We start from the raw sequence: 72089 nt of genomic DNA on the forward strand, positions 1-72089 counted from the left end.
TGAATGTGTGTGAGTGTATGAACATGTCTGTGTATCTCTGTGTGTGAACATGTATGAGTGTGTGTGTGAGAGTATGAGTGTGTCTGTTTGTGTCTCTATGTGTGACTGCGTGTATGTCTCCATGTGCACACACCTGTGCACCTTCCACAGCAGATTCGCTTAGCCCCCGGAGATCTCGGGCTGATGTTTCTTCTTTGCTCTGTCATCACTAAGAGAAGCATCCAAGATCCAGCATTCAGCAAGTTTGGCTTCAGACCTGGCATTTCCTTCTCCCTCTGGCCTCATTTCCCTCATCCTTCTGCACAGGTGTCCGAATGGTGATGCTGCACTCTCCAGGCTGCTGTGGACGTTCTGTGTGAAGCCCCGGCACATAGTAGGTGGTCTGGCTGCAGTACCCATCCTGCTCAGCATCCCCCCCACACCAGTTCACTTCTGTCCCTTGGCAGTGACGCTTTCCCTCCTCCTGGCACAAGACAGAGTCTGCTACTCTGCCCATAGCATCCTCAACCCAGGCTGTGGTCCATTTGGGCCCCAGGCAGCTCACATTCCCTCCCCTCTCTTCAGTTTCCTCATCTGCTAAATGGGAGCACTCTTCCCACACTGCAGAGCTGTTTTGTGACCTGAGGAGGTAGCTGCCAGGGACTGTGTGCTGCAGGCTGGATCCTATTGCACTGTCACTGAGCCCAGAAATTGTTTTTCCATTGGCCTCTCTTTTGCTCCTTATTCCTCTCTGGCATTCATTGGCACATTGTAGAAAATCTACATGGATTTCTCTGCAGTGATTAATCATCTTAAACACACAGCAGGCATGTGTCCATTGGCACAGGGTCACCTGCCTACCCTGCCAGCCGTTCATAATCCCCTAAATTTCAGTCTTAATAGAAAACAACTCTGGTTTAGACAGATCCCACTTGTGTTGCCTTTATTCACTTCAGGAGATGCTCGGGCTTGATTTTCCAAGTTCTTATTTGACCTGTGATTGGTAGAATTTTCACCACATAAAGTAGAATAGAAAGTTGAGACAATCTCGCAGGAAAGTGGGGTCTTGGGTTTGGGTGAGGTCCATGGGGTTGGACTGCAAGTCCAGCTCTGAGGATCCTTGTTACTCCCGCTTGCTACTTGCAGGGCTCCGAACTTGTTTGCTGGTCTGTTAGAAACTTATAGTGAAAGAAGCCTCCTAAGATTGTTACAAAAATTCTAGAAATCTCTGAAATAATTCTAGAATTTCTGAAAGTGCTTTGTGTCCCCTGTATATAAAATCTGATGTGCCTGAGTTGTAATTGCTCTTCCCTCAGTATTTATATTCATTTGTCCCCTGCTCAGGTTTCTGTGCCTGTTTCCTTGAAGATTGAGCTTGGCAGGTTGTCCCCACCTGTAACAAACCGGAACATCCTGACACGCAGCACTCCCATCAGACGAAGTGGGCAGATGGGGCAGGGAAGGAGAGCTGTGTGGGGAAATGGGGGTTTCCCTGTGACTTGCTCTGGGCAGGAGCAGAGCCGCTCAGGGCTCAACTGCCTTTTCCATACAAGAAAATCCAGGCCACTCATCTCTGCATGTCCCTGCAGACGTTCATGGAGAGAGGGTATAGATTCTCACTGGGAGCACTGCCTTCAGGATGGAGAGAGAACCCGTGGTCCAGAGCAGCTGAAAGTTAACCCCTAAAAAAGACACTCTTCTCCTAGAAAACAGGCTCTGTGTGTGTGCTCTCAGTTGTGTCCCACTCTTTGTGACCCCGTGGACTGTAACCCATCAGGCTCCTCTGTCCATGGGATTTCCCAGGCAAGAATACTGGAGTGGGTTGCCGTTTCCTTCTCCAGGGAATCTTCCTGACCCAGGGACTGAATCCACGTCTCTTGCCCCTCCTGTACTGGCAGGCGGGTTCTTTATCACTAGCACCACTTGGGAAGCTCCATGGCTGTGTATGGGCCAGGTCAACTTGACAATCTATAAGTCAATCATCAAAATACCTTTGCTAAGTAGTGACTGGCAAGGTTCTCATGTGTAATTTGATATTTCCTTATAAATCTCAGAAATTGGGTCCATATTTATCCATGAGAAGTTTGCTTTCTCTTGTAATGCTTTGTTAAGCTTTTCGCTTGATGTTTTTCATTTTTCCATCCAAGTTTCATTAATGTAGATTTTTCTTTCCACTTCAAAATAAGATTAATTATTGTTTGTATGTGTGTGTCCTAAATCGCTTCAGCCATGTCCGACTCTTTGCGACCCTATGGACTGTAGCTCTCCAGGCTCCTCTGTCCATGGGATTTTCCAGGCAAGAAAATGGGGTGGGTTGCCGTGCCCTCCTACAGGGAACCTTCCCAACCCAGGGATCAAACCCGCATCTCTTAACATCTCCTGTGTTGATTTGGTGATGGCAAAAGATAATGTGTGGTCATGGTAGGAATTTTGGAAAAGAAGGAAAATTATGAAGAAAATATTAACATTACCTATAAAAAATAAGAACTGTCATTGAGTGGGAAGGGATATGAGAGACTTTGGGGGCAATGGGAACATTCTAGATCTTATAGGGGTTTTGCTTTTAACACAGGCACACACATTTGTTACAACTTCAGCAAATACACACAAATTTTGTACACTTCATTGTATGTAAATCTTATTAATAAAAGAGAAACTGTAAACAATTATTGGACTTAGGTTATTTATAGGCACAGTGAAATCTTTAGGAGGAGGTGCACAGATGTTTGCAATTTGTTTTGAAGTGCATTTAAAAAAATAAGATGGCTTCATGAAGGGTAGATGGATAGATACGTGATAAAGCAAATATAGTAAAATGTTAATGGTGGAATCCAGATGGTGGTTATATGAGTGTTCACTGTAAAATTCTTTCAACTTCGCTGTATGTTTGAAAATTTGCATAATAAAATATTGAGAAACAAAGATGACTAATTCAGAATGAAAATCTATATTTGCAATCCAAAGGTAACAGCCATTAACATTTTAGTGTATATTATTTTCTTTCAGTTTCATTTCCAAAAAGATATAATTTTATATAATTAAGATCTTACTACAGATACAGATTCATTTTTACATTTTCACTCAGAATGTCATTCCTCAGTTTTCCTTTGTCATCAAAAGTCTCCAATGTGTAATTTTATAATTAAGATATAATTTACATAAGTAAAATTCACACGTTTTAGCCCACAGTTCTATGAGTTTTGACAAATGCAGAGAGACAGGTAACCACCACTCCAATCAAGATGTGAAAGAGCTCCATCATCCAGAATGGAGTTTTGCCTACACCTTGCTTCACATTCAGTGTCTGGCAACCACGGATCTGTTTTTCAGAATATAATAAAAATGGAACCGCATAATAAGAGGGGCTTCCCTGGTGACTCAATTGATAAAGAATCTGCCTGTAGTGAAGGAGATTCGATCTCCTTCAGGGTTCGATCCCTGAGTCAGGAAGATCCCCTGGAGAAGGAAATGGCAACCCACTCCAGTATCCTTGCCTGGGAAATCCCATGGACAGAGGAGCCTGGCGGGCTACAGTCCATGGATTCACAGGAGTGGACATGACTTAGCGACAAAATCACCACATGATAGGTAGCCTTTTGAGTCTGGCTTCTTTCATTCAAGCACCATACATTTCAGATTCATTCATGTCATTTACTACATGTACTGGTAATTTGTACCTTTTTATTAATGAGTATTATTCCATTGTAAGGATATACATTAATGTAATTTATTTATTTTGTGGTTGCCCTGGGTCGTTGTTGCTGTGCACAGACTTTCTCTAGTTGCAATGAGCAGAGTCTATTCTGCATTGTGGTGCACCGGCTTCTCATGGCAGTAACTTCTCTTGTTGCAGAGCACAGTCTCTAGGGCGTGGGGGCTCACTAGTTGTGGTGTGGGGGCTTAGTTGCTCCACAGCATGTGAAATCTTTCTGGACCAGGGATCTAACCCATATCCTCTGCATTGATAGGAGGATTCTTATCCACTATACCACCAGGGAAGTCCTACATTAATGTAGTTTTAATGCTTGTAAGAAATCACTGTATATCATAGCGTGCTTTAAGACGCTTACTCCTTGGAAGAAAAGCAGAGACGTTACTTTGCCAACAAAGGTCCATCTAGTCAAGGCTATGGTTTTTCCAGTGGTCACATATGTATGTGAGAGTTGGACTGCAAAGAAAGCTGAGTGCCAAAGAATTGATGCTTTTGAACTGTGGTGTTGGAGAAGACTCCTGAGAGTCCCTTGGACTGCAAGGAGATCCAACCAGTCCATTCTGAAGGAGATCAGCCCTGGGATTTCTTTGGAAGGAATGATGCTAAAGCTGAAACTCCAGTACTTTGGCCACCTCATGCGAAGAGTTGACTCATTGGAAAAGACTCTGATGCTGGGAGGGATTGGGAGCAGGAGGAGAAGGGGACCACAGAGGATGAAATGGCTGGATAGCATCACCAACTCGATGGATGTGAGTTTGAGTGAACTCTGGGAGTTGGTGATGGACAAGGAGGCCTGGCATGCTGTGATTCATGGGGTCGCAAAGAGTTGGACACGACTGAGCAACTGAACTGAACTGAACTGAATATTCAGATATTTAAGATGTTTTATTTTTCATTATTATAATTACCATTGTAATGAGCATCTTTTTTATGATTGTAACTATTTAAAAGAATATTTTATTAGAGCATAGCTGATTTGCATTGTTGTGTTTCAGGTGTACAGCAAAGTGAGTCAGTTGCACATGTACACAGTGAACATTTTTATGCAAAATCAAAGTCATCCTTAATTTCTTTAGGTAGATTTCCTTTAGTCATTCATAATGTATTTAGGTAGTTCCCCAGAAAGTTGAAAGCCCTTGCCCAGCATCTAAGTGCTAATCAATAGGTTAAGACGAAAATCTAGATTTCCCAGTTTCCAGGACCAGTGTTCCTTGGAAGGGAATTACAATGTGGTATTTTATAAATATTTTTAAAGCATTTACAACATTTCTAAGCATTAAAAAGTCTTTCCTTGCATTTCTTTACGTGGTTCAGGACCAGCTTGACTTAAAACTCCACTGATGTTTCTAATCCTCTTTTCCCCTCCATACTATTTTTCCATATTATCAGTCCCGCAGAACTGACTCGAAGTTTCCAGTGTCGCCAGCTAGCCTGTGAAATTCTAAGCCATGGAGACCAACCAGGAAACGTCCCTCTTCTTGGTGAAGATCTTGGAGGAATTAGACAGCAAGCAAAATACCGTCTCCTACCAGGACCTCTGCAAATCCCTATGCGCCCGCTTCGATCTGTCCCAGCTCGCGAAACTGAGAAGCGTTCTCTTCTATACGGCCTGTCTTGACCCCAACTTCCCAGCCACGTTATTCAAAGACAAGATGAAATGTGCTGTAAACAACCAGCAGTCCAAGAAAATCATGGTGGCTGCAGACATCGTGACCATATTCAACCTGATCCAGATGAATGGGGGTGCCGCCAAGGAGAAGCTGCCTGGAGGCCGGCAGAAGATGCACAAGAAAGATGCCTCTTTTGACTCGTGCCGCTCGGACACGGAGATCTGCAGCGCAGCAGAGTGCGAGCCCCTCAACTGTGAGCTGAGTGACCGGCCTTTCAGCCGGGGCTACCCCACCCGCCAGTCATCCAAGTGCAGAAAGGTGGACTGCAAGGACTGTCCACAGTTCATTCCTGCCTCTGAACCTGACTTCCTCCTGGGGGTCAGCAAAGACGTGAAAAACCGGGCAGCTTCCCTGGACAGGCTGCAGGCTCTGGCCCCATACTCGGTGGCCAGCCCTCAGCCCTGCGAGATGCAGAGAACCTACTTCCCCATGAACCTCGAGAGTGAGTCCATGTCTGATCAGGACTCCCTGCCTCTCCCCCAGGGCATCAAGCAGACCTTCATCTCCAACGACGAGCCCTTCGTGGTCCAGTCCTGTGTCCAGAAAAGGAACATCTTCAAAGAGGACTTTCACAACCTGATGGCTGTGTCCCCCGGGTTGGCCAGCCCGGCCAACAAGGCCGAGAGCGAGCACAGGAAATCCCAGGGCCGCAAGGAGTCCCACAAGACGCCCTTCCCCCATCACAGCTTTGAGATGCCCTACAGCAGCCAGTACCTGAACCCCGAGTACTCCCCGGTTCCTGACAAGAGGCGGGCAAAGCACGAGAGCTTAGATGACCTTCAAGCCTCCACGTATTTTGGACCCACTCCAGTGATGGGGACCCAGGAGGCCCGGCGCTGTCCTGGCAAATCAGGCAAGCAGACCCCCTGGCCAGCCAAAAGCTGGAGCCTCAACACTGAAGAAGTTCCTGACTTTGAACGGTCCTTTTTCAACAGAAACCCCTCCGAGGAGAAGCTCCGTTATCCAAATTCCAGCAGTCAGACACCCAACTTCCCAACTCCGGACAGATGCCCTGCTTACCTGACACCACAGGATCAACAGCCCATCCTCCCAGTTGGCTACTCAGCAAAGCCCAATGGGCTCAAATCTAAAGAGATCCCATCTCCTGTAGACCTGGAGAAGCATGAACCAGTCAAAAAGTTTAAAGACAAGAGCATCAGCTGCACCAGTGGGCAGCTGAGCTCAGACACCAGCAGCGTGGGCACCCAGACTGACCTGCATGTGCTGGAGCCCAAAAAAGGCAAGGACCTGTGCACTCCTGGGCAGGGCAAGTACAGTGACCGGCATGCCGTGAAGCATTCCGACGATGACTCGGAGGTGGTCAGTGATGACATCAGCGACATCTTCCGGTTTCTTGATGACATGAGCATCAGTGGCTCGACAGGGGTCATGCAGTCATCCTGCTACAACAGCACTGGGTCCCTATCTCAGCTTCACAAGTCGGACTGTGACAGTTCGCCAGAGCACCACCTCACCAGAGTCGCCAATGGGCTCCCCAGCGGCCAAGGGGAGAAGGGCAGCCGGCCAGAAAACAGCCACCACTCAGAAGAGGAGCTAAAGACCAGCGTGTGCAAGCTGGTGCTCAGGATCGGGGAGATTGAACGGAAGCTCGAGTCACTGTCGGGTGTGCGTGAGGAGATCTCCCAGGTCCTGGGCAAGCTCAATAAACTAGACCAGAAGATACAGCAGCCCGAGAAGGTGAGCGTGCAGATTGACCTCAATTCTCTGACCAGTGAGGCTCCATCTGACGAGAGCGCCTCGCCCCAGATGTTCCGTGCCCACAAGGGTGCCCATGGGCCCAAGCTGGAGAACACGGCTGACTGGTGCTGCTCAGATGCCAGTGGGAGCAACAGTGAAAGCCTTCGTGTCCAGGCCTTAAAAAAAAGCCTCTTCACCAGGCCGTCTTCCAGGTCCCTGACAGAGGAGAACAGTGCCACAGAATCCAAGATTGCCAGCATCTCCAACTCACCCAGGGACTGGCGCACCATCACTTACTCCAACCGCATGGGCATCAGCGAGGAGGAGATCAAAGAGCGAGGTCCTGGTGACAGTAAAGACTGGCATCGGAAGTCTAAAGAGGTAATGCCCACTTAAGGTCATGTAACTGGGTGACAGCTTTGTTGTTTTTGTCATTATTTAGTTGCTCAGTCGTGTCTGATTCTGTTTGGCTCCATGGACTGTAGCCTGCCAGGCTCTTCTGTCCATAGGATTCTCCAGACAAGAATACTGGAGTGGGTTGCCATCCCTTTCTCCAGGGAATCTTCCCAGCTCAGGGATTGAACCTGGGTCTCCGGCATTGCAGGTAGATTCTTTACCTCTATGCCACCAGGGAAGCCCCAACACTGGAAAAGATTGAAGACAAAAAGAGAATGGGGTGGCAGAGGATGAGATGGCTGGCTAGCCCCCATAATTAAGGCCTCTTAATTCAAAAGCCTCTGAAAGCTTCCCAGGGGCTTCTTGCTGGTCTCTGATTTCCCTCCTTTAGTCATCTTTGTGCAGAGTAGATACCAGCTTTTATTTTTAAACTATCTTAGATATACGTATGAACTGTTGGATTAGAACACAAGCAGCTCATTGGTAGAAGCAGTGGGGGCAAGTGTGGGCAGTGGGTAACTTTCTAGGTCAGAAAAGCTTGCTTGCGTTATGTGCTCAGTTGTGTCCAACTCTTTGCAACCCTCTGGACTGTAGCCCACCAGGCTCCTCTGTCATGGGATTCTCCAGGCAAGAATATTGGACTGGGTACCTATTCCCTTCTCCAGGGAATCTTCCCAACCCAGGGATTGAACCCATATCTCTTACATCTCCTGCATTGGCAGGCAGGTTCTTTGCTACTGGCACCACCTGGAAAACCCCATAGTGTTTGTATCCATCCCTTTTATAAAGCTTGGAGTGCCTTCTCCTTAGTGGTGTGACTTTGCCAAATGTGGCTTTGAAAAGTGATCAGGATAGTCCTCTGCCCTTGAGGAACTCACAGTCCAGTGGAGGAGACAGACAGACAGATGGACAGGCCATCATAGTTCAGTGGGACAGTGCTGGCTATGAGCTCCATACACAGTCTGAAGGGGTCTCATAGGTGGGCATTGACCTGGTCTTGGTGGGTCAGGGAGTGCTTCCTGGAGGAAGTGACATGTGTGCAGAGATCTGAGGGCCTAAAGTTAGAAGGTATCAGAAGACCTGTGTTATAACAGGGTTCATGGAGAGCAGAGCCCCAGGTTCATAACTAGGGACTGAGAGCATCAGTGATGCCAGTGGTGTCAGGCAGGTTCCTGCCTCCACAGTGTGGTCCAGACTGTTCCCTGTCTTGAAGGCTGAGCAGATGTTCCTGAAAACCAGTGGAGGCTCTCACCATGTCCTTTCCGACTTGGCTTCTTCCATCCAAAGAAGCAGGGTGTCATCCGTGGTTTCGGCCAGTTCCTTGGAGAAAATACCCATATCTCTTACTCCTCAGGACCAGGTGGAAATTGGTAATAGAAAGAGGGGGCAGGGACTTCCCTGGTGATCCACTGGTTAAGACTGTGCTTCCAATGCAAGTGGCATGGATTTGATCCCTGGTTGGGGAGCTAAGATTTTGTCATACCACATAGTGTGGCAGAAATAAGAAAGAAGGAAGGAGAGAAAGAGGGGGCGTTACTATGCAGTGTTAACCAAGGCTTTTCTGAAGTCAGATGCTAAATTTAAATTCCAGCTCCCTGCCATTAGCAGCTGTGCTCCCTGGAGTAAATTACTGTGGCTTTCTGGTCTCCTTTTCCTTACCAGAATAATGTGTGTTAATAGTAGTAGCCATGGCGTGAAGATTAGATAAAATTGTCTCTTTCTGGCACAGAAATGTTGGGTCATATGAGTAGTATTAATGTCGTAAGCTTTTCCTAGTAAATATCCCCCAATACAGGCAATCCTTCTATTTGCTCATGAGTAACTGCATGTTGCTACCTGGGCTGCACCTAGTGATGAAAAGCTGGGGTCTGCCCAGTGTGACATCTGACCACATCTCTGTGGCCTCCTGGACTTCTCTGTGCCCCTCTGCAGGCAGACAGGCAGTACGACATCCCCCCGCAGCACCGCCTGCCCAAGCAGCCCAAGGACGGCTTCCTGGTGGAGCAGGTGTTCAGCCCTCACCCCTACCCCGCCTCTCTCAAGGCCCACATGAAGAGCAACCCTCTGTACACGGACATGCGGCTCACGGAGCTGGCAGAGGTGAAGCGGGGCCAGCCTTCCTGGACCATCGAGGAGTATGCACGCAATTCGGGTGACAAGGGCAAGCTGACAGCCCTGGACCTGCAGGTGAGCCTCTCTGCCCAGGGTGGGGTGAGGTAGGGGAAGCCTGGCCACACCCCAGTGGATGCAGAAATGGATGAAGGATGCCCTAGCCACTCACTCCCTCCCTTTCAGCTCCCTTGGTCCCCACCATGGGACACTGAACCTGAATACATTATAAGGCAGAGATGTGTAACAGGGGATTGCTATGTTGCTTATTGGCTTGTAAACATTTAGCAACAGGAATGCTTCATTCGTGGATTGACCTTGGCCATCAATTTGCTAACGTTGCATTTAAGACTCCGTACCAAGAGCAGATTCTCATGCTTGCTCCTAAGACTTGAGCCCAACTGGTTAATGGAACACAAGCCTGATTTCTCCTTCCACATGTAGCCCGTGGGATAAGCATGTTGGTGGGAGCCAAGCTATGGATTATGTTTCCGTACGGAGCAGCCCCAGGTAAGCACCACCCCTGGAAACTCTGTGAATGCAGTTGTGGCTAGAGAGTGTGTTTACTGTTCAACCACAGGCAGGGCTGGGTTTTGGCCACACTTGCATCTTGGTGGTTCCATCCACGCTGCGTCTATCTGTGTGTCTGCGTCATCTTGGGAGCAGGGAAGCACCTTGCCTTCACCTGCCGGTTAGATCTGTGGGCGGCGAGGTTATTGTCTTATTGCTGCCAGTCACGTACTTCCAGGTCCCTGAATGCCCCCACCACTTATAGGGCAGCTGGGGAGATGCTGGTGGAGGCTGGTATGGCAAGGTATCCCTTGACATTGCCTCGCTGTGAAGCCAAGAGTCTGCAGGAAGGACAGGAAGGTGGTGAGAAAAGGAATGTGTTTTCCCACAGTGCAGGTTCTCATCCAGGGTTCCTTTGCTGTGCAGCCTGGAACATTCACCTGTTTGAGCTGTGGTCCCCTCACCTGTTAACTGTCCATGATAATCTGTAACTTGTGGTGTTGTTGTGAGACATGAGAAGAATGTATTTAAAGTACCTGGCAGTAATCAGGGACTGAAAAGGTATTTAGGCTGATGAAAGGATGCTGAAATCAATCAACTCTGTATGGTGTTTTTTAACAGTTTATTTATTTATTTTGGGCTGTGCTGGGTCCTTGTTGCTGCACAAGCTTTTCTTCAGTTGTGGTGAGCGGGGGCTACTCTCTAGCTGCGGTGTGCAGGCTTCTCATTGTGGTGGCTTTTCTTGTGGAGCCTGAAGTCTAGGATATGCGGGCTTCAGTAGTTGAGATGCGTGGGCTTTAGAGCACAGGCTCAGTAGTTGGGGCACACGGGCTCAGTTGCTCTGCACATATGGGATCTTCCCAAACCAGGGATTGAACCCATGTCTCTTGCATTATCAGGTGGATTCTTTGCCACTGAGACACCAGGGAAGCCCCTGTGTGGTGCTTTTTTACCACAGTCTCTCATGCAACGTGCAGTGGCTTGCAGGCAGGAGTGATGACATTCATCTCAAGCAGGTAAATGAGGAAATTGAGGCCCAAGAAACTCAAGAATTTTCTGCAGGTCCAACAAGTCTGAATTCCTGTCAGACTCTCTAGCAATAAGACTTCTGTTCTTTCAGCTTATGTTGCCTCATCACCATTTCATTTTTCTGGTGGTGAGAGTATAGAGGGGCTTCGTGTCACTAAAGTGACCACAATGACATTTGTTTATGTTGGTTCCTAACTGACAGCAGTTATAGGGAGGAGCATCTCTGGCCAAATCCTAAGAGTCAGGTGGGTGGTGCTATCAGGATGACCCTGGAGATATCGTGGCCCCTGTCCCCTCCTGCACCTTGTGTCCACATGCCTGCTGCTTATCACTTGACCCTTCAGGCCACGTCCTCTCCTGTCACCACCCTGCTGGCAAGCAGGCTGTATAGGATTCTTTTCTCCTGGAGGTGGTCCTAACACTTTGCCGTGGGTACCACATTGTGCTCTTTGAGTATCAGGATGCCACGAATCAGGGAAGACCTGGAGGTATGAATGACTCACCTGGAGGAATAATCAGTGTCTCACCAGTATCATGGGGTGACCTTGACATGGTCAGTTAACTGAATGAATCATAGATTGAGAAACATCTTTTTAACGTCTGGAAGGCTGAGTCTGAGAGAAGTGCTCTTACAGATACATGTGATTTTGAAGTGCCAATATTTATAAGCACTAACGGTGAAATTATAAAAAGTTGAAGATCTTTAGAGAGCTTCAGGTGACATCACTTTCAAAAGTAGAGGATAATATATCTAGTCTCACAAAATGTAAGACAGCAAGGAGTTTCATAGCCTTTTGAGGGTGTTTGCAGCAAAGTAGAATAGGTATCGGGAACTTGGTAAAGGCAGAAAGGCACCACCCTCCTTGTTTCCATCACTTTGCAGAGACCCAGGTACTGTCTTAGGGCAGCCTCAGCATCTGGACCATCTTCTTTCTGTCTCTTGGTTTCAAGATATAAATTCACCAGCAATGGCACCTTGAGGATACAGCAAAGATACTGTTTCCATTTCCAGTGTTCAGCAGGTGTAATTGTCAATCAAAGATGCTCCCTGGGTCCCGTGAAACCTTGGCATCACCTCTCTGCTACTGGGTGTCATGAGAGCTTGCAGTTATTGAAAAAAACTAATTACAAATAGTTTATTTCACTGACTGAATCACAGTACATAAAGCAAATCTACCAGGAAAGGGCTTCCCGGTTGGTTCAATGATAAAGAATCTGCCTGCCAATGCAGGAGACATGGGTTTGATCCCTGGGTTGGGAAGATCCTGTGAAAGAGGAAATGGCAACCCACTCCAGTATTCTTGCTTGGGAAATCCCATGGGTGGAGGAGCCTGGCGGGCTACAGTCCGTGGGGTCACAAAAGAATGGGACATGACTTAGTGACTAAACAACAGCTGAATAGACTAGAACAAAGGTTGGCAAACTCTCCTCTAAAGGGCCAGAGAGAAACTACCTTAAGACCCAGCAGTCCTTACAATCTCCGTCATCACAACTGCTCAGTTCAGTTCAGTCTCTCAGTCGTGTCCGACTCTTTGCGACCCCATGGACTGCAGCACCCTAGGCTTCAACTTGTCAGCTCTGCCCATAATAGTCTTGAGCAGCCATGGACAGTTTGTGTTAAATAAATGACTGGACATGGTTGTGTTTTGATAAAACATTCTTTTTTGATGTGTTTTGATAAAACATTATTTTTTGATGCTGAGATTTGAATTTCCTATAATTTTCACATATCCCTGACTTTCGTTTTTCTTTTCTTTTTTTTTTTTTTCAGTGATTAAAAAAATGTGAGGACCAGTCTTAATTCGTACACTGTACAGAGGCAGGTGTTGGGCTGAATTTAGCTCCTGGGCTGGCGTCTGCTGGCCCCAGGACTAGAAGGCCATTAGTAGCAGGAGAGCAATAGAGATGCCAGAGGGAGGGGTTCACAGTGTGTGGACTGTCAGCATCCCATCAGGAAGCAGCTGGCGGACTCATGGAAGGATGGGAATGGGAGGAGGGGACTGTTGGCATCAGTGTAGGTGGGGTTTAAAGCCCAGCAAGCACCCAGGGACCAGCATGAGTGAGAGGCTGATGCTGCCCTTGGATCTGAAGGCCCAAAGATGGGAGCTATTTCTGAAACCCACCAGGACCTACAGCTGTGAAAGCAGGTGCCAGATAGAAATGTAGTCCATCAGAGAGGGATCCTGAGGACTGGTGCTCCACCAACTGAACTCACCAGTGTGTGTGTTATTCACTCAGTCGTGTCCGACTCTTTGTGGCCCCATGGACTGTAGCCTGCCAGGCTCCTCTGTCCATGGGATTCTCCAGGCAAGAATACTGGAGTGGGTAGCCATTCCCTTCTCTGGGGATCTTCCCGGCCTAGGGATTGAACCCACGTCTCTTGCATTGCAGGCAGATTCTTTACTATCTGAGCCACCAGGGAACCCACCAGGGATGCATCCATATGGACCAAGATCTGGGCGGGGTGGGGGGGTGCAGAGCAAAGTGGAGAAGAACAGAGAACTGCTCTGGAAGGACAGGTGGAGAATGACTAACGTGGGTGAGAAAATCATCAATATTCCAGTAACCTGGAACCACTGAGGTTTTTTTTTTTTTTTAAGTTTTGGAAGCATTTGTTTTGTAATTCTCTCTCTCTCTGTACATAATTTGTAACACACCCCTCTTTATCAGCATTGACCAATCTGAGAACATCTTCAAAATGGATACTTTGCTTGTGTTTCAGAGATTTAGGAGACCTCAACTTGGAATCGCAATGTGTTGCCGCTTTTATGTGCCACTCACATTATTAAATGCTTGCTGTAAAATGAGAACACTGCTTTTCTTTATGAAAATAGATTATAGCCATCCACGGAGAACAGGATTCATGGGCAACACAGGTTAAATACAATATTTCTCTCGCAGACAATCGTTAATCTCAGGGAGACCAAGAGACAGAATGTCAGGGAGGGGCCTCCCACTGGGGATGCCACACCTGGCCTGGGGGTGGTCTGCCGCCAGTCTGTAGACCTGGCCTTTGAGCAGTGGCCTGACCTGCTTAGACAGATGTTTGAGATGGAAATATTTTATGTTTTGTTTGAGCTGCTTCTGTGGGAGGTGCCTTTGATTTTTCAGTAGAGGCTTTTTCTGAAGAGCTGGAAAGTGAATCAGAGTAATAGAACAGCCTTACTTCAAACAGCTCTGTTCTTAAGGACTGTAAGTGGAGAATATCTGTCAGTGACCCTCCCTGCTTCCCCGACAGTGAGGCCAGCCTGTTCTTGGCTGTGCACCCTTGAAGTGTAGACTCTCACTTGTCTCGGCCCTGTTTTGCTTGTCCCCAGAAAACCTCTGGGTTTTCCTGTGTCGAGACTATCATGACCTTTGTAGTAAGAGGGGGCAGATGCAATCTGGGGTGTGTAGGACCCCGAGTCCTTGGTGGTCCATCTCAGGAGGGGCTGGTGGGCAGCTTGGACACCGCTGCCAGCTGCAGACACCTTCAAGGATGCACCAGTTGAGATGCTTCAAGGATGATGAACCTGTTTATAAATATTCACCATCTTTCTAACATCTTCTCTTCACTTTTAGACTCAAGAATCTTTAAATCCGAACAACTTAGAGTATTGGATGGAAGACATTTATACCCCGGGCTACGACTCATTGCTAAAACGGAAAGAAGCCGAATTCAGACGAGCCAAGGTCTGCAAGATAGCGGCTCTGATTGCCGCGGCTGCGTGCACAGTCATTCTGGTGATCGTGGTGCCCATCTGCACGATGAAATCATGAGCTACTGGAGGCGATGTTGCCAATGGCTCGTGACCTCTGACATCTTTCTCTGTAGTCTAAAATCACGTGGCAGGTCAGGCACCACTTGTTGAAACAGAAATCATGGAGGCTTTTCTGCAAATGGTGATGATGGTCTTCAGAAAATATTCATTCTAGAAAGATGTCTATCTACCTACTAGCTTTGACTTAATGACACAGATGAATTTTAAGAAGTGCAATATCTTTTCCTACCGAAAGAATGTAATGGATGACCAGTAGATACAAACTGAATTCCAGGCAAAAAAAAAAAAAGAGGAAGATTAATTGGTTGGATTCTTTCCATTCATGGTGAAGAATATGCTATAGAGGAGATGGTTAATACATACTTCTTTAAAGGAAAGCTAAGAGAGAGCAAGGTGAGAAAGAAAAGCCTGGGTTCTCTCTTCCTTCATGTTCCTAGACCATTGCAGGTGAAGTAACAGGGTATGTTTCCATAGGGGGTTACTGTTTACTTCTCTGCTGACTGTAATCAAGGGCTACTGACTTTTCATACTTGCCCTTCTGTCATGATGATGCTCTTTGTTGCAGATCTTCATGGAAACATTCCGGACCTTCTTCCTGGTGCCCAGGGTAGGAAGGTACTGGACTGCCAAGTCAGCCATGGCATGAAGTGACCTCTTTGCTTAATAGGCCAAGGTCTTCAGGCTAGGAGACCTTTCAGTGGCCACCCCAAGCCATGGGAGGGCTGCTCGCTAATGATGTATGCTCAACATCTGAAAGTCAAGGTATCCCAAAGGACCTCCCATTCTTGCCTTGGTGTGTGGGTCATCTCTTCCATCTTCTATCTCCTGGTAGTACGGATCCTCCACCTTTTACCATGAGTTGATTTTGGAACTTGTCCTTGTGCCTTGAGTAGAGACAATGGCAGAACTTTGACCTTCTAACTATAAACCGTGGTTGCTGTGCACCAATAATACCAGCCATTTCCAATGGCTTTAAAAAGATTTTGAAAGCTTGTCGATAATATGATAAAGGCTCTGAGGTGTTCTCAACTACTCCAGCACCTACTCCATAGTTTCAAATATTTGTCAGCAGTGCAAAAAAATAATGATCTATTTAACCATTTATCTATCTATCTATCTATATGTCTATCTAAATACCTGATTTTGGTTTATTGTCTTCTCTGTTAATTAACTTGAGAGCAAGATTTCTCCCGTGTAAGGAAGCCGTTGTCATTCATGAGAATTTGATCTCAGTTTCCACCTGTTGAATGGTGCTTTGACATAAGTGGACAGAAAGAATCCTTTTCAGCATCAGATCCTAATGTCTTGTTATAGGTTAAAGAAAAACAATGGACAAAAACTAGCTACCTTAATTCTTCCAGGAACAAAGTGGAATATAAATAAATGTTGGTAGTAAGAATCCTGTCACTCCAGTGAAAGAAAGGTGAAATTGTTAGTCACTCAGCTACATCCAACTCTGAGATCCCATGGACTCTAGCCTGCCAGGCTCCTCTGTCCATGGAATTCTCCAGGCAAGAATACTGGAGTGGGTGGCCATTCCTTCTCCAGGGGATCTTCCTGACCCAGGGACTGAACCCAGGTCTCCTGCATTGCAGGCAGATTCTTTACTGTCTGAGCCTCCAGAGAAGCCCAATGATAGAATAAATTCCTAAAAGGGAGTTTGGGAAGCATCTCAGATTTTAAAGCAATAGGAATTCAGCATCCATCCTAAAATCTTCCAAATACTGCTTAGCTTGCTGTGTCTAATTCTCTTGTTCCCCCAAAGGGGAGTCAGAACATTTTGTGTTGTTAATAAATATAGGATGGATGCTCTCATCTGTAGTAAACCTTCGTTTTTAGAGGTCTTCATGTTCTCTATTTATAGTCTCATGTTTATGTATAGATTTTCAGCTAGGTGACTGAAATTTAAGCCTTAGTACGGAAACCTGAGGATTTATAATTGAAAATGAAAAATATATTAATATATATTACTGTCTATTGTCAGAATTTAGTCTTTTGGTGCTCTGTTTTGGGTTGGGCACATTAAATAAGGTTGTTTCTTTAAGCCCCAAGGGGATTCTAGATTAATACCCTCTGGAGTTGTGGGTTCCCAAGTCTCCTCCCAACCTATACCACTCTAGAAATCACCCCAGCCCTGACGCTTTCCCCTTTATCACAGGTTAAGCCACGAGAGCAGCAGAGGTAGGTAGGTTGCCAACCTCTTGCCCTGTGATTTGCAGAGAAGTCGAGATGCAGTCACCCAGGCTAAGAAAAATTTGTCAAATCCCATTCGGACTCCTTCATTTGCCAGGTAGGATAATGCCGGATCGACCAAACCACTATGGCCACTGCCCTTGGGTGAGTTTCTTCTTAAAGGGCCCTCTTTGGGTCACGTGCCTAGCTCCCTGGGGAGGGTGTGAGTATAAGCACCCTCCCAACGCATAAAAGTGAAGAATTTTCTCATACACTTTTCATATCTGGGGAGGTAGTCAAAGAAATTTAGTCTTGCTCTAAGTCCAGCATAGCTTTAAAATTCGGCTCCACTCATTGCTGCATCATGGAAACATCCAGACCTGGTCACCCCCCTGGGAGACCATACAGCAGTGACCCCCAGGCAAGGGGGTTTCCTCTGGAAAGCGATTGTCCTTAGCTTGGTAGCCCTGAGTCTGGTGTCAAGTTATGCACTTTTGCCATGGCGTGAAGCCTGATGGATGCTTGGAGTCTTGGGGTCTAGAGAATGTGAAGTTCATAGTTGGCTTCTTTCTCTCCATTGATCCCAAGCTTGTTACACTTTCTTTCCCTGGACCTCTAGACTCACTCCAGCTCCTCCATCCCTCTGTTTGCAGAAAGGGTCAAGACCAGAGTCTGGATGGGAATGAAGCATCTACCCATTCCTCTAAAATTTGCCTCTCATCTCCTGCTGCTATGAGCTCCCTGTGGGCGACCTAGAGTCAGGCCTGACTTCTGTAGTAGGCAACAGCCTCTACCACTGTATCTGGCATATTTTGATGAAGTACCATTTCTTGTGCCTAAACTGAAGATCATTATATTATAAAAATTCACTTCGGTTCTCTTGCATTTTAAAAAAATGAACCATGGGACATTATCAAGGGATTATTTTAAAATTAGGTCTCTTTATCCAAATAAAGTCATAATCATCACATCCTCTTTTTCAGTCTGCATTTGCTCTGAACACAGCCTTGCAGAGAAGCAAAGTGTATTTCCCAGCTCACAATTTTCAGATATTTTATGCCAATACCTTCTTTAAATGGAAAATACAGTAAAGCAAATCATACTTGTATCACCCATTACTAGCTGATCATAAATTGTTAGTATTTTAGGGCATGCAGCTATGTGGTTTGTATCTGCAAGGCTGGCTTAATAGATGTGCTGAAAGTCACTGTTTGGAACCTGCATAAGCTCTGATACCCTTATTGGATTCATGGCAGTGCTGTCTTTGTTTATAGTTTATCAGTTTAAGAGCACGGCACCTCCTTTTTCTTAACAAAAAAAGCTCTGCTGAGAATACACAATTCTGTTAAGTGGTATAAAAATGTGTGAACGTTGAAATCCAACCTGTTTCATATTATAACCAGCCTGCAAGAAGATTGTGCTCAATTGTGTGAATACCAAATCAGAGTATACTGTATGTTGTACCTTGGAAATTTGTATTTAAAGGCAACAATGTTAATAATAGTTGGTATAACAGGGGAAAAGGGTATTTGATATTTATTAACAAGGAGAAATGCAACAAACTTCCTTATTTATGCCTTATGAATAAAGGGGTGTGAAATATTAGATGAAGTTTTATGTGCATGACTCTGAACTTTAGAGTCTAAAGGAGTGGGGATCCTCGAAGGCAGGGACTGTCTTTTCTATGTTTGTTCTGTAAAGCTCTCAGCGCACTCTTGGTGCTTGATCAATGTTATATAATACCAATAACTAAGCACATTTTTAGATCTTTTTTCAAATGGCTTGTGTAAAATTTGGTTAACGTATAATGGTTGGTTTGAAGCTATCATGTAAAATCTGCCTCTCCAAATATAATCGGGAATAAACTGGAAATGATGAAGTAGCATGCTGTGAGGTTTTGTTATATGCATGAATTATAAGCAGTTAGTTTCATGCACAAATCATACGTGACTGGCTGAATGCTTTTTCACAAATGGAACACATGCATGTAATTAGCATCCTGATTGAAAAAAAACAAAACAGGACATACAAGCACCCCAGAAACCTCCCTCAAGCCCCCTTCCAGTAAAAATCTCACAAAGAAGAATGACTATCCTGACTTTTCAAAATTAATTTTTATTGGCAATATAGTTGCTTTACAATGTTGTGTTAGTTTCTACTGTACAGCGAAGTGACTCAGCTATCCATATGTGTGCATGCATGCTAAGTTGATTCGGTCATGTCAGACTCCTTGTGACACGAAGAATACTGGAGTGGGTTGCATGCCCTCCTTCCAGGGCATCTTCCCAACCCAGGGATTGAACCCATGTCTCTTATATATCCTGCATTGGCAGGTGGTTCTTTACCACTACTGCCACCTGGGAAGCCCATATGTATGCATATATCCCCTCTTATTTGCATTTCTTTTCCATCTAGGTCATCACAGAGCATTGAGTAGAGTTCCCTGTGCTATACAGTAGATTCTCATTGGTTATCTATTTTATACATAACATCAGTAGTATATGTATGTCAATCCCAGTCTCCTAATTCCTCCCACTACCCCTGTTCCCCTTAATACTCATATATTTGTCCTCTATGTCTGTGTCTCTATTTCTGCTTTGCAAATAAGATCATCTATACTGTTTACTCGATGGACGTGAGTCTGAGTGAACTCCGGGAGTTGGTGATGGACAGGGAGGCCTGGCGTGCTGCAATTCATGGGGTCGCAAAGAGTCGGACACGACTGAGCGACTGAACTGAACTGATACTATTTACCAGGTATCTCAGTGGTAAAGAGTATGCCTACCAGTGCAAGAGATATGGGTTCAGTCCCTGAGTGGGGAGATCCTTGGAGGTGGAAATGGCCATCCACTCCAGTATTCTTGCCTGGGAAATCCAATGGACAGAGAAACCAGGTAGGCTACAGTCCATGGGGTTGAAAAGAGTTGGATATGACTGAGCACTCATGTGTGCACATGTGCGCACGCACACACAGACACATACCCTTTTTCCTGGGAATATATTAGTTTGTCCTGTTTTCAAGCTTTGTGTGAATGCATTCATGCAGTATGTAGTCTTGTGTCACTCAGCATAATATTGTGAAAAAACATCCATGCTGTGGTGTGTGTTTATAGTTTTCTCCTTCTCATTGCACTAACTGATTGCAAACATAGCACAACTTACTTATTCATTCTGGACTTCGCAGGTGGTGCTAGTAATAAAGAACACACCTGTCATTGCAGAACACATAAGAGATGCAGGTTCAGTCCCTGGGGTCGAGAAGACCCACTAGAGGTGGGCATGGCAACCCACGTCCCCATAGATGGAGAAGTTTGCAGGCTGTAGTCCGTTGAGTCACAAAGAGTTGGACACAACTGAAGCGACTTAGTTCTCATTATGTTCATTTATTCATTCTACTGTTGATGGACATTTGGGTAGCTTCCAGTTTGCGGCTATGAATATGCTTGTATGTGTCTTTTGGTGAGTGCTCTTGTTCAGTCGCCAAGTCATGTCCAACTCTTCAAGACCCCATGAACCGCAACACGCCAGGCTTCCCTGTCCATCACCAACTCCCGGAGTTTACTCAAACACATGTTCATTGAGTCGGTGATGCCATCCAACCAACTCATCCTCTGTCACCCGCTTCTCCTCCTGCCCCCAATCCCTCCCAGCATCAGGGTCTTTTCAAATGAGTCAGTTCTTCACATCAGGTGGCCAAAATATTGGAGTTTCAGCTTCAGCATCAGTCCTTCCAATGAACATTCAGGACTGATTTCCTTTAGGATGAACTGGTTGGATCTCCTTGCAGTCCAAAGGACTCTCAAGAATCTTCTCCAACACCACAGTTCAAAAGCATGAATTCTTCATCGCTCAGTTTTCTTTGTAGTCCAACTTGCACATCCATACATGACTACTGGAAAAACCATTGCCTTGACTAGATGGACCTTTGTTGACAAAGTAATGTCTCTGCTTTTTAATACGCTATCTAGGTTGGTCATAACTTTCCTTCCAAGGAGTAAGCATCTTTTAATTTCATGCCTGCAATCACCATCTGCAGTGATTTTGGAGCCCACAAAAATAAAGTCAGTCACTGTTTCCACTGTTTGCCCATCTATTTGCCATGAAGTGATGGGACCAGATGCCATGATCTTTATTTTCTGAATGTTGAGCTTTAAGCCAACTTCCTCGCTCTCCTCTTTCACTTTCTTCAAGAGGCTCTTTAGTTCTTCTTCACTTTCTGCCATAAGTGTGGTATCATCTGCATATCTAAGGTTATTGGTATTTCTCCCAGCAATCTTGATTCCAGCTTGTGCTTCATCCAGCCCAGCATTTCTCATGATGTACTCTGCATATAAGTTAAATAAGCAAGAGTGACAATATACAGCCTTGATGTACTCCTTTCCCGATTTGGAACCAGTCTGTTGTTCCATGTCCATTTCTAGCTGTTGCTTCCTGATCTGCATACAGATGTCTCAAGAAGCAGGTCAGGTGGTCTGGTATACCAAGGAGTAAAATTGCTGAATCATGAGATGTTCTTATGCTCTGCCAAACACTGCCAGACACTGCCAAAAAGTTTTCCAGCACAGTTCTACCAACCTACAGCCCCATCACCAGTATATGTATGGGAGTTCCAGTTGCTCTACATCCTACTAAAAATGGATATTTTCCATCTCTCATTTGAGCCGTTCTGTTCAGTGTGTAGTGGTATCACATTGTGTATTTAGTTTGTGTTTTTATGGTCACTAATAAGACTTGCTACTTTTTGTGTGTTTATTGACCATTTGGAATTCATATTTTGGAGTGCCTGTCCATATTTTTTCCAGTTTTTGCTCTACTTTTGTCTTTTTTCTTACTAATTTGTAGACCTTCTCTGCAAATTCTGGAAATGAGTCATTTGTCATATATACATCACAAATATGATTTTCCATTCTGTGAGCTGCATTTTCTTCTGTCTTAATGGTGTCTTTTTGATCAATAGAAGTTCTATATTTTAATATAGAAATGAATCGTTTTCTTCTGTTATGACTGGCAATTTGAGTCCTGTTTGAGAAATCTTTACAGACTCCAGTGTCATGAACATGATGTATGCTTTCTTTAAGAAACTTTATTGTTTTATATTTCATGATCATATCTGTACTCCTTTTTAAAAATTTTTTTATTTTATATTGGAGTATAATTGTTTAACAATAATTTGATAGTTTCAGGTATAGAGCAAAGTGATTCAGTTATACATATATGTGTATCTATTGTTTTTCAAATTCTTTTCCCATTTAGGTTGTTACAGAATATTGAGCAGAATTCCCTGTGCTATGCAATAGGTGTTTGTTGGTTATTTATTTTAAATATAGCAGTGTGTACATGTTCATCCCAAACTCCCTAACTATCCCTTCCTTGTGATAACCATGAGTTTGTTCTCTAAGCCTATGAGTCTGTTTCTGTTTTGTAAAATAAGTTCATTGCAATATCATACAATATTTCTCTTTCTCTGTCTCACTTAATTCACTCAGTATGACAATCTCTAGGTCCATCCATGGTGCTGCAAATGGTATTATTAATAATGTATTCCCTTTGGAATTGATATTCATACCTGATATGAGGTTGAGAGTTAAGTTTTTTCCTCCCCGTTTGTATATCCATTGATTGATGCCACGTATTAGAAAGATTGTCTTTCCCCTTTGACATTAGTCCATTGAAAGCATATATGGTTTTCTGGACCTTCTATTCTGCTCCATTCATCTAGTCATCTGTTCTTGTGTAACAACATCAACATCATTTTTTTCATCCTGAAGACATTAGGCATTCCTGGCCATGAAGTAAATGAATAATAGCTTACTTGGGCAGAAGTCTGAGCTTGCAAAATCATATAATATCATTGAGAATGGTGAAGAGATAATTCACCTAGCTTCTTTCATCTCCTTCTGCCACTCGCAGAGTCACTGAGTTCCCTGCTTGAGTCATTAAAGAAAACTGATTAAACATGGGTCACAGCACATTGGAAAAAGCAATTAATATCTTGACACCTAAACACCAAAAGAAGTCTCTGATGAAATCTTGGAGAATATTAGAGTAATTATACCATACTGGGTATAAGAATGCTTTTTTTAGTTTTACAATAAAATATGAATTCAGATCCACAAATCCAAAGTTTGCATATAGACAGACTGGACCTGGATTGAATTTTGCTAAGTGTTCTAAAAAAGTGAATTAAGAAAATAATAGAAGTAATCTTGTAGGGGGAAATGTTTACCCTCCCTAAGAGGACAAATCAATTGTAATATGCTGTTGTAAGTCTTTTTAATCTGCCATTCATTTAGAGTCCTCCCTGGCAAGTACTAGCAAAAGTCAATACTTAGTTAACTTACTTTACACTATCAAATGTATCTTTTTAAAAAGCAGGCACTGCTCTTTTTTATGTCTTTTTAAAATGTTTTAAACAATTTATTTTAATCGGAGGCTAATTAAAATATTGTGGTGGCTTTTGCCATACATCAACATGAATCAGCCACGGGTGCACATGTGTGCCCCCATCCTGAACCCCCCCTCGTACCTCCCTCTCTGCTCCATCCCTTTGGGTTGTCCCAGAGCACCGGCTTTGAGAGCCCTGTAAAAAGCAGACACTACTTTTGGTGACTGCTGTTGTTGTTCAGTCACCAAGTCACCAGTATCTGAAAGCCTTAGAACTCAGGTTTTGCAACAGGGTCCCACTGGCTTTCTCCATCATGAGCCTGAATTACTGAGATCTTGCTCTACCTGGAATTAGTTTTATGTCTTCACTAGTTTTTGTAATGAAAAGAAGGGAGAGAAGGTACACATAACTTCACATAGAAGTGATAATAAAGGGAGCCTTCCTTGGTGGTCCAGTGGTCAAGGATCTACATTCCAGTGAAGGGGGACATGGGTTCAATCCCTGGTCTGGGAACAAAGAAACCACATGCACAGGGCAACTAATCCTGCCTGCCTCAACTACTGAGCCTGCACAGCCCCACAAAGATCCAGTGCAGCCAAAATAAAATTAAGAAAAGAAGTGATAGTATGTTATGTGAAAAATTACCAGTATCTGAAAGCAGAAAAACATTGGAGTTTCTGGCTGGAACCAACTACTATGTTTCAACCCATGCAAACACAGTTCCTTTGCTGTCTCAAAATTGACTTCAGCTTGTCACAGTCTTTGAAATTCCTGAAAGATTCATTAAAACCTAGACACAAAATTATTGTTAGAAATCAGCAGTGCAAGTGTGGTTAATTACAATACAGTTTCCTTTCACTTGCCAAGGAAAGCACTTAGTAAATTATTCCTAATAAGTTACTGAGTGGTTATCCTGCTAATAGAAGAACTGTGGATGATATTTTCATGCTGGTTACTCACAGTCGTGTTCTACATTTTAATGATTTTTGTATAATTTCAGAAGTCCCAAAGAAGGAGCCTTTCCCAGTTCACTTTCTCTGGGACCAATGCTGTTTGATCTGGGATGTCTCAGCCAGTCTAAATTAGCATTTTGTTGCTTTATTATTAAAGTTCAGTTTTCTCATTAGCAATGTATATGTGACCTATATACCTCTTTCTTATTCAATCTTTTTTCTACCCTTCGGTTTATTCATTTATTTCTTTAGTCAACTGATATGTATTAAGAAACTTGCATGTGCAAGATAGTGGCTTTCCTGGTGGCTCAGCAGTAGAGAATCTGCCTGCAATTCAGTAGATGTAGGAGACACAGGTTTGATCCTTGGGTTGGGAAGATCCCCTGGAGGAGGGCATGGCAAACTACTCTAGTATTCTTGCCTGGGAAATCCCACGGACAGAGAAACCTGGCAGGCTACCGTCTGTGGGGTCAAAAAGAGTTGGACAGAACTGAAGCAGCTTAGCACACATAGCACAGCACATGGTTCCAAGAAGCAACAGTATTTTGTATGTATTATTTTCATGCTTAATAAGTAATTGTTGAGTCAATGAGTGAACACATGAGTGCACGAAAGTTTTAGATCTGATGTCTTGGAACTTCCATTCTAATGAATATGTAGATAGCAATCAAGTGAGCAAATACAATAATTTCCAACAGCTATAGGTGTAATGAAGGAAGCTTTTTCAACTCAGAGAGGAACAGAGGTGCTGCTTGAGTTAGAGTAGCCAGGGAAGGGTTCCTGAGGATGTGGTGAGTGGAGAACTGAGGATGAACATTTCTGATAGAGGGAACATGCAGTGCAGAGGAAAGCCAGGGTCGCTTGAACTTGGTGAAATAGGCTAGGGAATTCTGTCCAAGTGGAGATCAGTGAAATAGGCAGAGGCTAGATTGTGGAGGGATTATTGGCCACAGTAAGGACTTTTGGTTTTATTGTCAGTATAATGGGGAACGTGGAAAGGTTGCAAGCAGAGAGATGACCTAATCCATAATCTGACTGATATAATTTTATTTTGTTTAATTAGAGGATAATTAGTTTACAATATTGTGATGGTTTCTGCCATATATCAGCGTGAATCAGCCACTGGTATACATAGGTCCCCTCCTTCTTGGACCTCCCTCCCTCCTCCCACCCCATCCCACCCCTCTAGGTTTTCACAGAGCACTGGCTTCGGGTTCCCTGCATCATACATCAAATTCCCATTGGCTATCTACTTCACAAATAGCAATGTGTATTCTAAAGGAAGCGAACCCCAAATATTCACTGGAAGGACTGATGCTGAAGCTCTGATACTTTGGCCACCTGATGCAAACAGCTGACACATTGGAAAAGACCCTGAAGATGGGAAAGGTTGAAGGCAGAAAGAGAAGAAGGCAATAGAAGAAGAGACGGTTGGATGGCATCAATGATTCAATGGACATGAGTTTGAACAAACTCCAGGAGACAGTGAAGGACAGGGAGGCCTGGCGTGCTGCTGTTCATGGGGTCTCAAAGAGTCAGACACGGTTTAGCGACTGAACAACAACAGCAATGTATATTCTGATTGATATTTTTAAAGAGCTCACTTTGGCTGCAAGGTGAAGACTGGACCACAGAGCAGAGAAGCAAGGCTGGAAACAAGGAGACTGGTCAGGAGATGCCGTTGCTCTAGGGTGAGGAAGTGGAGGTGGAAAGGACTGAGCCTGTGTCTGTAGATGCAGCTGACCAGACTTGCTGATAAGGGGTGAGAGAAGGACATGAGTGGGTCCTGGACGACAGCTGAATTTTCAGCTCCTGGAGCAGGGCAAGTGATAGTGCTGTTGAACTGATTGGAGAAGACTTTAGGAAGAACAGTTTGGGGCTAGGGGATGGTACCTAAGGCTCTGTGTGGGGCATATTCCATTTGAGACTTTCTCCATCTGGTTCCTACAGGGTGAAATTTGACACTTGAGATTCAATGGCTTGATACCTGCTTACCTCTTCCTCCATTTTCTTTTTTTTTTTTTTTTTAAGATTTTTTGATGTGGACCATTGTTAAAGTCTTTATTGAATTTGTTACAATAGTGCTTCTGTTTTTTTCTTTCTTTATGTTTTGGTTTTTGTGCCACGAGTTATGTGGGATCTTAGCTCCTCAACCAGGGATCAAGTTGACAGTCCCTGCATTGGGTGGCAAAGTCTTAACCACTGGTCCACTAGGGAATTTCCTTGAGAACTTCGTTTTATATAAGATCAAGGGCTTCAAGATCTAAACTCTTGGAAGTCACTGTCTACACCCATCACTTATCTCAGTTCATTAGTAGAACTTGTCATTGTTGTTGTTTAGTCACTAAGTCGCGTCTGACTCTGTGGACCCCATTCATTGTAGCCCACCAGGCTCCTCTATACATGGGATTTCCCAGGCAAGAATACTGGAGTGGGTTGCCATTTCCTCCTCCAGGGATCTTTCGGACCCAGGGATCGAATTTGTCTCCCGTGTCTCTGCATTAATCGGCAGGTGGATTCACTAAATGACCTAGAAAGCTAGAGCTTGCCATTATGCAGACATAATTATTTAATACTAGAATGAAATCTCCAAAACACTGTAGTTTCAGCACCCAGAACAGTCAGTGCTAAGCCCAGAGGACTTCAGTGAATATTTCTGGAAAGAATGAATGGATGATTTCTTCACATTTGCATTAAAAATGAAAAATCATACAAATTGCCTTTTTTAAGAAGAGAAAGGAACCTACTATGAAAAGGATGTTAATAATGTGCGGTTGGAATGCTCAGTGAACTTACAAAATCCTGAGGCTAGACTTCCGTAAATTAGCTGGAACATCCTCTATTTGTAAAAGAAATGAGCATAAGATAAGATTTTAAAAAATGATACATGTAGTAATTATAATGGTCCTTTCCATAAACACAGCATGACAAAATCTACAGTTTCACTCTGTTGTTAACATAGTTTTCTCTGTATTCCAAGGCTGAGATTTTAGTTTCAAGAAAGTGTCTTGTGTTAGGCTCTCAGGAAACAGACGAGGGGACAGAGATTTGTTTGCAGGGTTGACTGGGAAGTGCCTGTAGGGTCAGCAGCCTGGAGGAGGGGGAACTGATCAGGAGGAGATGGTGGGCCACGGGTCAGCTGCAGCAGAGGCCAGTCAAGGGGGACTCTGAAGGTGGTGTCCTGCCTTGACACAAGGGGCTGGTCTTCAGCAACGGGCTGCCTCTGCTGGAATGGAGTTCAGAGACATTGCCTTTGGGAGGCTTCCCGGGTGACTCAGTGGTAAAGAATACTCCTGCCAGTGCAGGAGATTCAGGAGGCATGGGTTCGATCCCTGGGTCAGGAAGATCCCCTGGAGGAGGGTGTGGCTACCCATTCCAGTATTCTTGCCTGGAGAATCCCATGGACAGAGTAGCCTGGTGGGCTGCAGTCCACAGGGTCTCACTGAGCATGCATGCACGCCTCTGGGGAAATAGTTTGTCTTTGGAAGAGAAGCCTTTCATCGCTTGAAAGTGACTCCCAGAGAGCAGCTCACCTGGGAGCCTCAGTCACTGATGCTCTAGCACCCAGAGGGGGGGCTGCAATTTCCCTGCTGGAGCCAGGATCTAGGGCACCCGCCGCTGACTGTGTCAGCCTCACCTGCAAATCTGTGATATACACACAACCTGAGATGCCACCTCAGGCTGACTCTGGATTATGACAAGCCTGTTCAAACGATGCTGGTACACGTGTCATCTGGAAAACCACTCAGCTGGAGAGGCAGCCAAGGGCTTTGGTCCCTTTAGAGGACACGAAGTTCCACTCGCTTCTCATTCTGTATGATGCCACTTGAAAGCTGATAACTTTCCTTTCAGGGGACCTGAATGTGACACCAGCTTGGCTCTCAAGGGCCTAAACCACTCGGGGTCAGTTTGTAATGGAAATTAAAACAGAAAAAAGGGATTGATTTTCCTGGTGTTGCACAGTTTTCAAAGACAGAAAGAAAGCAAGAAAATCAAAGGGGGAGATATGAATGTGTGTATGTGTAGGAATTGGATTTCCTGAGGCGTAGATGAGCAAAGAATAAATCATTGGGGAAGAAATAAGAAGCAGAGACATCACTTTGCTGACAAAGTTCTGAATAATCAAAGCTATGGTTTTTCCAGTAGTCACATACGGATGTGAGAGTTGGACCATAAAGAAGACTGAGCTCCAGAGAATTGATGCTTTTGAACTGTGGTGCTGGAGAAGACTCATGAGAGTCCCTTGGACAGCAAGGGGATAGAACCAGTCAATCCTAAAGGAAATCAAGCCTGAATATTCACTGGAAGGACTGATGCTGCATCGGACGTTCCAATACTTTGGATACCTGATGGCGAAGAGCTGAGTTATTGGAAAAGACCCTGATGCTGGGAAAGATTGAAGGCAGGAGGAGAAAAGGACAACAAAGGATGAGATGGTTGGATGGCATCACTGACTTGGTGGACATGAGTTTGAGCAAACTCTGGGAGTTGGTGATGGACAGGGAAGCCTGGCATGCTGCAGTCCATAGGGTTGGAAAGAGTTGGGCATGACTTAGCAACTGAACAATAATAGATAGAATGCTGTCTTGATTTTTGGTGCAATGCACCTTCTCTTTCAGTTCAGTTCAGTTGTTCAGTTATGTCCAACTCTTTGAGACCCCATGGACTGCAGCATGCCAGGCCTCCCTGTCCATCACCAACTACCAGAGCTTCCTCAAACTCATGTCCCTCAAGTTGGTGATGCCAGCTAACCATCTCATCGCAACTCCTTGCTTTCGTGCACCACTTGCAAGTTTTAACACTCATATTAAGTGAAGAAAGCTGAGAGCAAAAATAGTGTCTAGCATGCTACTTTTTATATAAAACAAAAGGTGCAAAAATGAATATGTCAGTATATTGTTATATGTATACATAACACATCTTTAGGAGGGTAACTAATCACAGTGATTACCCTTTGCAGAGGGATGGGATTTGGAGATGGGAAATAGAGTGGAAGGAAGAGTTTGCATTACATATCCTTTGTACTTTTTGAAGTTCTAACCATGTGAATATATTGTTCTTGTTCAGTCGATAAGTCATGTCTGAGTCTTTGCAACCCCATGGACTGCAGCATGCCAGGCTTCCCTGTCCTTCACCATCCCTGGAATTTGTTCAGATTTATGTCCTTTGAGTCAGTGATGCTATCTAACCATCTCATTCTTGACCATCCCCTTCTTTTGCCTTCATTCAAAAAAAAATTTTTTTTTAATTTTCAGTGTTTCCCTGTAGCCTCAGGAACCATGAGAAATAGATATTACAGTTTCTCATTTTACAAAGAGTTGCATACCTAGGAGAGATGGAACTTTAACTGTGGGCTTCTCATTTCTGTAATGGTGTTCTTTCTACAAACTATTTTGTCCCCAATTTCACCTAAATCTGAAATTGCTGGGTGCACTGTCATGTCTTGGCAGCCACTTGTACTGGGTTTCCTCAGATGTAAACCCAGGCTCACTGAATCAGCAGATGCATTTTAACACTATTTTTATGGAACTGGAAGTCTATTTCTTCAAAGAAAGTCCAAGAAAATATCTGTTTCATAAGCAAAGGAAATTTTCCTTGAAATCATCTCATACTATCTGTGGAAGATTGCAGTAAAGCATGGAATTCACTAGGTTATGAAATATAATTCTGCTTTCTTGGTTTGAAGCATTCTTGTAATTGGCCTAAAAGAAATAGTCTAGAAGTCTCGGTTTCTCCTTAAATATGGGTTTATTCCCAAATAAGGAATACTGGAGGAGGGAATAGCAACCCACTCCAGTATTCTTGCCTGGAGAATCCCATGGACAGAGGAGTCTGGTGAGCTATAGTCCATGGGGTTGCAAAGAGTCAGACATGACTGAAGTGACATAGTGCATAGTGCTAGCACATTCCCAAAATAAAAGTTGAAGGGATTAAAAAAAAAAAGACATGATGGGATGCACTAGGAGAGGCTGGAGATTCAAGGTTTTGGAGTGAAGATTTGAAGGGTCAGAATAAGAAGAACGACTGAGAGAAGGGAGGCTCAAGAGTAAGGGGAGGTATATATATTGTTCAGTTGTTAAGCCATGTATGACTCTTTGCGACCCCATGGACTGTAGCCTGCCAGCTTCCTCTGTCCATGGGATTTCCCAGGCAAGAATACTGGAGTGGGTTGCCATTTCCTTCTCCAGGGGATCTTCCCAACCTAGGGATCAAACTGCACAAATAAATAAAAAGAGATAATGATGATTGAGAACTTGTTACCTGGGAAACACCTAGCACACATCACCTTGTATAGCTCTCACAGCCACTGCCCAGTACAGCAGGTGTTCCTTGAGGCCCTATGGGAGAGTAAGTGTGCATGACCCAAGGCAGAATGGCTGGAGAGGGGCTGAGCCGGGCTTGGAAGTCAGGCCTCTGCTCTGGCCACCCCCAACTCCACCCCACCCTCAACTGAGGGGAGCATGCTGGAACCAGAACCAGGAGGCTGGAAGGGGGTGCAAGTGACTTGGGTATGAAAGACCCCACAGGAGCCATGAGCAAGTGTCATTTAAAGAGGCTGGAGGATTTGCCTGGTGGTCCATTGGCTAAGACTGTGCTCCCAATGCAGGGGGCCCAGGTTCCATCCCTGGTGGAGGGCACTAAATCCCACATGCAATAACTAAGACTGGTGTGACTAAATAAATATTAAAAAACAGAGACTGGAGAAGGAGTAGGTGCAAGTTCACTGTGATGTATGGGAGAGGAGGAAGCAGATGAAGGGCAGTATTGTAAGAATCGTATTAATAATGTAAATGAAGAGAAGGGATGGGCGAAGGAGGGGCATGGTCAAGAGGGATTTCTTTAGAAAATAGGAGATTCTTGCATGGTTACAGATCCAGGGAGCAGAATCCCAAGGAGAGAGAAGCGTTCATGGTTTTTTCCTTTCCTGCTTTTTTCATCTCAGAAGTTAATTTTTTCCAAATTTTAAAATTCCTGCCCATATCCACATATACTTTATATATAGTCTTAGCCAGAGTTCATAAAATTTCAATTTTTCAAAGTTATTTACTGATAGTATTCCAAAATCTTTTTAATTATCATAGTTATTGGTGGCACCTGTGTGTGTGCTACTTTACTCAGTCATGTCCGACTCTTTGCGACCCTATGGACGGTGGCCTGCCAGGCTCCTCTGTCCATGGAATTCTCCAGGCAGGAATACTGAGGTGGGTTGCCATGCCCTTCTCCAGGGGCTCTTCGCAACCCAGATATTGAACCGGGTCTGCTGCATTGCAGGCAGATTCTTTACTGCTGAGCCATTGGGGAAGCCCATTGGTGGCATGCTGCTGCTGCTAAGTCATTTCAGTCATGTCTGACTCTATGTGACCCCATAGACGGCAGCCCACTAGGCTCCCCCGTCCCTGGGATTCTCCAGGCAAAAACACTGGAGTGGGTTGCCATTTCCTTCTCCAATGCATGAGAGTGAAAAGTGAAAGTGAAGTCGCTCAGTCGTGTCCGACTTTTAGTGATCCCATGGACTGCAGCCCACCAGGCTCCTCCGTTCATGGGATTTTCCAGGCAAGAGTACGGGAGTGGGGTGCCATTGCCTTCTCCGACTGGTGGCATGACATGTCTTCAAATTTGTATATGTGGTGTACCTTGCAGGAGAGAAACCCAGGCCAGGTGGAGGCTCACCTGGGGAAGAGAGAGCAGAGTGTGGACAGGTCTGGAGTACCATCCCCTGCCCTCTGGCTCTCCTGCTCCTGAACTCAGTCACTTACTGATTCCAGATCCCAGGGATCTTGTGCTGCATTCAGCATCAGGACAGGCTGAGGGACCCACCCCAATCTGTACAGACAGGAAGTGAGCAGGCGGGAGCCAGACTTGTGGCAGTGAACTACTCTGAAGCCTGTGTGTGCTCCTCCTTCCTTTGGGTACTGCCCTGCTTATCCATATTCTGCCAAGGCCAGAGAGGTGGAAGAGCTGGGGTCGGGTGGTACTGGAAGTCTCTCATCTGCTGGGAAAGAGGGAAGGGGTGAGGAGGAAGGTCGGAAGGGGTGCCATGGGGACTTCTGCCAGCAGGGACTGGGAAGGCCTGGCCATGATGCTCAAGGCCGGACTGACCCGGTCAACACTGGAGACGGCCTAATCGGAAAGGCCCAGAGACCAGGCAGGACCTGAGGGCCACACGTACAAGGGTGGGGTGAAAATTAGGACACCGCTGTGTGTTTTCTCTTCTCTCTCTTTGGTCAGGACAGTCACATGCAACTGTGAGTATATGTGTGGTTGTGTAAAGTGTACACAAGGTGTGGGTAGGTTTCCGAGTGTGGTTATATGTGTGTCTGGGCGGGTGTAAGCGCATGTGTGTGGAGGTGTGCATGCATGTGCAGGCCAGTGGAGAGGAGCCATCTTCCTGGTTGTGCGGCTGGAATGCAAACACAGCCTCTGAAATTAATCACTGTCTGCAGCCCCGCCTGTGTGACTCGGGCTGGCTGCGTGCTACGTGCCAGGCTTCCTGAGCTCAGGCTCTGGCTGCTCACAGCTGACTCTCCATCTCCCCCCAGGATGACCTCTGGGCACCAGGACGTTCTGTGCAGGTCTGGGGGGCACCTTCAGATGGACCCCAACTGCGGGTAGAGTCTCTAGATGCCTCTGTTCCCAGCTGGGCTCTTCAGCGGGCATCCTGGCCTAAGTGCACCCACCTCCTGCGGATCTGGGTCTACACGGGAAACCCCAGGGGCGTGGGTTACACCTTCAGCTTTTATTGCTAAGATGCAAATGGCAAGGATTGAATTAGAGACAGAGGCTGAGAAAGACAAAGAAGCACATTTGTGGCACAGCCATGTTGTGTGTTCAACCAAACACATTGCGTGTTCATAGATTTTCCTTGTTTGCCTGTGAAACTGATGCACTTCATTCCTTCTTTCTTTCCTCCCTCTCCTTTTTCCTTTCTCTCTTCCCTCCTCCCTCTCTTCCTTCTACAGATTGTTTCTTGAAGCTATTTGATGCACCTAGGATGATGCCAATGGCTGGGCCTAGAGCAGGGAAGAGTCAGAGTTCAGCCTGAGCCTCTTGACCTATCAGGAGACACACATGGAGCAAGTCACCACCCCCATGGCATGAGCATGTGGGGGAGCATGTCCTAGAATCTGGTAATAAAAGGCTCTGACTTAGCCCTGGGGATGGGGTGGTGATCTAGGTGACAAAAACTTTTAAAGAAGCACTCCCTGGGAGTGAGAATCCCTTTGGTGCCCACCATGGTGCTCACTTTGGCCTGATACCTTGAGCCTTCAAAGGGGCTTTGTCCACAGGGAAGTTTCCTCCCCCAGGCCCACCACGGCAGTGGACCTGCAGTGGGCCTCCGTCCCAGGGTGTGACATGCAGGCCTGACACCCCCCAGGCCAGGTCTCAGGTCTCGTCACTCTGGTTGGCAGTGACGTTTAGACCTCTAGCTGGCAAGACCCCTGGGACTTGATGATTCCAGTTGTGTATTAGCCCTTCCTTGTGCCAGCTGACTCCATCCCTGGGCAGCTAAGAACAGTGGACTCCTACACTGAGCCAAGCATCACACCCAGGTTTGCCACCACTCTTTGAAGGGGGTACTATTGTAATTGCCAGACCAATTTACACTTGAGACAGAGGCACAGAGCGGTCAAGTAACTTGCCCAAGGTTGGATGAGGGACATGGAATTTCAACTTAGGTGTTCCGGAATCAGAGTTCACTTTCTTATTGACTCTGCTATGCTGCCTTTCAAAGTCAAATCTAAATTGGCCTCTCAGATCTCAAGACAGATTCCTTCATCCATTCACTGAATTTTTGAAGGCCACTGTACCTTGAGATCTCACTATATAATGACACTGTGCTAAATGCTTTGTTCATCCAATCAGTTTTAATAAAGTGTGATCTCTCTGCTGGACAGAGTCCTTGGTACTGAGAATACAGGGGTGAACAAAACATACCATATCCCTACGTAATTATAATCGAGCGGGGATACACAAAAGAGGCCAAAGAGTATATAATATTGGATGGCAATTAATGACATTTGTCTCACTTAATATTTACCTCATCTTTAGAAGCAGGTATTGGGACTTCCCTGGTGGTCCAGTGGCTAAGACTCCATGCTCCCAATGCAGGGGGCCTGGATTCCATCCCTGGTTGGGGAACTAGATCCCATATGCCACAACTAATATCCAGCGCAGCCAAATAGATAAATACATATTTTTTTTCTAAAAGAAGCAGATACTATTGTGCCCATTTTATTGATGTAGAAATAAATCTAAGGCTCAGAGCTATTCGTCAGTAGATCTAAAGTCACACAGTCATCAATTTTGAACTTGAAATTGATTTTGGATTCGAATCTAGATTTCTTCAACTTTGCAGATAAAGTTCTCAGCCATCACACACTCAAAGCATTGTCAAAGGATAAAACATAATACTACTTCTGCTTATCTTTGCCTCTCTCTTTCCATCATCTCTGCTGAAATAAAGGAAGAGGGGACAGAATCTGAGGGCTGGAGCGACAAACTCAGAAGTCACCTCCAGAGGTCACCTGGCTATTGTGTCCTAGGGAAGGGGTCTCCTCAGAGTCTATCTTGTCTTGCTCTAAACGAGAAAGTCATGCAGAACCGAATCCATAAGAGATCTCTGTGACATTAGAACTTCTTGTTTATTTTTCTCTCCTCCTCTTGTGCTGACAGATGTGTTCATGAAAGACAGGGGAAAAAAGCCAAGCCATTTGTCACAGTGATATCTTCCCTCCTGGCCTTCATAATGAATTGTAGCAGTTCTAGTTAATCAGTCATTCCCATAACTGCGCCTATGGATGCTTCTCTTTTAAAGGGCCCCCAGACTGCATGCTTGAATGGACTGTTCCCAAAGACTTTACATGCACACATGTAAACCCAAGTGTTCCTTGAGGGAACTAGGCATTCATGTCAGGCACCAAGCTGACTGCTGTGGACACATTGCCCCATCTTCTCCCAGCAAAACTCCCACATCCTGGGAGATTGGATTTTACTCCTTTTTACAGGTGGTCTTATAGGGAAGCAATCAGGTGTGTTCTGTAGGTTCAGGGTCACAGATTATGGGAAGCAGAGCTGCAGTATGAACCTAAGTTTATGTCTAATTAACAGGTTAACCTTGCCTACTAAAGATGCATTCCATGTCCTTACCAGATGTTCACAAGTTCATTCTCAAAGGTATAAGCATGTTTTGCTGTTCTCTGAATCCCCCCAATCCTAATTTCTCATCTAGCTTTGCCCGTATACATGGGAATCCAATAACTCATCTTATCATGAAGGCATTAGAATCATAGGCTCAGAGCCTGCCCCAAGCTCCCCTGTGTCCTCATACTGCAAAGCTTCACATGTTCCCCCAAGTAGGAGATAGTGAGAAAATGTAAAGACTTGAAAAAATTCTACCGTGTGACATACATTCGTTGATTGTGATGCTGCTGCTGTGGGGGGAGATATTGAGAAGGTGCACTATGAAACCAGCCAGTGTTTGAAAGTATTGATGGAAGTATTTGTGTTGAGCCTGTTCATTACTTGTTCTCAATCACACAGTTGCCAGAGTGGTTTGAAGAGGACTTGGCCGTTGTTCTCGCGTATTTATTCATGTTCAGCAAGGTTAAATATTGCCCTCATGTCCACTCCTGATTTGTACAGGAAGCCAGAACAAAGGAACCGAAATGAATTGTCACACCTCACTTAATGTGGTTTTAATTCCGAAACAAATAGGATCACAGTGAACTTCAATGAACTATCCAAATTCTTTTATGTGAGTTCGCACTGATGATGGGTGTGTAAAATTAGAGGGCTATGGGCCGACGTTCAGCAATTGTTTCATTAGGCGAAAATTCTGGTTGTCATAGTGCTTATAGCAAAGTCTGAATTGCATGTCACATACTCTACCCTAAAGAAGAACAGAGCAGCACCCATCAATGTCAGCTAGAGATGGGTTGCAGGTTTCCTTGGAGCCTGTGGTTTTTAAATCTCCATCTCTATACCACATCTAACATTTAGCAGAAGTAACATCATCTTATTTTCTCATGATACCCCCATGCCTAGGGACTCTTACTTGACTTCATGAAATCAATTGTAAGAATATCATAGATTATAGCTAAGGGACTGGATGCCTTAATCTTTGAGGTTCTTTAGGTTCCAAAAAATCTAGGTTCATTTAAGATCTCAGTGATTCAGTTAGATAGGAAGACATGGCCCAATTACCCACATAAGTCCAGAACTACCTAAACTTATTATTCAACCATTAGATACTATTTTCTCACCCTGGGTTAGAGACTGAAGATACGGAGAAGAAACTTAGGTGGTCCCTGCCCTCCATCCCTCTGTCTAGTCAAAGAGATGATCATGGTGACTCCAGTAGGCTAGCTTATCATCACCTTGACTTTTCTGTATTGTCTGCTAGAATATAAACCTCCTTAAAGGCAAGATTACCTCCTGTTAACAGATCTGTCCTTAAAACCCAGAATAGGGCTCACCACTTAGAAGACATTCAAACAAAAACAATCAGATAAATAAATGGATGAATAGCATTAAGGAAATATGATTAAAGTACATTAGAGAGAGTAGATTTTCTTTTTTATTGACTATAGTGGCTTTACAATGTTGTATTGGTTTATGTTGTACAGCTAAGTGAATCAGCCTTATGTATACATATATCCTCTCCCTCTTGAGCCTCGTCCCCACCCCCCCATCCCACTCCTCTAGCTCATCATGGAGCACCAGGCTGAGCTCCCTGTGCTATGCAGCAGCTTCCCACCAGCTAGCTGTTTTACACATGGTAGTGTATGGTAGTGTATACAGTCCACATGGTAGTGTATATGCAATCCCAATCTCCCAATTCTTCCCAACCTCCCTTTCCCCTGCTGTGTTCACATGCCCACTCTAAGTTTGCATTTCTATTCGCACCCTGCAAACAGGTTCATCTGTACCATTTTTCTAAATTCTGCATATATGCATTAATACCTGATGATTGTTTTTCTCTTTCTGACTTCACTTAGTATGACACTCTCTAGGTTCATCCATGTAGCTACAAATGACCCAATTTCATTCCCTTTTCATAGCCGAGTAATATTTCATTGTAGATACATACCATAACTTGTTTGCTTAGGACTTGGGTTGGAGATGACTTCCTTTCTTCTTTTGAACTGTGTCTCTTTTAAACACAGCTGCAATGGGACCTCGTACAGTCATGTAAAATTGGTCTTTAATCCTCATTTTCCCATGAAGAAACTCATAAAGGGGCAGGAATTTGCTGAAGGTCACGCAACTAAGTAAATGACCCAGATGAAAAGCTAAATATTTAATACTTAAATGGAACTTGATTTCAAGCTTATTTGCTTCTACAGGACCCTTCACCATAACTCGCTTTTACCACTCAATGAAAGTCTGAAACACTAGGTCCTTTAAATAAGTTACCATACTTGATTCCTAAAGGAACCTGCATGGTGGCTTTTGATCCTCTTCTTGTCCTCATTGCTTTTCTTCAACTTACCAAGGATTGACAGTGACCTTGTAATTACTGACATTCTATAGATGAGAAAACCAAAGGTGATCAATGAGTAAATGTCAGATTATGTCAGTAAATGTCAGAACATTGGTCTTTCTCTTTTCACACACACTACACTGCACTTCCGCACCATGAGGGTGCCTTCAGAATCCAGTCACTTGTTTACCTGTTAAATGTCCCAATAGCACCTACCTCAGTTGTGTTGCCCCAGTCCTGTACCTGAACAGCTACCCTTTTGTTTTTTGTTTTTTGGGTTTTTTTTTAACTTCTGTCAAACTGCTTTATTTATTTTTTAACTTTTTATTTTATATTGGAATATAGTTATTTAACAATATTGTGTTATTTTCAGCTGTACAAAAAAGTGAGATAGATATATATATATATTCTTTTTTCAAATTCTTTTTCCGGTTAGGTTCTTATAAAATACTGAGCAGAGTTCCCTGTAGTACACAATAGGATCTTGTGTGTTATCCACTTTAAATACAGTAGTGTGTACATGTAAATCCCAAACTCCCTAATTATCCTTTCCCCTGGATCACCATAAATTCTTTCTCTAAATCTGTGCGTCTGTTTCTGTTTTATAAATAAGTTCATTTGTATTTTTTTTCAGATTCTACATATAAGCCATATCATAAGGTATTTCTTTCTCTATCTGACTTACTTCACTCAGTAGGACAGTCTAGGTCCTTCCGTGGTGCTACGAATGGCATTATTTCATTCTTCTTAATGGCTGAGGAACATTCCATTGTCTGTATATATCACATCTTCTTTATCCATTCTTCTATCGATGGACACTTAGGTTGCTTCCATATCTTGGCTGTTGTAAACAGTGCTGCAATGAACACTGGGGTGCATGTATCTTTTCAGATCATGTTTTTGTTCTACGAGGAGTGGGATTGCAGAATCATGATAGTGTATGGGCTTTCTGGTGGCTCATACAGTAAAGAATCTGCCAGCAATGTGGGAGACCTGAGTTCTATCCCTGGGTTGAGAAGATCCCCTGGAGGAGGGCATAGCATGACATGGCAACCCACTCCAGTATTCTTGCCTTGAGAATCCCCATGGACCGAGGAGCCTGGCGGGCTACAGTCCACGGAGTCGCAAAGAGTCGGATACAGCTGTGTGACTAAGCACAGCACATGAGAATGTATACTTACCTTTGTGGACCTGGCTATAGGGCCTCATTGTTTTTTTATGGTGAAGTGGAACATATCAGACTTGAACCAGCTCCTACAGCTTGGTCATCAGCATACTTTGTCCTGCAGAATGAGGAGTACAGCAGCCAAGTTCAAGCACATGAGAACTGAAGAACATCAGTTCCTCACTCCGAGTCTCCCCAGCTCCTTGGTGAGGTGGAGGAGCAAGTTTCTGTATGCCTGGGGAAAATTGTAGAAATGATTGATGACCAGAAAAATACAACTTGTATTTTTATCATTGACAATGAAGATAACGCCTTATCTTGGCGGTTTTCCTGGATTCTCCTGTCCTCAGCCCTTCCTGATGCAGGTCACCAATATTGGCAACCTAGACTCTCCCCCAGCCCCCATTCGCCTAAGCAGGCAATGTCCATGGGAGAAGTGCCAACTGTAACTGGACTATGTCACAGCGTATGGCCCATGAGGCAGATACAACAAAGAAAATGGGAAGCTTCCTCTCCTCCATCACTCACTCATCTAATTTACAAAATGGAGCATGTATGTAACGCCACACACTTGCCATGGTCACGCTATAAGAGATGATCAGGGTTAGGACCTGCCCTCAACTGTGCCCAGATGTTTTGGGACCTTGAGATATCACCTCCTTCCTCTGGGCCTCAGCTTCTCCATTAAAAAAACCCAAACAAACATACAAAGAAGCACCAACAAGATCCTCAAGATGACTTAACTTGATCTCCCACTTTGTGCCGCCCTCCCCTTCCCTCTCTGTGTCCACATGTCTGTATATTCTCTACGTCTGGGAACCTGCTATATAGCACAGGAAGTTCAGCTGGGTGCTGTGTGATGACCTAGAGGGATGGGATGGGAGGGGATGAAGGAGGGAGGTGCAAGAGCCAGGGGGTGTATGTACACATATGGCTGATTCACTCGGTTATAAGCAGAAAGGAACACCACATTGTTAAGCACTTACACTACACTTAAAAAAAAAACAAACAATGATTTAACTTGAGAATCATCAAGTTCTTTCTAAATTTTTATATTCCATGAGAATATGGAATATGTCTATGTTAGAATTTTCCGGGATATTTGAAGTCCATCATAAATTATACAGGGCGTCACATCCATTCTTGGGGAGATGGTGGTCCCATGGAGACTCACGCTTTCTAGTCAACAGACTTGGGAAGAGAAATATCATTATTGCATAGTGTCCGCAAAGAACAGAGCAGCTGAAATGTGCAACTGTGCAGACTGCCCCCAGTGACACCCTCATGCAATTTCTCACCCATTTCCTCACAGGGTTAAGACAAGAGGTTCCTGTGCACACATTTGAATAAGGAAAAGGCAAACACCCGAGCTGCTTAAATTCAGAAGCACTTTTCTTTTGTCCTCACTTGAATTTAATTTCCAAATCACAATATTACAGATTGAAAGAGAAGGTCCAGAGGTGCCAGGGCAGAGTAAAAATAGAAGCCAGAATGACAGAGGGGACAGTCCTCCAGGAAGTGGTAGCTGATTTATTAACAGAAAAGAAAATTGATGTATAAATGATCTTGGCAAGGTAGACTGCTGCCTACATTTTTAAATTAATGTGTGATTATATATGAAATTCTTAATTACATTTGTAATCCTTAATTACACAAGCAGTATAGGAATACATTTTTTCTTTGCAAAAATTAAAACATTCCAGATGAAACTGACATACCCTCTGAGCAAACCTCATTCTCTCTCCATCCTGAGTTTCTGTTTGATGCAGATCCTTTCAGCTTATTTTCCTTGATTTTACATAATTTTAATATGTATTGATAGATCCATAAAAGCATATTATATCATTTAGTAGTATCATTGGGCTTCCCCAGTGGCTCAGTGATAAAGAAATCTGTTTGCCAATGCAGGAGACTCGAGTTTGATCCCTGGTCCAGGAAGATCCCCTGGAGAAGGAGATGGAAACCCACTCCAGTATTTTTGCCTGGAGAATCTATGGACAGAGAAGCCTGGTGGGCTACAGTCCGTAGGGCTGGAAAGAATCAGGTTCGACTGAGCTCAAACATACATGCATGTGCACACACACACATTCAGCAAAGTTTCTTGTGGTCAAAAATTTGACGCTAAAATCATAACAGCCTTGTCTAGTGGAATCCGCTTCAAGCTTCTTCCTTTGTCCTTTTGACATACCTCCATCATTAAATTAATTTATTTTTTGAGCCTTTCATGACATTCTGGCACAAGATATTTCAGGCTCATATTGGACCTTCTCTTCTCCAGCTCAGAAGCAGTCATTTCTCCAAGAAACCTACCTCCTTTAAGTGAAGAATAATATTGAGGGAAGTGAGTGGGAAATTCAAGAGGGAGGGGACGTATGTATCCATATAGTTCATTCACTTTGCTGTCCAGCAGAAACTAAGGCAACATTGTAAAGCAATTACACTTCAATTTTAAAATAAAAATAAACATAAAATAAAGGCTAATAGTTTCACTAATACATGTCTTTGGAGTTCATCATTTCAGGTGAATTTTCCAAAGTATACAGTTGTCCTTCTCAATATGTAGATTTGAGTTCTCTCTCAGATCCACAAAATTTTCTTAGAGTACAGTTTTGAATTTTAATTCTGTTTCATTGTTTTGCTTTGTTTCTTCCAGGACAGAAATCATAGGTATATTGTATTAACTTCCATTTTAATCACTTTCTCTTTGACCCTTTTGTACATATTTCTATAACTCAATTTTATTCTCTTGGCTATTTTTCTGCCTGTCTTCAATGTCCCCTATTAAAATTTCATTGGACTTTATTACTTTTTGACTTTTTCTCCCCTAGGCATTTTATGATTTATTTTTTATTTTTGAGATGATCTTGTCTTTTTATTCTATTTTCCCCCGAGTTCTCACTGCCTATCTTCCTCTCGCTCTTACATTTCTGCTGTTAGTCTTTGAGTTTCTATGTGTTTTTCATTACCTCCAAATGCTAGTTTGAGGATATTTGATTTAGTCTAAACTGAACTCTGTTGCATTGTAGTTTTACTTGGCTTCATGGTTTTTTTGAGGAGAATGATCATCAGCTAGAACGTTATGACTTATTTTTTTGTCTTCTTGTTGTAGCTTTGTATACGGTTGGTTTGATTTTTTAAAAAAATAACTAGATATTTCAAGGAGAAGTGTCATAGTTCAAAAGAGCTTTCTTCTGTCGATAAAGGAAAATGTGACTTTAAACAACTATATTAATGTGGGGAAAGGGACAGATGGGGCTGATTGGAATTATTCCTTCTTCATTCCTTTAGAATCTTTGATGTGGACCATTTTTAAAGTTTTTATTGAATTTGTTGCAATATTGCTTCCATCTTGTGTTTTGGTTTTTGGGGCTGCAAGGCATCTGAGATCTTAGTTCCTGGACCAGGGATCAAACCTACACCCTCTGCATCAGAAGGTGCAGTCTCACCCACTGGACCACCAGGGAAATTCCCCCTTTAGAATTTTTGCCTCTTCTTCATTAGTTCCTTCTTCCCTTGCCCTGCCACATCTCCTCCCTGGGCCTCATCCCTTCTCTGTGTAGTTTATACCCATCCAGAATCAATGTTTCTGCAAGCCTGCCCCTTATTGTCCTGCTCACTTTAAGCTCTGTCCCTGTAGCCTGTGTATAAGCCAGTAAGTCCCATTACTGTGCTCACTGCTTCAGCATTTAGGGCTGGGCTTTCTCTTTCTCAAGTGGGTGATCTTTATACTTTATCTCTGTCCTTCATTCACTTCTCCTTCTTTCACAGTCTCTTCAGTTCAGTTCAGTTCATTCGCTCAGTCATGTCCGACTCTTTGTGACCCCATGCGTTGCAGCATGCCAGGCCTCCCTGTCCATCACCAACTCCCAGAGTTTACTCAAACTCATGTCCATCGAGTCAGTGATGCCATCCAGCCATCTCATCCTCGGTCGTCCCCTTCTCCTCCTGCCCCCAATCCCTCCCAGCATCAGGGTCTTTTCCAATGAGTCAACTCTTCACATGAGGTGACCAAAGTATTGGAGTTTTAGCCTCAACATCAGTCCTTCCAATGAACACCCAGGACTGATCTCCTTTTAAATGGACTGGTTGGATCTCCTTGCAGTTCAATGGACTCTCAAGAGTCTTCTCCAAAATCACAGTTCAAAAGCATCAGTTCTTCGGCATTCAACTTTCTTTGCAGTCCAACTCTCACATCGATACATGACCACTGGAAAAACCATAGCCTTGACTAGATGGACCTTTGTTGGCAAAGTAATGTCTCTGCTTTTTACTATGCTGTCTAGGCTGGTCATAACTTTCCTTCCAAGGAGTAAGCATCTTTTAATTTCATGGCTGCAATCACCATCTGCAGTGATTTTGGAGCCCAAAAAATTAAAGTCTGACACTGTTGCCACTGTTTCCCCATCTATTTCCCATGAAGTAATGACAGCAGATGCATGATCTTAGTTTTCTGAATGTTGAGCTTTAGGCCAACTTTTTCACTCTCCTCTTTCACTTTCATCAAGAGGCTTTTTAGTTCCTCTTCACTTTCTGCCATAAGGGTGATATCATCTGCATATCTGAGGTTATTGATATTTCTCCCAGCAATCTTGATTCCAGCTTGTGCTTCTTCCAGCCCAGCGTTTCTCATGATGTACTCTTAAGTCTCCCCAAACCTGCTGGCCACATTCTCAGCTTTTCAGGGGTGATGGAGGGCTCCATTGGAATGGTTCAGATGGTAAAGAATCTGACTGCAGTGCAGGAGACCTGGGCTCAATCCCTGGATTGGGAAGATCCCCTGGAGAAAGAAATGGCAATCCACTCCAGTTTTCTTGCCTTAGAAATCCCATAAACAGAGAAGCCTGGCAGGCTACAGTCATGGGGTCACAAGAGTTGGACACGACTTAACCCCTAAACCTATCGACATAATTCATTATTAGCTATTCTCAATAATGTTTTATGTTAATCTAATGTACTATTACTTTCCTAAGGAAACTGGGACATTAAAGGAAAAGTGACACTTGAGAGATGAGGGGTAAATGTTTTGGATGCCAAGTCCTGCTTCACAGCCTAATCCCCTCTTTCAGGCTCTGATAGATTCTGCTGTGTCCAGGCCTCCTGATCAGGGGAGGAAATTGAGTAGCAGCCTTGACAAGAACAGTGCTGTGATTGATTAGAAATGTCTGGTTTGGGTGCAAGATGATGTGAGAGGTGGTATATAGAACACAGATTCTACCTACTCTGATGTAGCCTTGTATTTCCACTCTGACCTTACACCTCATTTCCTTTTTTAAAAAAAAATTTTTCATTGGAGTATAGCTACTTTACAATGTTGTGTTAGTTTCTGCTGTACAGCAAAGTAAATCACTTATATGTATACATACATCCCCTCTCTTTTTTAGATTTCCTCCTCGTTTAGGTCACCACACAGCACCGAGTAGAGCTCCCTGTGCTAGTCTCATTTGGTATATGAGTCAGTGACTCAGTTGGTTCTCATTAGTTTTCTATTTACACCTAATTTCTTATCAGAATTCATACCAATATTAAATTGGAGCTCCCAATGCCTATCCCTTAAAAAAAAATCAGCTTCTAGATTCTATGTCTTCTTACCTACTGCCCAAGCTCCTTGACAAACATTCTTATTTGAGTTTACCAGATTGTTGTAGTCTTCCACATTTTCTAGTTTCTTTCATTTTTCTGTTTCTAAAATATTCTGTCACCATGAAGTAGACATTTCTAGGAATGCAGGAAAAGAAAATACCATTTTCCTTGACTGTATAGCCATCACATTCATCTACCCTGGAGGGTGTTTCAACCAGAGAAGCAGAACCATATTGTTAGTCGCTCAGTCATGTCCAACTCTCTGCGACCTCATGGACTGTAGCCCTCCAGGCTCCTCCGTTCATGGGATTCTCCAGGCAAGAATATGGAGTTGGCTGCCATTTCCTCCTCCAGGGGAATCTTCCTGACCCAGGGATGGAAACTGGGTTTCCTACATTACAAGCAGATTCTTTACCGTCTGAGGCAGCAGGGAAGCAGAGTAACAGGATACATGTAAAAAGAGAGTCCATCACTGACTCAATGGACATGAACTTGGGCAAACCATGGGAGATGGTGAGGGACAAGGAAGCCTGGCATGCTGCAGTCCATGGGGTCTCGAAGAATCGGACACAACTTGGTGACTGAGCAAGGACAACAAAAGGGAGAGAAACAGAGAGAAGGAGAGCCTGAGATTTCGTGCAGAGAATTTGCTTTCAGAAATCAGGGAGTTAGTTAAGTAGCCTCTCAAACAGTATTTTCTGCATATCCCATGCTCAAGCTGCACACCCACAGGGTACACAATCCGGAAGTGTGATGTTGTGATACAATGAGAAAGAAACATTTGGTCTTCATCCCAGTGGTTGGCACAGAGCTTTTCTAAGACCCTTGGAATTGCTGGAGCTTTGTTTTCTATGCTAATGAAGGGAATCTCAGGGTGCAGGCTGCCTGCCAGAGGAGTGAAAACACAGGAGTTGGAGCCATTGGAGGGCTGGAATTTTTAGTCTCTCCACCTCCATCTTCCCAAACTCCAGGGAGGGAGTGAGATTGGGGTTAATTCCCAAGTGTCACTGATATCATCAAGTATGCCTGTGTGATGGAACTGCCATGAAAACACTGAATAATGGGGTTCAGAGAGCTTTCAAGCTGTGACTGCTTGGAAGCGCTGGAGAGCTGGTGCTCAGAGGGAGCATGGAAGCTCCACCCTCCCCACATATCTTATCTGTGCATCTCTTCCATTATCTGTTTCTGAGTTGTTTCCTTTATTGTCATTGTTGTTCAGTTGCTAAGTCATGTCCGACTCTTTGTGACCCTGTGGATGGTATACCGTCAGACTCCTCTGTCCATGGGATTTTCCCAGGCAAGAATACTTCAGTGGGCTGCCATTTCCTCCTCCAGGGGATTTTCCCAACCCAGGGACCGAACTCACATCTCCTGCATTAGCAGGCAGATTATTTACCACTGTGCCACCTGGGAAGCCTTTGTATCCTTTATAATAAACTGCTGAAAGCAAGTTAGGGCTTGCAAAGTTCTGTAAGGCATTTTAGAAAATTATCGAACCTGAGGAAGGGGTCCTGGGAACCCCTGGTTTGTAGCCAGTTGGTCAAAAGTATTGGAGGCCCAGGCTTAGGACAGGCATTTTAAGTGAAAGGCAGTCTTCTGGGACTGAGCTCTGAATCTGTGGACTCTATGCTAACTCTAGGAAGTCAGTATCAAATCGTTTGGTGCAGAAAACCCACACGCTTGGTGTTAGGAGTGCTGAGAGGAGAGAGAGGAAGTTTTTCCTTTAGGGAAGGGAAAGTCTTGAAGAGGCTGGAACCTAAGAGCATGAGTTGAAATGAGGACAGACTAGAACCACTTCTAATTTTCAGGATGTAGGTGCCCTGCAGAAGTTGGGGCCCTTAGTCACAGAGCTCAACACACATACCTAACCCAGGAATCAGAGAAGCTGAAGGGAGAACCTAAGAGACATTAGAGCAACTCCACATCACTATGGCAACACCTAGAACAAGCAAGGCAATGTGGAGGTGAAGGATCTGTCTTATGGGAGTGCCCCAAATCCCTGGTTGGCAAATACTCCATGAGATGATGTTCAATAGATCACCTGCCACACCATCATTCATTACTCTACTTAATTTACAATGTGTTTTCCTTCCTAGTAGGGGGAGGGAGCGCCATTGCCAGGGCAACTTGAAGTAATATAAGCTAATCTCAGTCTTTACCAAAATCTTAACTCTACTTGGTCAAACATCCATTGTCCCTTCCTCCTGAGGTCCAGAGAGCAAAAACTTTCTTTAGTCCTGCGTGTGTTCTCTCCAGGGATCCCATCAATTTCTGTATGATTTTCTAAAGTTAATATCTTAATGCAAGGATATATTGTACAACATAAGGAATATACCAAATATTTTAAAATATTAATAACTATAAATGTACATAATTTTAAACTGTGAGTCACTGTTTTGTATGATGTAACATGTAATATTGTACATCAACTATACTTCAATAAGCAATAAAAGCAGGGGCTTCCCTGATGGTGCAGTGGATAGGAATCCACTTGCCAATGCAAGGTACATGGGTTTGATCCTTGTCCAGGAAGTTTCCACCTGCCACAGAACAACTAAGACCATGTGCCACAACTACTGAGGCCAAACTCTATGGCTTGGGAGATGCAACTACTGAAGCCTGTGTGCTGAGAGCCCATGCTTCCAAACAAGAAAAGCCACTTCCATGAGAAGCTTGTGAATGCAACTAGAGAGTAGATGCCACTCACCACAACCAGAAAAAGCCTGAGTGCAGCAATGAAGACCCAGTGCAGCCAAATAAATAAATATAATAGTGAAAACAAACAAAAGTAATATGTTAATTCATTTCATTAGTATTAAGTAACCTTGATACTTCCCTTGCCTCCAGTACCATAGATTCACCCTCTGATCAATACTGTTACTCAAGAGCAAACATTCAATAATTACTTGCTGAATGAATAAACCTCAGTCTATTATCAGTTCATCATTTGTACCTACCTTGGCTTTGGCCATCTGGAAAACAAGGTCCATTTCCTGTTTCCCATTATGACACAGATAAATTAGTCCAGACAAGTGGCAGATTGTGAAATTATGAGAATGAATAAATCATCTGGGCAACAATAAATGACATTAAGGTATAGAATCACAAAGCTTTATTTCAATCAGCCCTAAGGCCCTCCACTCTCCCTGAATCAGCCTGGTCTAATAATTACCACTGCTTGCAAAACAAAGCAAGCAAACAAACCCATAGGATTAGTTGTCTTGGATGGTTAATCTACATTCATATGCTGGATGTCCCCAGCTAAAAGTGAAGTCTTCCTTTCCTAAACACCTGTATTTCTAATTTCTAATTGATTTGAGTCAGAATTTCTTCTTTTCTTCTTTTAAGCTGAAAAATGTCTCTACTAGACACAGGGAAGCAGAGTACCGGGGGCAGTTATTGATTAGTAGCCAGGGATGGCTCTCTGAGGAGAGATGGGAGAAGGTAGCCACAAGTCCCCTGGGAAGAGCATTTTGGGAAGGGAGAAGGACAAATTCCAAGGACCCTGTCTTGGCTGACACAGGGAAAGGCAGACAGATTGGAAAACTGAATAAAAGAAATAGAAACCAATAAACAGTCTCCCTCCTCAAACATAACCAATTATCTTTCTTTTCTACATAGTTTTTCCAATCAAAACTCTGGCTAGGCTTTTTCTTAGCCCTGGCCAGCATTTACCATTGGCCACAGGTAGATGCACCATCCGTCTTCCCCGGTGGGCCAATGCAGGAGACACAGGTTTGATCCCTGGGTCGGGAAGATCCCCTGGAGGAGGAAATGGCAAGTATTCTTGCCTGGGAGATCCCATGGCCAGAGGAGCCTGGAGGGATACAGTCCATAGGGTCGCAAAGAGTCGGATCCAAATGAGTACACACATATACACAGATACACTATCACCACTTAAACATTCTCTTACTGTTGGACACACCCACACCATAAGATGTGGTGGGATCTCCCCAAGCCCTTCTTCTCTGCATCCTCCAAAACAAGTCCTCAGCCCCTCTCTTTGCAGAATTCCATTGAGAAATAAGACAGTGTCCAAGAGGCCTCATGGGGAAGACTAAGATCCCAGCTTTACATGAAGTCCTCAAGATCTTTGCTCCTGAGATCCCTGGGTCCTCAGGCCCACACACTCCCTGTGATTCTTATGCTAACCTCCTCCCCCAGTGAGTCTGACTTGATATAAAGTCAAGATAAAGACATACAAGCCAGGCAGTCTTCTGTTTGAGATCTGGTCAACTTCACCTACCACCCTCCAACCCCTGCCCCTGCCCCAAGGCCTCTCTAGCAATCTGACCCTCCAAATCCAGGCAGGGAGCCAGGAATGACCACTGGGCACAAGTGTTTCTGCTTTCCAAGAGTATTCTGGTCTCCTCACTCACTTGCTCTAGGAGGAAACCTCACCCCAGGGTGCTGACTCACCCACATCACCTCTCCAGGAGGAGGATGGCCAGAGGAGGTGAAGAGTGGGGTGAAAGCTAGTGTTCTGGCTGTAACTATGAAAAGAAGCTACTAAAGTGGGCACAGCCTTTACCTCCTATTGCCTGGGAGGAAGCAAGAAGCTCTTCCAGTCTGGCAGGTGCTATTTGCACTTCCTATAACGTGTGAGGTAGGAGTGTAGAAACAGTAGTAGATGACTTCCGAGAATAGGCAGCCGAGGCCTGTGACAAACATGTGTACTATTTATGTGAAACCTGATGCCTCTGCTAAAAATAGAGCTCCCCCGCAAATGCCCCATCCTGATACAGCACGGGGTGTGCTCAGTCGCTCAGTCATAGCCGACTCTTTGCGAACCCATGGACTGTGGGCTGCCACACTTCTCTGTCTATGGGATTCTCCAGGCAGAAATGCTGGAGTGGGTTGCCATTTCCTACTCCAGGGGTTCTTCCCAACGCAGGAAATAAACCTGCATCTCCTGCATTGGCAGGTGGATTCTTTACCACTGAGCCACCAGGGAAGCCCAATACTAACACTACAAAGATAATAAAGTTATTGTACATCTAACTTTTGTCCAGGCTGCTGGCCTACGTTTTTGTCATCTAACAGCATCTGCATTGTTTCCTGGGGCCAATTTCAGTGTAATATCACAGAAGCAGCACTCAGTCCAAGCCCTAGCTCCTCTGCTGGCTAATTGTTCCAGATTGACATTATTGGTAAAATGAAAGTGGAGGTCTTCCCCGATGGCTCAGTGGGTAAAGAATCTGCCTTCAATGCAGGAGATATGGGTTTGATTTGGGGGTTGGAAAGATCCCCTGGAGAAAGGCATAGCAACTCACTCTAGTATTCTTGCCTGGAGAATCCCATGGACAGAAGAACCGGGTGGGCTACAGCCCATAGGGTTGCAGAATCAGACACAACTGAGTGACTACACACAACGGGATAAGATAGAGTTTAAGACTAGCTTCCAGTTCCATACTTTATGAATCTAAGAAATCATTTGGGTAGTTGAAGTCTTGATGGGAACGTGGCATTTTCACTTTCAGGAATTGCTTGGAATTTCTTGTAAGAAGACATGTAATCCATGTCAAATGAATGGCTTTATGCAACCAGCCATTTAACTTGAATTTCTGAAATTATGAAATTTTACCCACATAGTCTCAGTTCAACAAACCCAACCAGATGCAGGGGAAAATCCTCAGTTTTTAAAATTATACCCACTTTTGGTAAGGTTCCAGTGAAACAGGTACAATTAATTGCTCATTGCTAGAGGACTATGAATTGGAAAGTGACTTGAAAATATACTGAATAAACATCAACACTTACCTGCAAGTAAAGAAACCTAACCAGAGTGAGCAAATAAGAGAAAACAAGGGTTTAAAAAAATTCATATGATTAAAATGTACAAAGTGCTTTTCCCCACTCTCCCACCAGGTTGTTTCTCTCTCAAGGTGACTGGTGGGACTCAGAGCAGGGAACAGGGGGAAGAACTTGGCAGCTGGAAGTTCCATATTCACATCTTTATAGACCCAGGTCTTTAAAAGAAAAGAGGCTACTCTTCTGTCAGCTCCAATTTGAAAAATCTCAGGGAAGGACTGTGATTGGCTTGCTTTGGACCACAGGCCTTCCAATTGGCCCAACTATTTGTTCAAGAAGTGAGGGATATGATTGGCTGAGCTTGGGTCATGTGCCTGCCCCTGAGGGGAATGGACTGCGATTCTGTTACTATAGCAAGTGGAGAAGTGGAGTACCACTCACATGGCCATTGAGGGGATTTGTAACAGAACAGGGAGGAATTGAAACACACATGGCTCTTATGTGGCCTCTATTTAGAGTCAGAGTAGGAATATGTCACAAAGTGGACCTGAGAGTTGTAATAATCTAAGTGTCTGAAGATGTTTTAAAAAGTGGAATCTCTTCAGAAAAATCCTGCCCACTTCTTGGCAGGGACAAGAAGGAACTGATATTTTGGGAGAGATGTAATTTTTAAGGGAGCAAAAAGGATTTCTCTTTAATAAAATGATTTTACCTGTTGTAAAAATTCACTAAATCCCACAATATTTACTAAAAAAAAAAAAAAAAGGTGTAATGAGACTTGTCTTTTAACTTCATCCAGAGGGAAAAAAAGGAGCTCTGTGTAGATAAGGTGAAGTGTCAGGACTAAAATAAGCAGTTACCAAGACTTGAGGATAGGGCTTTAAAAGAACCACAGGCAAATTAAGACAATTCTTTACCCTTTAACACCTATTAAATTCTGGGAATTTTTTTTTAATTATACCCACTTTTGGTAAGGTTCCAGTGAAACAGGTACAATTATTGCTCATTGCTAGAGGACTATGAATTGGAAAGTGACTTGAAAATATACACTTATAGCCATTAAAGTGCCTGATGTTTTGATCCAGTAATCTCTCTTCAAGGAATTTCTCCTTAGGAATTAAACTAAATGAAGGTAAAATAAAGAGGCTCCCTGAGTTTTAACTTTTACTGAAGCATAGTGAAGAGCAAAGGAGAAGGCACTGGTGACCCACTCCAGTACTCTTGCCTGGAAAATCCCATGGACAGAGAAGCCTGGTGGGCTGCAGTCCATGGGGTCGCTAAGAGTTGGACATGACTAAGCGACTTCACTTTCACTTTTCTTTTTTATGCATTGGAGAAGGAAATGGCAACCCACTCCAGTGTTCTTGCCTAGAGAATCCCACCGATGGAGGAGCCTCGTGGGCTGCCATCTATGGGGTCGCAGAGTCAGACATGACTGATGCGACTTAGCAGCAGCAGCAGCACTGAAGACCAAGGTCATGTTTTATTTATTCCTTGTGTCTCCAATACAATCTCCAACAGCTATGACACTGAGTTGGCACTTTCAAGTTTGTTAAAATAAGGAAATACAATGTTCACTGAAGGATATTTCCAAAGTGAATGCTATAAGATCATTTCAATGTGAGAGGACGCTGACACTAAAATTAAGTATGAAAACAACATTGTAGTTGGGGAGAGAGCTTATCTTACAGGTCTGGGAGGTGTGGTGGAGAAACTAGAGTGTATATAGCATTCCTGTGTGACCAGTCATGTCCAACTCTTTGCAACCCCGTGGACTGCCCGCTCTAATTACCAGCGTGTAAATTTTATCTATGAATCTGGACATGGAGTCGACAGGAAGCAGAAGAAACCAAACAATAGCTAGTTAGGGTGAATTCTTTATTATATGACCTCTCAATTTAGATTAACTGATAATGTTTGTGAAGTGTAACTCTGGTCGCAGAATGGCCAGCAAGACCTATCTGGATGCAACAAAGCTCTCAGGAGCCTGCCAAGAAGGAATTCTCTGCTCTGGTCCTCACCCTGTGTCTTGGTGGACCTTAGAAATGGAATCTCCCAAAGCAATCATGGGAATCCCTATTGGCTCAGAAAGACCCTTGGAGAGCAAGGAGATCAAAAAAGTCAATCCCATAGGAAATCAATCCTGAATATTCATTGGAAGGACTGATGCTGAAGCTCCAATACTTTGGCCACCTGATGCAAAGAGCTGACTCATTGGAAAAGACCTGGATGCTGGGAAGATTGAGGGTAGGAGAAGTGGGTGACAGAGGATGAGAGGTTGGATAGCATTACTGATTCAATGGACAGGAGTTTGAGCAAAGTTTGGGAGATGGTGAAGGACAGAAGAGCCTGGTCTGGGGTCAAAAAGAATTGGATACAACTTAGTGACTGAATAACAACAACAAAAGCATTCACAAATATATAGACTTGATGCTTGACAGGCATGTAGAAGTATTCCATAGAATATCAATCAAAGGTAGACCTTTTCTTATTGTGATATCACGGTTTATGTTAAGAAATATGTAATTGTAACCAAGCAGGACCCCATGGGGCCTTATCCTATATCCTCTGCTTTAGCCCCTCTCTGAAGTACTTAGATGATAGTATTTGATTCATATTTCCTGAGTTGCTTTCTTTCTTTCTCCAACAAATAGAACATGTTAACTACTTGATAACCAAGAGCCCATAGCCCCAGGCCTTTTGCAGCCTAAGGATGGATAATGTTAACTTCTGTGACACCACCTGTTAACTCATCATCAGCCAATCAGAGAGCTGTGCACAAGCTGATCAAAGACCCTGTGCCCCCTCTGCTGCTGGCCACTCACCACCATTGGCTTTTAAAAGTGTTTTGCAAAACCCCTTCAGGGAGAGTGGGGTTTTTTAGTGCAGGACTCTGCCATGAATAAGTCAATAGCCATGAAATCAGCCCTGGTTTCACGTATTTGTGAATTTGGGCTCTAGTGTCAATTTTCTCTCTCACTAGAGATGCTGTGTGTGTGCTCAGTCATGTCTGACTTTTGGGGACTCCATGGGCTATAGCCCCTTAGGCTCCCTGGCCCATGGAATTTTCCAGGCAAAATACTGGAGTGAGGAGTCATTCCCTTCTCCAGGGGATCTTCCTGACCCAGGGATCAAACTCAGGTCTCTTATGTCTTCTGCATTGGCAGACAGGTTCCTTACAGGTAGGGCAACCTGGGAGTCCCTGTCAGAGCTGCAACCTTGAGCAAATGCACCATTCACTCTCTCTGTGCACCCCCACCATCTCTGCTGCCCTGGGCGGGATTTGATCCTATGGCCAGTCTTCTCCTCCGTCTCTGACTCAGCACCCCTCCTACCAGCCGGAGCACCGGCTGTTTCAGCGGGTTTCGTGAGACCGTGAAAGGCTCTGCTCTTTCGAACAAGACGTCCCACCTCGGGGAAACATTTCTTAGGATTAGCCACCTTCAGATTCAGCTTGATGCACCTTCACCCTAACTTCTCAGGAAAACACTCATAAAAAATGAAAAGGAGAAAATTCACAACAGCAGGGACATGATGGATAATCACTGACCATATGGCAGCATCCAGAGGAGCGAAGAGGGTGCCACGTCTACTGGGCCACAGGGAGAACAGCAGCCCTGGCTGCCGCTAAACCCCTCCAGTGAGGCCTGGGGCTATACATCCACCCAGAGCTTCAGGCATTCAGACTGCAGAGTCCACCAGGAACGTGTGTACTGTCAGCTTGGGCTCTGCCTCCCGTCAAAAGCCACAAGTTCATTTCTTTTACCTCCTTCCCAGGTCCTCCACGTCTGCCCCCTTGACACTGGAGAGTGAGTAGGACTGATCCTTTTGGAAACTGTGTAGTTCAGTTTATTCTTCTGTGTGTGTGTGTGTGTGTGCTTAGTCATGTCTGACTCTTTGCCACCCCATGGACTTTGGCCCATCAGGCTCCTCTGTCCATGTGATTTCCCAGGCAATAAAACTGGAGTAGGCTGCCATTACCTTCTCCAGGGGATCCTCCCCTCCCAGGGATCGAACCTGTGTCTCCTGCATTGGCTGACAGATTCCTCACCGCTAAGCCCTAGTTTTTCTATCTATTCCATATCCCTCATATCCTTAATCACTGTCTTAATGTCGTCATCCTCACTCTGTCCCCTCCTGTGCTCTCATCCTCAGGCTGCTCTGGACTCCCTCTCCCTGACTCAGTTTGCCAATGTTTTCCTGTGCCTTTTAGAATTCAATTCCCTTAATTGCAAAGAAATATAGAGACACAGATGTAGAGAACAAACTTAAGGACACCAAGGAGGGAAGGAGGGTAGGATGCATTGGGAGACTGGGATTGACATATATAAACTCTGTTCAGTCCAGTTCAGTCACTCAGTCATGTCCGACTCTTTGCGACCTCGTGGACTGCAGCACACCAGGCTTCCTTGTCTGTCACCAACTCCCAGAGCTTGCTCAAACTCATGTCCATTGACTCAGGGATGCCATCCAAATATCTCAATCTCTGTCATCCCCTTTTCCTTTTGCTTTCAATCTTCTCCAGCCTCAGGGTCTTTTCCAATGACTAGGCTCTTCGCATCAGGTGGCCAATGTATTGGAGCTTCAGTTTCAACATCAGTCCTTCCAATGAATATTCAGGACTGGTTTCCTTTAGGATTGACTGGTTGGATCTCCTTGCTGTCCAGTTCAATTCAGTTCACTTCCGTCACTCAGTCGTGTCCAACTGTTTGCAACCCCGTGAACTGCAGCACGCCAGGCCTCCCTGTCCATCACCAACTCCCAGAGTCCACCCAAACCCATGTCCACTGCATCAGTGATGCCATCCAACCATCTCATCCTGGGTCATCCCCTTCTCCTCCTGCCCTCAATCTTTCCCAGCATCAGGGTCTTTTCCAATGAGTCAGCTCTTCACATCAGGTGGCCAAAGTATTGGAGATTCAGCTTCAACATCAGTCCTTCCAGTGAACACCCAGGACTGATCTAATTTATAATGGACTGGTTGGATCTCCTTACATTCCAAGGGACTCTCAAGAGTCTTCTCCAGCACCACAGTTCAAAAGCATCAATTCTTTGACGTTCAGCTTTTTTTATAGTCCAACTTGCACATCCATTCATGACTACTGGAAAAACCATTGCTTTGACTAGATGGACCTTTGTCAGCAAAGTAATGTCTCTGCTTTTTAATATGCTGTCTAGGTTGGTCATAGCTTTTCTTCCAAGGAGCAAGCATCTTAGTACTATATATAAAATAGATAACTAATGAGAACCTACTGTATAGCACAGGGAACTCTACTCAGTGCTCTGTGATGACCTGAATGGGGAGGAAATCCAAAAAAAGAAGGGATATATGTATACATGTAGCTGATTCACTTTATTTCTTTTTTATTTTTTTATTTTTTATTTATTTATTTTTTTTTAATTTTAAAATCTTTAATTCTTACATGCGTTCCCAAACATGAACCCCCCTCCCACCTCCCTCCCCACAACATCTCTCTGGGTCATCCCCATGCACCTGCCCCAAGCAAGCTGCACCCTACGTCAGACATGGACTGGCGATTCAATTCTTACATGACAGTATACATGTTAGAATTCCCATTCTCCCAAATCATCCCATCCTCTCCCTCTCCCTCTGAGTCCAAAAGTCCGTTATACACATCTGTGTCTTTTTTCCTGTCTTGCATACAGGGTCGTCATTGCCATCTTCCTAAATTCCATATATATGTGTTAGTATACTGTATTGGTGTTTTTCTTTCTGGCTTACTTCACTCTGTATAATTGGCTCCAGTTTCATCCATCTCATCAGAACTGATTCAAATGAATTCTTTTTAACGGCTGAGTAATACTCCATTGTGTATATGTACCACAGCTTTCTTATCCATTCATCTGCTGATGGACATCTAGGTTGTTTCCATGTCCTGGCTATTATAAACAGTGCTGCCATGAACATTGGGGTACATGTGTCTCTTTCAATTCTGGTTTCCTCCGTGTGTATGCCCAGAAGTGGGATTGCTGGGTCATAAGGTAGTTCTATTTGCAATTTTTTAAGGAATCTCCACACTGTTCTCCATAGTGGCTGTACTAGTTTGCATTCCCACCAACAGTGTAGGAGGGTTCCCTTTTCTCCACACCCTCTCCAGTATTTATTGCTTGCAGATTTTTGGATCGCAGCCATTCTGACTGGTGTGAAGTGGTACCTCATTGTGGTTTTGATTTGCATTTCTCTAATAATGAGTGATGTTGAGCATCTTTTCATGTGTTTGTTAGCCATCCGTATGTCTTCTTTGGAGAAATGTCTATTTAGTTCTTTGGCCCATTTTTTGATTGGGTCGTTTATTTTTCTGGAATTGAGCTGCAGAAGTTGCTTGTATATTTTTGAGATTAGTTGTTTGTCAGTTGTTTCATTTGCTATTATTTTCTCCCATTCAGAAGGCTGTCTTTTCACCTTGCTTATATTTTCCTTTGTTGTACAGAAGCTTTTAATTTTAATTAGATCCCATTTGTTTATTTTTGCTTTTATTTCCAGAATTCTGGGAGGTGGATCATAGAGGATCCTGCTGTGATTTATGTCTGAGAGTGTTTTGCCTATGTTCTCCTCTAGGAGTTTTATAGTTTCTGATCTTACATTTAGATCTTTAATCCATTTTGAGTTTATTTTTGTGTGCGGTGTTAGAAAGTGATCTAGTTTCATTCTTTTACAAGTGGTTGACCAGTTTTCCCAGCACCACTTGTTAAAGAGATTGTCTTTACTCCATTGTATATTCTTGCCTCCTTTGTCAAAGATAAGGTGTCCATATGTGTGTGGATTTATCTCTGGGCTTTCTATTTTGTTCCATTGATCTATATGTCTGTCTTTGTGCCAGTACCATACTGTCTTGATGACTGTGGCTTTGTAGTAGAGCCTGAAGTCAGGCAAGTTGATTCCTCCAGTTCCATTCTTCTTTCTCAAGATTGCTTTGGCTATTCGAGGTTTTTTGTGTTTCCATACAAATCTTGAAATTATTTGTTCTAGTTCTGTGAAAAATGTGGCTGGTAGCTTGACAGGGATTGCATTAAATTTGTAAATTGCTTTGGGTAGTATACTCATTTTCACTATATTGATTCTTCCGATCCATGAACATGGTATATTTCTCCATCTATTAGTGTCCTCTTTGATTTCTTTCATCAGTGTTTTATAGTTTTCTATATATAGGTCTTTAGTTTCTTTAGGTAGATATATTCCTAAGTATTTTATTCTTTTCGTTGCAATGGTGAATGGAATTGTTTCCTTAATTTCTTTTTCTACTTTCTCATTATTCGTGTATAGGAATGCAAGGGATTTCTGTGTGTTGATTTTATATCCTGCAACTTTACTATATTCATTGATTAGGTCTAGTAATTTTCTGGTGGAGTCTTTAGGGTTTTCCATGTAGAGGATCATGTCATCTGCAAACAGTGAGAGTTTTACTTCTTCTTTTCCAATTTGGATTCCTTTTATTTCTTTTTCTGTTCTGATTGCTGTGGCCAAAACTTCCAGAACTATGTTGAATAGTAGCGGTGAAAGTGGACACCCTTGTCTTGTTCCTGACTTTAGGGGGAATGCTTTCAATTTTTCACCATTGAGGATAATGTTTGCTGTGGGTTTGTCATATATTGCTTTTATTATGTTGAGGTATGTTCCTTCTATTCCTGCTTTCTGGAGAGTTTTTATCATAAATGGATGTTGAATTTTGTCAAAGGCTTTCTCTGCATCTATTGAGATAATCATATGGTTTTTATTCTTCAATTTGTTAATGTGGTGAATTACATTGATTGATTTGCGGATATTGAAGAATCCTTGCATCCCTGGGATAAAGCCCACTTGGTCATGGTGTATGATCTTTTTAATGTGTTGTTGGATTCTGATTGCTAGAATTTTGTTGAGGATTTTTGCATCTATGTTCATCAGTGATATTGGCCTGTAGTTTTCCTTTTTTGTGACATCTTTGTCAGGTTTTGGTATTAGGGTGATGGTGGCCTCATAGAATGAGTTTGGAAGTTTACCTTCCTCTGCAATTTTCTGGAAGAGTTTGAGGAGGATAGGTGTTAGCTCTTCTCGAAATTTTTGGTAGAATTCAGCTGTGAAGCCGTCTGGACCTGGGCTTTTGTTTGCTGGAAGATTTCTGATTACCATTTCAATTTCTGTGCTTGTGATGGGTCTGTTAAGATTTTCTATTTCTTCCTGGTTCAGTTTTGGAAAATTGTAATTTTCTAAGAATTTGTCCATTTCTTCCACGTTGTCCATTTTATTGGCATACAACTGCTGATAGTAGTCTCTTATGATCCTTTGTATTTCTGTGTTGTCTGTTGTGATCTCTCCATTTTCATTTCTAATTTTATTGATTTGATTTTTCTCTCTTTGCTTCTTGATGAGTCTGGCTAATGGTTTGTCAATTTTATTTATCCTTTCAAAGAACCAGCTTTTGGCTTTGTTAATTTTTGCTATGGTCTCTTTTGTTTCTTTTGCATTTATTTCTGCCCTAATTTTTAAGATTTCTTTCCTTCTACTAACTCTGGGGTTCTCCAACTCTTCCTTTTCTAGTTGCTTTAGTTGCAGAGTTAGGTTATTCATTTGACTTTTTTCTTGTTTCTTGAGGTATGCCTGTATTGCTATGAACTTTCCTCTTAGCACTGCTTTTATAGTGTCCCACAGGTTTTGGGTTGTTGTGTTTTCATTTTCATTAGTTTCTATGCATATTTTGATTTCTTTTTTGATTTCTTCTGTGATTTGTTGGTTATTCAGAAGTGTGTTGTTCAACCTCCATATGTTGGAATTTTTAATAGTTTTTCTCCTGTAATTGAGATCTAATCTTAATGCATTATGGTCAGAAAAGATGCTTGGAATGATTTCGATTTTTTTGAATTTATCAAGTTTAGATTTATGGCCCAGGATGTGATCTATCCTGGAGAAGGTTCCATGAGCATTTGAAAAAAAAGTGAAATTCATTGTTTTGGGGTGAAATGTCCTATAGATATCAATTCGGTCTAACTGATCTAATGTATCATTTAAAGTTTGCGTTTCTTTGTTAATTTTCTGTTTAGTTGATCTGTCCATAGGTGTGAGTGGGGTATTAAAGTCTCCCACTATTATTGCGTTATTGTTGATTTCCCCTTTCATACTTGTTAGCATTTGTCTTACATATTGCGGGGCTCCTATATTGGGGGCATATATATTTATAATTGTTATATCTTCTTCTTGGATTGTTCCTTTGATCATTATGTAGTGGCCTTCTTTGTCTCTTTTCACAGCCTTTGTTTTAAAGTCTATTTTATCGGATATGAGTATTGCCACTCCTGCTTTCTTTTGGTCTCTATTTGCGTGGTATATCTTTTTCCAGCCCTTCACTTTCAGTCTGTATGTGTCCCTTGTTTTGAGGTGGGTCTCTTGTAAGCAGCATATAGAGGGGTCTTGTTTTTGTATCCATTCGGCCAGTCTCTGTCTTTTGGTTGGGGCGTTCAACCCATTTACGTTTAAGGTAATTATTGATAAGTGTGATCCCGTTACCATTTACTTTATTGTTTTGGGTTCGAGTTTATACACCCTTTTCGTGTTTCCTGTCTAGAGAATATCCTTTAGAATTTGTTGGAGAGCTGGTTTGGTGGTGCTGAATTCTCTCAGCTTTTGCTTGTCTGTAAAGCTTTTGATTTCTCCTTCGTATTTGAATGAGATCCTTGCTGGGTACAGTATTCTGGGCTGTAGGTTATTGTCTTTCATCACTTTAAGTATGTCTTGCCATTCCCTCCTGGCCTGAAGAGTTTCTATTGAAAGATCAGCTGTTATCCTAATAGGAATCCCCTTGTGTGTTATTTGTTGTTTTTCCCTTGCTGCTTTTAATATTTGTTCTTTGTGTTTGATCTTTGTTAATTTGATTAATATGTGTCTTGGGGTGTTTCGCCTTGGGTTTATCCTATTTGGAACTCTCTGTGTTTCTTGTACTTGGGTGATTATTTCCTTCCCCATTTTAGGGAAGTTTTCAACTATTATCTCCTCAAGGATTTTCTCATGATCTTTCTTTCTGTCTTCTTCTTCTGGGACTCCTATAATTCGAATGTTGGAGCGTTTCATATTGTCCTGGAGGTCTCTGAGATTGTCCTCATTTCTTTTAATTCGTTGTTCTTGTTTCCTCTCTGATTCATTTATTTCTACCATTCTATCTTCTATTTCACTAATCCTATCTTCTGCCTCCGTTATTCTACTAATTGTTGCCTCCAGAGTGTTTCTGATCTCATTTATTGCATTATTCATTATATTTTGACTCTTTTTTATTTCTTCTAGGTCCTTGTTAAACCTTTCTTGCATCTTCTCAATCCTTGTCTCTAGCCTATTTATCTGTGATTCCATTTTGATTTCAAGATTTTGGATCATTTTCACTATCAATATTCGGAATTCCTTCTCCGGTAGATTCCCTACTTCTTCCACTTTTGTTTGGTTTGGTGGGCAACTCTCCTGTTCCTTTACCTGCTGTGTATTCCTCTGTCTCTTCATCTTGGTTATATTGCTGCGTTTGGGGTGGCCTTTTTATATTCTGGGAATTTGTGGAGTTCTCTTTATTATGGAGCTTCCTCACTTTGGGTGGGGTTCTATCAGTGGCTTGTCAAGGTTTCCTGGTTAGGGAGGCTTGTGTTGGAGTTTTGGTGGGTGGAGCTGGGTTTCTTCTCTCTGGAGTGCAATGGAGTGACCCGTAATGGGTTACGAGACATCAAAGGTTTTGGGATAATTTTGAGCTGCCTGTATATTGAAGCTCAGGGGAGTGTTCCTGTGTTGCTGGAGAATTTGCGTGGTATGTCTTGTTTTGGAATTTGTTGGCCCTTAGGTGGAACTTGGTTTCGGTGTAGGTATGAAGGCATTAGATGGGCTCCTATTGCTTAATGTTCCCTGAATTCAAGAGTTCTCTAATGTTTTCAGGCTTTGGATTTAAGCCTCCTGCTTCTGGTTTTCAGTTTTATTTTTACAGTAGCCTCTAGACTTCTCCATCTATACAGCACTGATGATAAAACATCTAGGTTAAAGATGAAAAGTTTCTCCACATTGAGGGACACTCAGAGGGGTTCACTGAGTTATAAGGAGAAGAGAAGATGGAGGGGGTAGTTAGAGGTACCTGGAATGAGATGCGGTGAGATCAAAAGAGAAGAGAGCAAGCTAGCCAGTAGTCACTTCCTTATGTGCGCTCTATAGTCTGGACCGCTCAGAGGTATTTACAGAGTTATACGGGGAAGAGGAGAGGGAGGAAATAGACAGAGGTGACCAGGAGGATCAGAGAGAGGAATGAGTAGGAGAGAGACAAATCCTGCCAGTAACCTGTTCCTTAGGTGTTCTCCACTGTCTGGAACACACAGAGATTCACAGAGTTGGATAGAGGAGAGATGGGGGAGAAAAGAGACAGAGGCCACCTGGTGGAGAAAAAGGAGAGTCCAGAGGAGGAGAGAGTGGTCAAGCCAGTAATCTCTCTCTCAGGTAAACTGGGATAGTGAAGTTTGGGTTTTTAAATGTACAAAATTGACCACAAAAACCTAAGAGCAAAGATTAAAAATCTAGAGTAGAGGTTGGATTTTCAAAGATACAATATTAGAGAGAAGCAGAAGGAAAAAGGAAGAAAGAAAGAAAAAAAAAAGGAAAGAAAAAGAATTATTAAAAAACAAACAAACAAACAATCAAGAAAAAAAAAAAAAGCCATCAACAACCATCCAAAGACTGTATATGGTGTTTGCCTTAAAAAAAAAAAAAAAGAAAGAAAGAAAAAAAGTCTTTTTAAAACAAACAAAAATATAGTAATAATAGGTTATAGAAATAAAAATTAGAGGGGAAATAGAAGACTTAACAATTAAAAAAAAGTTAGAAAAAAAAGAAAAAAAAAAAAAAAAAGGAATGATTTTAAAAATATCTGGCCCTTTCTGGTGTAATGGGCCGTGTGGGATCACTTCCAAGGTGGTTCCCTCTGTTTAACTTCTTCTGTTTGCTGGCTTTTTAGGCTCACTAGTTTAGTTGCGCTGTGAGGAGGGGGGCTGCTGCTAACAAATAGCACTGTCGTGTGCACGCAGTATCTCTGCCCGGCTTGACCTGTCCTTTCTCGCGGCGCACAAACCGCTCCAGCTCTAGGATGCTCAGCCGGGAACCGTCTGGGACCGGCCCTAGGCTGCGTGCACTTCCCCGGTCCAAGCCGCTCAGGTTCGGCGCTCAGGCAGCCCTCAGAGGCACAGATTCGGCTGGAACTGCGCTTTGTGCCCTTCCCAGGTCCGAGTAGCTCAGGAGTTTGGCGAGCGCGATCGCCGCGGCTTGTCACCTTTTCTGCCGCTGCTGCTCAGCTTTCTGGGCGGACCGCTGGCGCACCCCGTGCAGTAGATTGTGACTGTCCAGCACCCCCAGAAGTCTTAGCAAAGGAGCTTGCTTGCAGTTAGGTCCCGAGTCTGCAATTGCCCCTTTCCAGTCCTTACGACTCTGGCTGCCTGTCCCCGGCGGGGGATGGTCTGCAGCCGGCTTTTCCCATTCCGTCCTTTGTTCTGTGCTCGGTCCTGGCGGTGTCTTATGTTTGAGCTTTTCGCGTGGTAGCTATCCCACAGTCTGGTTTGCTAGCCCAAGTTAGATCGTTCTGGTTGCGCGTGGGGCATTCCTGCCCGATTCTTACAAAGCACTGCAGCCCGCGCCTCCCGCGCGTCCCTGCCCTGCCCCCACTTCCCAATGGCGGATGCAGGCGTCTGTGCTGCTTTTCCGCTGGGGGAGTTACTGTTGGGCTTGTAATCTGTTGGTTTTAATTATTTATCTATTTTTCCTTCCTGTTATGTTGCCCTCTGTGTTTCCAAGGCTCGCCACAGACTCGGCAGGGAGAGTGTTTCCTGGTGTTTGGAAACCTCTCTTCTTAAAATTCCCTTCCCGGGACGGGCTTCCCTTCCCGGGACGGAGCTCCCTCCCCACCTCCTTTGTCTCCTTTTCGTCTTTTATATTTTTTCCTACCTGTTTTTGAAGAGAATGATCTGCTTTTCTGGTTGCCTGATGTCCTCTGCCAGCCTACAGAAGTTGTTTTGTGAAGTTTGCTCGGCGTTGAAATGTTCTTTTGAGGAATTTGTGAGGGAGAAAGTGGTCTTGCCGTCCTATTCCTCCGCCATCTTTCCCTCTCCCCCTGATTCACTTTAAATATACAGAGGAAACCAACAGCATGTACAGCAAAAACACTCCTGTAAAGATTAATTTAAAAAGAATTCCACACTCTTTCTTTTTCTGTAAAAATTTTTTTATTGAAGTTGAGTTGATTTTGGAGAAGGAAATAGCAACCCACTCCAGTATTCTTGCCTGGAGAATCCCATGGACAGAGGAGTCTGGTAGGCTATAGTCCATGGGGTCAAAAAGAGTCAAACATGACTTATCAACTGAGCACAGAGTGACCCTTAAAATAAGTAGCATCTGGGAGAGGCCAGGGGAGTCTAGGTATCCTGGCATTTCCCACTGCCCCCTTCATTCCTTCAAAAGAAAATGTGTGGATGAAGGGGTAATACCCAAAGACTGAACTTGGAGAAGAAAGGTCCAACAGCATGTTAGAACTCACTGCCAGACAGACTTCCTTATCTCCCATAGGGGAAAAACAATTTGGAGGACCACAGGAGGTAGAGGCCTCTTTGGGTGTGTGGGGGGAAAAGAATGTGTGCATGTGTGTTCACACATGCATGTATGTGTGTATGCTGGACAGTCAAGGGGAAGAAGGTAGTAAGCACTATTGCTTGATTCACTCACCTCTCATTTTCCTAGAAAAGAATTTCATGCTTTTCCAGTTACATGGAGAAGAAGAAGCCATGCTTATATAATGTTGTCCTGGCTTTCTAACTCTATCGGATTCAAGCTGAATTAAAGTCCTTTCTCACAAATTTCAAATTAAGATATTGGATTAAGGCCTTCTCTGCCGGCTCATTGGTGAAGAATCTTCCTGCCAGTGCAGGAGACACAGCTTCAGTCCCTGGTGCAGGAAGATCCCGCGTGCTGGGAACAGCGAAGCCCATGTGCCACAGCTGCTGAGCCTATGCTCCAGAGCCTGCGAGCAACAACCGCTGAGCCCACGTGCTGCAGCTACCGAAGCCCAGGAGCCCTAGAGCCCGTGCTCCGAACCTGTACACGACAACTAGAGAGTAGTCCCCCCTCTCGGCAACTGGAGGAAAAGCCTGTGCAGCAACGAAGACCCAGCACAGCCAAAAATAAAATAAAGTTTCTAAAAATATTGAATTAAGATATTGAAACGTTGGCCTGTCCACTCTCTGAGTCTGGATGGCACATGCTGGAGCCATCACCAATGACCGAATTCTTTCTTGTGAACTGGAAAAAGCAAGATGAATGGCAGTGGTAGAACACTATCAAAACGTGTGCAAAGCAGAAGCACAAGACAGATGTGCCGGAGTCTCTAATGTCGCCCCAGTCTGTCTGCATCCTCACCTGGATATAGGACTTCCTCCATTTGCATGATTCCCCTAAATTCTTAGTATAACACCCTTAGTCCTCACCCTTTGGCTTAAGCTGGCTTAAGGTTTCTATTTCTAGCAACCAAGAGAATCCTAATATCCATTACTATCTAAAGAATTTATATTTTTAACGTTATCTTACATATATCACTCTTTTTTCAAGTTTCAATAACTTTTTTTCTGAATTTTTAAAATTTTTAATTTTTAAATTAGTTTTTATTGGAGTATAGTTGTTTTATGGTGTTGTGTTAGTTTCTTCTGTACAGTGAATGAATCAGCCATGCATGCACATATATCCCCTCTGTTTTGGATTTCTTTCCCATTTACGGCTTTCCTTGTGGCTCAGCAGTAAAGAATCCACTTCCAATGCAGGAGATGTGAGTTTGATCCCTGGATTGGGAAGATCCTCTGGAGAAGGAAATGGCAACCCACACCAGTACTCTTGCCTGGAAATCCCATGGACAGAGGAGCTGGGCAGGCTACAGTCCTTGGGTCGCAAAGAGTCGGACATGACTTAGCGGCTAAACCACCACATAGTCACATAGAGCATTATCAAAACAAAAACTTCATCAGCAGGTACATTGAAGTACCACCACATTAGGTCACCATAGACAACAACTTTAAGAAACTTTCATCACAGTTCTTATGACAGTGAACAGTAATTATTTTGCACACAGCCCACCACTACACTAAGAATTCATTAAGAGTCAGGGTGGTGACTTTCTTATTCATCTCTTGATCCCCAGACCCATCAATCAAGGGCTAAGCTGTCTCATTGGTCAGGTAATAGCAGCCATGGGCACAGGGTCTGCAGTGGGAAATGGTACCTCCTGCCTTGGCTGCTGTTTCAGAAAGTAGCTCCTGACTTATCAGCTGCCTTTACACCTGAGACTCACGATGCATCCTTGTCATCCCAGCACAAGAAGCCTAGAAGGTTGTGTTAATGCTGACAAGTGGGCAGGCTCTAGGAGAATCACAGGCTCCAGCACTTCTAGGGCTGTGCAATCCAGCATCCCAGCACCTCAAGTGGCTCATGGAATGCTTGATATGTGGCCAGTTCCAACGAGAGATACACTGTTGATGTAACGTGCACAGTGGCTTGTGAAGACACAGAAGGAGAAATACAATGTAAAGTGTCTTGTTGATAATATTTACTTTGGGGACTTTTCTGGTGGCTCAGTGATGAAGAATCTGCCTGCTAATGCAGGAGACACAGGTTCGATCCCTGGTCTGAGAATATCCCACATTACTCATAGCAACTAAACCCATGTGCCGCAACAATTGAGTCTGTGCTCTGGAGCCCAGGAGCCTCAACTACTGAAGCCCAAGTATACTAGAGCCTGTGCTCCACAACAAGAGAAGACACCACAAGAAGAAACCTGAGCATCGAAAACTGGAGAGTAGCCCCTGCTCACCGCAACTAGAGAAAAGCCCCAGCAGGAATGAAGATGCAGGGGACTTCCCTGGTGGTCTAGTGGCTGAGTTTTCGATACCAATGCAGGGCACCCAGGTTCGATCCCTAGTCAGGGAACTAGATCCTACAGGCTGCAACTAGAAGTGTGTTGCAACCACATAAATAAAAATAAACATTTAAAACAAGGAATGAAGACTCAGCATAGTCAACAATAAATAAATAAATAACTTTAAAGTGTTTACATTGATTACATAATCTACACTATATTGCTTTATATAAAATATGTTATTAAAATTAATTTGACCTATTTCTTTACACCATATTTTCCCAAATTCTTTTTTCTAATTAAGGCATAATTGAAATATGGCATTATGTTCACTTTAGGTATATTACTTGATGATTCACTATTTCCAAGCATTACAAAATGATCATCACAGTAAGCCAAGTTAGCATCCATAGCCATACATAGTTATAATTTTTTTTCTTGTGATAAGAATTATTGACATCTAGTCTCTGAAACAACTTTCAAATATGCAATACAGTATCATTAACTATTGTCACCACATCATTTCCTTTTAAAAAAAAAAAAAAAAGAGTATAGTTGCTTTACAATGTTGTGCTGATGTAGTGACCCAGCCATATGAATACATGTATCCCCTCCCTCTTAAACCTCCCTCCCACCCCCATCCCACCCACCTAGGTCATCACAGAGCACCGAGCTGAGCTCCCTGTGCTATGCAGCAGCTTCCCACTAGCCATCTATTTTGCACACGGTAGTGTGTATATGCCAGTCCTACTCTCCCAGTCCATCCCACCCTCCGCTATCTTCCTGTGTCCACACGCCCAGTCTACATCTGCGTCTCTATTTCTGCACTGCAGGTAGTCTTACCTGTACCATTTTCCTAGACCCCACATATATGCATTAATATATATTTGTTTTTGTGCTTTTTAAACATAGCTACCAGAAAACAAAATGACGCATGTGTCTCTCCCTGTCTTTCTCCTGGATAGTGCTGCAGACTCTGACTGAGGACGAAGAACAGGGAAGAAGGAGATGGAGAAAGAGGCAGATGAAGGAAAAGAAATTGTCTTTTTTTCTGAGGAATTTGGCTGCAAAATTAGCATTCTTTGGACATGTAATATGTAACATTTCACGTGTAATATTTCATTTAATCTTCAAAACAATCCTATAAAGTTTCTGTGACTAGGATTCTCATGTTAGTGATGAGGAAACTTGGGAAAGTGTGAGTAAGTGGCCCAAGGTCCTATAGACAGTTAAATGGTTCTGCTGGTGTGTGCACAGAAACCACATCCACCCTCTCATTCTTTATTCTCCATCCCCTAGCCACTGGGTAGCACAAGCTAGATGCTCTGTGTACATTCTCACTGACTTCTCCCAGAATCTCTCGACCAAATCTGCCTTGTGTCTTTTTTTTTTTTTTATTTTAGTATAATAGAGTTCACTCTGTGTTCCTTGAGCAAACATAAAAGGAGTCTTGGTGAGTTCAGTGGTTCTGGATATTAGAGCTAAAACCCAGCCTTCCCAGGACCATGCCCACCCCACACCCCTTTGGACAGAGCTTGAAGAAGCCCAGTGCTTTGTAACCCTTGCTTAAGAAAATTGGATGGGACCTAATCAGCTGAAAAAAACAAGGCTGCAAATTGATCTTGACATGGGAAGTCATCAAGAATCTGCAATGAAATTTCCAAGCTGTCAAAACAGTTCAATATGCATTCACTTAGAGCATGGGGGATTAAGAATTCCAATTCTCCGCCAGACACCAATGACGAGTGGAGAAAATGAATGGGCCATTATGAATTTAATCTTCTGATGCTAATTGTCCCTGGAACATCACAGGACACAAACACCATCCTCCCCGGCAGCTGCCTTGAGAGCTCAACTGGATTTCCACCTGGGTCTTCCAAGGATCCCATTCCTTGGAAGATGAGCTGCCAGCCTTACTTAATGCAGCAGGGGGCCAGTCCTGGATGAGGCCATGCACTCGTTAGCCTCTCTTGGCACCAGACAGCAATGCTGGGTCCCTTTGAGTCAGGCAGTGACACCAGGGCTCCCTGGAGTTTCTCAGCCCGGGCCTGAGAGCAGGAGGCACACCCCAGGAGCTCTGGTGTATCCGTGTCTTAGGGCTGTCACAACAAAGCACCGCAGACTGTGTGGCTTAAACAACAGCGATGTACTGTGTTGTCATGGTTCTGGAGTTTAAAAATCCAAAATCAAGGTCTTGTCAGGATTGATTCCTTTTTAAAATTTTATTTTACTCTTACTGTGCTGGGTCTTCGTCGCTGCACAGGTTTTTCTCTAGTTTCGTCGAGTGGGAGCCACTCTTTAGCTGCAGTGTGTGGGCTTCTCATTGTGGTAGCTTCACTCGTTGCAGAACAGCGGCTCTTGGGTGCATGGGCTTCAGTGGTTGTGGCACACGTGCTTAGTTGCCCCGAGGCATGTGGAATCTTCTTCGACCAGGGATCGAACCCCTGTTCCCTGCACTGGCAGTCAGGCTCTTAACCACTGTCCCACCAGGGAAGTCCAGGATGGGTTTCTTTTGAGGGCTGTGATGGAGAATCTGTCCCACACCTCTCTTCCAGCTTCTTCTGGTTTGTTGACAATCGTTGGGGCTCCTTGGCTTGTACAAGTATCACCCTATCTCTGCTCTCAAGTTCACACAATGTATACCCTCTTGTGAGAGTTGGTCTCTGTGTCCAAATTTCTTCTTTTCTTACGAATACAGCCATACTGGATCAGGGTCCACCCTGACAACCTCGTCTTTACTGGAAGGTCTACAAAGACCTTATTTCCAAATAAAGTCACATTCACCGGTCCTGGGGTTTGTACTTCAGCATCTTTTTTTTTTAGAATATTTTTCAAAAATTAATTTATTTATTTTAATTGGAGACTAATTACTTTACAATATTGTAGTGTTTTTTTCCCATACATTGACATAAATCAGCCATGGGTGTACATGTGTTCCCCATCCTGAACCCCTCTCCCACGTCCCTCCCCATCTCATCCCTCAGGGTCATCCCAGTGCACCAGCCCTGAGCACCCTGTCTCATGCATTGAAGCTGGACTGGCGATCTCTTTCACATATGATAATATACATGTTTCAGTGCTATTCTCTCAAATCATCCCACCCTCACCTCCCACAGAGTCCAAAAAGTTTGTTCTTTACATCTGTGTCTCTTTTGCTGCCTCGCATATACGGTCATCGTTACACCATCTTTCTAAATTCCATATATATGCATTAATATATTGTATTGGTGTTTTTCTTTCTGACTTACTTCACTCTGTATAATAGGCTCCAGTTTCATCCATCTCATTAGAACTGATTCAAATGCATTCTTTTTCATCAATCAGTTCAGTTCAGTTCAGTCGCTCAGTCATGTCCGACTCTTTGCTACCCCATGAATCACAGCACGCCAGGCCTCCCTGTCCATCACCATCTCCCGGAGTTCACTCAGACTCACATCCATCGAGTCCGTGATGCCATCCAGCCATCTCATCCTCTGTCGTCCCCTTCTCCTCCTGCCCCCAATCCCTCCCAGCGTCAGAGTCTTTTCCAATGAGTCAACTCTTCGCATGAGGTGGCCAAAGTACTGGAGTTTCAGCTTTAGCATCATTCCTTCCAAAGAAATCCCAGGGTTGATCTCCTTCAGAATGGACTGGTTGGATCTCCTTGCAGTCCAAGGGACTCTCAAGAGTCTTCTCCAACACCACAGTTTAAAAGCATCAATTCTTCGGCGCTCAGCCTTCTTCACAGTCCAACTCTCACATCCATACATGACCACTGGAAAAACCATAGCCTTGACTAGACGGACCTTGGTCAGCAAAGTAATATCTCTGCTTTTGAATATACTATCTAGGTTGGTCATAACTTTTCTTCCAAGGAGTAAGCGTTTTTTAATTTCATGGCTGCAGTCACCATCTGCAGTGATTTTGGAGCCCCCCCAAATAAAGTCTGACACTGTTTCTACTGTTTCCCCATCTACTTCCCATGAAGTGATGGGACCAGATGCCATGATCTTCATTTTCTGAATGTTGAGCTTTAAGCCAACTTTTTTGCTCTCCTCTTTCACTTTCATCAAGAGGCTTTTTAGCTCCTCTTCACTTTTTGCCATAAGGGAGGTGTCATCTATCATTTTGCCTTTTCGTACTGTTCATGGGGTTCTCAAGGCAAGAATACTGAAGTGGCTTGCCATTCCCTTCTCCAGTGGACCACATTCTGTCAGACCTCTCCACCATGACCCGCCCATCTTGGGTTGCCCCGCAGGCATGGCTTGGTTTCATTGAGTTAAACAAGGCTGTGGTCCTAGTGTGATTAGATTGACTAGTTTTCTGTGAGTATGGTTTCAGTGTGTCTGCCCTCTGATGCCCTCTTACAACACCTACCATCTTACTTGGGTTTCTCTTACCTTGGGCGTGGGGTATCTCTTCATGGCTACTCCAGCAAAGCACAGCCGCTGCTCCTTACCTTGGACGAGGGTTATCTCCTTACCGCCGCTGTTGCTGAGTAATATTCCATTGTACATATGTACCACAGCTTTCTTGTCCATTCCTCTGCTGATGGACATCTAGGTTGCTTCCATGTCCTGGCTTTTGTAAACAGTGAGTACTTCAGCATCTCTTGAGGAGACACAGTTCAGTCCAGAGCACCCAGAGTGGCTGGTGTCCCCTAGAAGGACAAGTCTGTACCTAAACAACTGTCCAGCCTGGGGGCAGAGTCATCAGTTCCATTGACTATTCCTTGTCACAGATTCAGCTCCCCCGCTTTGGGTGCTGGGAGCAGGCCGTACCCTGCTGTCTGTCTTGAGCCCCTGGAGTCCTTGGGAGAAGAAGTTCTAGAGCCATGACTGTCTTACTCTGTCTTGCTTCGGGCACCCAGGGGTCGGGTGGGTGTGGCAGAGTGTATGCTGTCTCTGGCCTTATTCCTCAGCTGTGCCTGGAACAGTCACGGCATCATCTGGATCCACAGTCAGATCTATGCTCTGCCATTTACCGGCCAAGTGACCTTGGCATGTTCTTTGACCTCATTCAGCCTTATCCTTCTCATCTGTCAGTGAGGACCGGGATGCTCACTTCCTTCCACCTGTTGTGGGGTGGGAGTAGAGGAGGTGGTTCTGGTGAGGCAAGAAGCAAGAATCTGGTGCAGAGCTGGTGGATAATAAACAGTAGCTTCGGAGCTTCCTTGGTGACTCAGTGGTAAAGAATCCGCCTGCCAACGCAGGAGACTCAGGTTTCATCCCTGATCCTGCTCAGTCCCACATGCTGCAGGGCGACTAAGCCTGTGTGCCACAACTACTGAGCCTGTGCTCTAGAGCCCAGGAGCCACAACTGCTGAAGTCTTCAAGTCCAAGAGCCTGTGCTCCAAAACAAGAGAAGCCGCCGCAATGAGAAGCCTGCACACCACAGATAGAGAGTAGCCCCTGCTCGCCACAACTAGAGAAAGCCTGTGCAGCAACGAAAACCCAGCACAGCCAATCATAAATTTTAAAAAATAAATAAACAGGAGTTTCCAACTCTGAGCTTAGTCAGAGCCTGACCTGGGGGAGAGCAGCTCTTACCCTCTGAGAGGCCATCCAGCAGACGCCACTCTGAGGACTGAGGACGAGCTTTTCCAGGCTGACCATTTCCTCTGACTAACGTGCTTGCCTAGCTTTCCACACCCTCCAAGATCCTCACTGTACATCCCTGTTGGCATTTAAGTTCCAGAGACAAACGCAGGGCTTGGCAGCCTGAGAGTCAGGAGCAGGTGTGCAGAGAGGGAACGGAAATGCATATTAATGAAGGAAATTGGAAGGCTAATAAAGAATACCATTCGTGAGGATCTACCTGAAACACAAAGCACCCTTTGACCAATCTCCCAGGGCCCAATT

At 43.9% G+C, this 72089-nt stretch overlaps 1 protein-coding gene across 1 annotated transcript; it reads left to right on the forward strand.

The window, feature by feature from the left end:
• Nucleotides 5098–18918, forward strand: KIAA1024 (KIAA1024 ortholog). Its single transcript, XM_005695056.3, has 3 exons — nt 5098–7440; nt 9388–9642; nt 14665–18918. The coding sequence occupies exons 1-3, from the start codon at nt 5140–5142 to the stop codon at nt 14860–14862; spliced, it is 2754 nt and encodes a 917-aa protein (XP_005695113.1). The 5' UTR covers nt 5098–5139; the 3' UTR covers nt 14863–18918.

Source organism: Capra hircus, chromosome 21, assembly GCF_001704415.2.
Source record: "Capra hircus breed San Clemente chromosome 21, ASM170441v1, whole genome shotgun sequence".
Lineage (NCBI taxonomy): Eukaryota > Metazoa > Chordata > Mammalia > Artiodactyla > Bovidae > Capra > Capra hircus.

What these genes read in the sequence shown, in the direction of transcription:
- KIAA1024 (XM_005695056.3), top strand. Translation starts at nt 5,140, where the DNA reads ATGGAGACCAACCAGGAAACGTCCCTCTTCTTGGTGAAGATCTTGGAG. An exon ending in GGCATCGGAAGTCTAAAGAG is followed by an intron (nt 7,441 to 9,387) that starts GTAATGCCCACT and finishes GCCCCTCTGCAG; the next exon opens with GCAGACAGGCAGTACGACAT. An exon ending in TGACAGCCCTGGACCTGCAG is followed by an intron (nt 9,643 to 14,664) that starts GTGAGCCTCTCT and finishes CTTCACTTTTAG; the next exon opens with ACTCAAGAATCTTTAAATCC.